Genomic DNA, 71247 nt, shown 5'->3' with positions numbered 1-71247 from the left:
CCTTCAAGGGTCTCTGCACGTCCCTGCTGGAACCTGCAGCAATTATCTGGAGCATTAAACAGTCTCACATCTTCCAAAAAATTCAAGCACCATTAACTTTAATGATTTGAATGAAGCTCTTCTAATTCTGTACAGTCCCACAGTGCTGTGGAGAAAAGGGCCATTAGTGAACGTCCTGTTTGTCATTATGATGGACGGTGCAGCTTAATTTAACCCCCAGCAGAATGGTGCTGATTCATGACAGAGGGATCAGGCAGCAGCAGTCGCCGAAGAGAATAGTGTTTTTCCAATGATGGATGAATGCGGCCAGCCACTGACTGGACCAGAAGCCGTGTATTAATGAGCTTCTAATGAAGTCATTAAGGGACCCGTATATCACTGCAAGGAGAGAGATGTAGTGTTGACAATTGACCTAGTGGGCGTGCCTTTGAATGACATTAAGAAATTCGAGAACTCAGTAGAGGCTTATACCAGCACAAGAGGATTCAACCTTTTATAGATGTGAAAGTGAAAGTTTCGGTGATACATAGCAAGCAATTCACAAATTTTGTGCACAGTGGGCAGCCATGAATGGCATCTGGGGAGCAGTGTGTGGGGAAGGTTCCTTGTTGTAGGGGATGGTTGATGGTTCACAACCTTTCAATTTTGAATCTGCTCTCTTAACCACATGGTCACCACTGTCTTGTGAGGCCATGGTGCTGCCCAGTCTGTTCCCTGAACAAAAGCCACATGAATCCTGTCTCTGTCATCTTGAATCTGTGCCATTTACATTTACATTTACATTTACGGCATTTATCAGACGCCCTTATCCAGAGCGACTTACAATCAGTAGTTACAGGGGACAGTCCCCCTGTAGCAATTTAGGGTTGTCTTGCTCAGGGACACAATGGTAGTAAGCGGGATTTGAACCCGGGTCTTCTGGTTCATAGGCGAGTGTGTTACCCACTAGGCTACTACCACCCCTACTACCGCCATCAGAAACAGAAAAACTCATTCAGTATTTTAATCATCAGCGGACTTCCTTGTGCCCCATAACGTTGCTGAGTCCAGCCCCAAATTATAACAGCACATCCACAGGTGTTTACATTAGGGTCTGTGCTTGAGAGCTGGATTCATGGACTCATCAGACATTCAATATATGGGCTTCCCACTCCCAGAACTTTCAAAGTTCTTGCTGCTTTTACTTTCAATGTTAGATATTAGACTATTAGTTTATCTCACAAACATATTTGTTATGATCACCTTTATGTGATCTATAATTGCAGTCAAGATCATTTCTCAGACCACATTTTTTCTGCTACGACGATGGTCCTCTGCTGTTCTTTAAGGTTTTAATAACCAAAATTGCATTAAATCTCTCTAGATATTCTACATGCATGATGCAGGCAAATACTTTTACAATGCAGTGACAGCTGCATTGTCTTCGGACAAGGTTGTTAAAGACATTATAAGGCATTCACTGCATCAGTTAAAATGAAGAATTAAGAAATGTGTATTGAAAAATACTATATACAGCAATATTTAAGCAATCAGTTAACTCCAAGTGAGTATACAGGGAGTATTTATAGAACTTTATACTGTAAGATTGGACATCACAGGAGCATGCTTTTGTTTTGTCTAGCGGCCGTCGCAGGACCATGCCTTTGTTTTGCATAGCGACCGTCTACAAGAAGATATGTGACATTCCTGTGTCAATTGTTGTGTGTGAAGATTCAACGCCTCTGTTTTACATGCCTTTTGTCTGACGGCAACGTGTGAAGTGTCAGCCGTCAGGACCGCCCACTCTCTTTGTCTTCCCCATATTGGAGGCACCGGGGGCATGACATCAGAAACAACAGGTTCTGATTTGTCTGACGGCAACGTGTGAAGTGTCAGCCGTCAGGACCGCCCACTCTCTTTGTCTTCCCCATATTGGAGGCACCGGGGGCATGACATCAGAAACAACAGGTTCTGATTTGTCAGTGACAACTTCCTGTAGGCCAGTGACAACTTCCTGTAGGCCAGGGGTATAAAGGTCTGCTCACATGTGGAAAAAGGACCTGAGCTTTCTTGCTCAGGGGTTTTCCATCAGAAGCCGTAAGGCTTCTGAGTCTTTTTCTCTTCTCCCATTTTTTCTCATGGCTTTTTCTCTCCCTCTCTCTCTCTCTCCCCCTTTACTCTTTCTTCTCATTTTTATTTTCTCTGTAACATTGGTACATTTTTACATTCAAAATTCACATGTAACTACAATAATTATTTACCATGTTAATAAATTAGAAACTGTTCATTTTAACCTCTATTGTGCCATGCCTCTTTCTGCCAGGTAACATCAAATTGGAGTGGTTGAATACAGTGCTTTGTGTGGAGGGAGAAAGAGTTTTTTTACACACTCTGCTCTCTCACCCCACCACACGGTCTTTTTTTACAAATGGTGACCCCGACGTGATACCTTTGCTCGGATGTGGATCTGTGACCGTAAGTCTTTTTTATCTGAATTTTACTGCATAGGGAGGTATAGAATCTCTGTGTTTTAATTTAAATAAAAAGGATCTACATATCCTTAAAAAGCCCGGGACCGTAGAAACCGAGGCATTTCTAAATCCAGATCCACTCCGTCAAGGTATAAAATGAACATAGACAACATTACTGTATCACTTACAATGTGGTATGTAGATATGGCTGGCACAATAGATGAACTCACAAACCAAACTGTAACCAGTAATAACCAAGATTTTTAGATTACCGGTATTACATTGAACATCATAAACCATGTCCCATGGTGAACAATTTGATAATAACTTATCAGGGAATGGAAATTGCACTGTTAAAATTCATTGTTTACATTTTAAATTCATGTTCAGTATGATCAACATGTTTAGGATCAGAATTTATATTTATGTGAAACTGTTTTTCTCTCTGAACACCTCAACAGTACAATAATCTCAAATAATAACTTTTAGTGATAAAGGTGTAATTCTCTAATCACATGGCAACAAGCGGGACTTTTTATTTGTATTTATTTTTCCAGCCACTGTTGTTGATTAGACTCGATTAAGTCGATGCAAATTCGCAGAGTTATGAATTCTATAATAAAAGTGGAAATTCTCTAAACACATGGCAACAAGCGGGACTTTTTATTTGTATTTATTTTCCGGCCACTGTTGTTGATTAGACTTGATAAGTCGATGCAAATTCGCAGAGTTATGAATTCCCTGACATCATTTTAAGCCTCCCACTATATTTACATGTTTCTGCATTACAGTATCTGATCATTGTTGTCATTTGTTTTTATGGTTTGGTTTTAATGTACAATGAACACTGTTTTACTTTACTTTACTTTATTTAGCAGACGCTTTTATCCAAAGCGACTTACAATAGGAAGACACCAGAAATTCTCGTTCGATTTCTCGTTTTTCTACTTGTACAATCTGTATACAAAACTACAACCTTTTCACTTCATCAGACTCCAGACAAAGAACCCAACCAAGTGTGAAAAGCCCTGGATCAAGTTGAATATTCTATGTATGCTGCTGTGTTTGATCTATGTCAAGAAGGCAGGTTTACCTGCAAGGGTGATCTCATACGCCTGAAGATCATAAAAAGACACAGAACCACAACTATCGGCTACATTTGAATTCCCGACTGACCAGGAAGGACGAACAAGCAGATACACAACCATGACCCAATTGTTATCCCCATGGACCCTGAATACTCAAGTGCCCCAGGGGATCAAGCGGCCGTCTGTAAGATTGGACATCACAGGAGCATGCTTTTGTTTTGCCTAGCGGCTGTCGCAGGACCATGCCTTTGTTTGGCATAGCGACCGTCTACAAGAAGATATTTGACATTCCTGTGTCAATTGTTGTGCGTGAAGATTCAACACCTCGGTTTTACATGCCTTTTGTCTGATGGCAACGTGTGAAGTGTCAGCCGTCAGGACCGCCCACTCTCTTTGTCTTCCCCAGATGGGAGGCACCGGGGGCGTGACATCAGAAACAACAGGCTCACATGAGGAAAAAGGACCTGAGCTTTCTTGCTTAGGGGTTTTTCCATCGGAAGCTGGAAGGCTTCTGAGTCTTTTTCTCTTCTCCCATTTTTTCTCATGGCTTTTTCTCTCCCTCTCCCTCTCTCTCTCCCCCTTTACTCTTTCTTCTCATTTTTATTTTCTCTGTAACATTGGTACATTTTTACATTCAATATTCACATGTAACTACAATAATTATTTACCATGTTAATAAATTAGAAACTGTTCATTTTTAACCTCTATTGTGCCATGCCTCTTTCTGCCAGGTAACATCAAATTGGAGTGGTTGAATACAGTGCTTTGTGTGGAGGGAGAAAGAGTTTTTCTACATTATGTTCTCTCACCCACACCACACAGTCTTTTTACAATACTACATAGTTTTATATAGTATATAGTTTGATATTTATTATTAAAGGCTAAATTAAATGAAAACTCTAAAATCCTCAAAAAAAATGATTTTACATTTTCTGATAAAGTGGTCCCTCTTTGTATCTCTGCATTAGATCTCACGTTTAAAATGTGTGAAGCATTTTCCTTTTTGTTGAAGAAATTTTTCTGAGCATCTGTAATATGTATGCACTAGCCATTGTCTTGTACTGATGTGTTTATGTGTGTGTTTTGGGGGGGTAATTTTCCTGAGATATTGTGTGTGTCTGTGTGTGTGTGTGTGTAATCATATTCAGACAATACTGGAATGTCAGGAACGCGACTCCCACTTCCCATGTTTTCATCTTGTCGCTTAGGTACCACTTCCTGTTTCAGGGTTCAAAAACTCCAGTCAGGGGTCTCACACATGCACTAAAATTAAGTGGCAGACACACACATTGTAGTGATTAACTGACTTATGATGAGTTATACGAGGGAATGGACATGACTCTGAGCATGACTTGTTCTTTTTCAGCAGAATTTCTTTTTTTCCCTGCATTGAATATTTCTAGCCATGGAACGAGTGAATGTCACAATGCCAGAAGCAAAAAAACAGAAATTTTCCCTTTTAATGAGCTCTGTGTTCTTGCTTGTGCTGCTCGAGGTAAACTTGGAGGTGTTTCGTTAAATAGAGCTTCTATCTGCTTGCGTAACGTGGTCTAGACTCCTTGCAGGTCTGTCGCTCATCACACTGTTCCCACTCATTTAAGATGCCCTGAGCTAACATCTGTATCTCCAGATAAAACCATGTTTTTGCTGAAAGAGTATCATAAGCACTTAGCCAGCTTGGGAGATGGCATATAGGACAGCCATGACTTCATGTCCAAGGGAAAAGTGTCAGACTACTGGAACAGACCCAGACAGGAAAAGTTGAAAAGGAGAGGAAGACAGAGGTGGAAGGACAGAGAATTCAGAAGTTGGAGTCAGACACATAAAAATCAGATTTGACATGAAAACAAAACAAAATGAAAGAACGAAGAAATGAAATGAGGTGGTTGACCGATAGAAACCCCATATCTAGATGTTTATTCTTACATTTCTATGACAACAAAAAGGCAGAACGGGAGAAGTTTCACAATTTGAGGTGTTTCAACATACAAACCAAAAACATGGATTTTAATTTTAGACTCTGCTGAAAGGGGACAAACTGAGTTCCTCTTTCCTTTCGCCTTGATCATCTGCTCTTGTCATGAAACAGGGATGGGAATTGCTTGATGTCTAGATGCAGAGTGAGGAGGATAGAGTTGGTGGAAGGTAGGAAGAGAGTGGCATCTGCAGTGAAAAAGTCTGACACTTTCCACTTCTCCAAATACCATGAGGAAACAGATGAATCAGTTCCTTCTTTCAATTCTGTAAGTTAAGCTTAGGATGAACATCTCCACCAGCTCAGTGTTACAAGCTTAATGAGAATCGTTCTAATGAGGGCATAACATGACAGTTCTGTTGAACAGGGTTGAGCAAACAAGATTTGAGGACTCTGGAGAAGAGATAAGATAAGATGAAGTGGAACAATGCACTATGATTCAATGCGAACAGTAGAAATGATCTTATCTGGGCCATTTCCATCCACTGGTCAGCATCTCACCCATAAAGACCTGTGACCTGGGGACTGGCACTTAAGGATGCAGTTAAAAGTAACCTTGGACAAATCCTGTGTGCATCTGACAACACATTTACATTACATTTACAGCATTTATCAGACGCCCTTATCCAGAGCGACTTACAATCAGTATTACAGGGACAGTCTCCCTGGAGCAATTTAGGGTTAAGTGTCTTGCTCAGGGACACAATGGTAGTAAGTGGGATTCGAACCCGGGTCTTCTGGTTCATAGGCGAGTGTGTTACCCACTAGGCTACTACCATTGTGTTAGAGAAAAACGTCCAGATCATTCAGGTGTGTTTCCAGTTTGGGTGTGGGAAGAATACCCAAGTTTTGGTTTGTTCCCGGCCTGAGATCCACAAAGCAGAAGAGACAGACAGATAATATTGACACAAAAAAGACAGAACAGAGAGTGAAGCAGCACACAAGAACATTTATGAAACAAAAGAACAAAAAATGCTGTTTGCATAAATCTCTCAAATAGGGATGAAAAATTAAATATTTTAAGTTTAGCTTCACTTCCATTGCAGTGTTCCAAAACCTCTCAATTTACCAATTTAATAATTCATAACCCTTTCATTTGAAACATCTTCTGCAGGAGTCGGCAACCCTTAACACTCAAAGATTCATTTGTACCTGGTTTTTCCCACATTAGTTGAAAATCATTAAGCAACTGTATTTTAAGTTTGAGAACATATTTACACCACATATTGGCCTGCATATTTACAAACCTGTTTGGAATACTTGTCTTTGACACCTCTAAAAGTGAAGTGATTGTCATTGTGAAACAAATGCACAAAAACAAAGTGTGTCCTCTGCTTTTAACCCATCCCCCTCGGTGAGTAGTGAACAGCCATGAAAGGCACCCAGGGAGCAGTGTGTGGCACCTTGGCAGTTCGGTATTCAAACCAGGAACCTTTTGATTACGAGTTCATTTCCTTACCCGCTAGGCCACCGCTGCCCCCCGTTTGAGTGTAGGAATGAAATAGCTGCATTCGGCTCCAGAGCCGCAGGTTACCCCAACCCCTGGTCTACATGAATGCTTTCCTAGTGCCTTGAGAGACTGTGGTACCATTTGAGCAGTGCTGGAGGATCAGAGAGATCGAGGTGCAGAGCAAGGATTCATGATGTTTATGTGTAAGAGGTTGAGTAGTGCTTAGAGGCAAACTAGCCAGAAGGATATGTGCTCAGCAAGATATTTAGTGCAGAGGTAGATACAGAGAGGACCAAGTACCGAGAACTGAGGGACACCAGTAGAGAGCTTGTGAGGAACAGATGTGGTCCCCATCCATGTCACCTGATGAAATTTATCTTTTATAAAGGAAACTATTCACTACCATGCCGAGCCAGTTTATTTCAGCAAGTATGTTAGGAATGTGTCTTGGCATAATGAGCATAATTCAAGCTAAAGACAGAGATCACACATGCAAAAAAAAAAAATGCAAAGGATGGTAGTAGCCTAGTGGGAAACACACTCGCCAATGAACCAGAAGACCCGGGTTCGAATCCCACTTACTACCATTGTGTCCCTGAGCAAGACACTTAACCCTAAGTTGCTCCAGGGAGACTGTCCCTGTAACTACTGATTGTAAGTCGCTCTGGATAAGGGCGTCTGATAAATGCTGTAAATGTAAATGTCTATGTTGTAGTCCAGTTGTCTCATGTGCTCCCCTTTTTTCTGAAACCCCCTTTTACCCTGGATGTTCCAAGTGAATTTTTATTCAATTTGCTTAAGTTCTGCCCTAGAATACATTGTTTGGTGTTCTTCTGTTTAATGTGATCCAAAAAATATATTTTTGTGGTGAAATAAAATACTTAGACCTTGTATATTCTGTCATTATGTGACATTGAAGAGCATCATAGAAAATGAAGGTTTCATACATTTATTTTCAGACACCTTTCATTGGAAAAGTGCTGACAATTATCATACGCATGCAGTTTCCTCTGGGAACCACACTTCCTGACTAGCATATCAATAGTTCACTGATTTAATTTTCTATTACCACACAGCAGCATGGTGGAGTCCTCAACCAGTTTTTACAACAAGCGAGAGGGAGAATGTTACTGGGTTAGGATGCATTTGCTGCATATTGGAGAGTGGCCTTTAAACTAGTCTACTTCTACCACACAAACATACACACACACAGACACACACATACAAACACACATACACACATCCTGGTACTAGACACACCTATTGTTACATTGTTAACCAGAGACAGACATGCCTACACACTGCTGTCACAGACATGCTGACACAGCAACAAACATACCAATGTTTATAACTTGTCCATACACACACAGACGGTGGCCGTGTGAACTGCTGACAGCTTTAAGAAAGCGACTCCTCGGTGTGGTGCTAAAGTCTGAGATGGCATCCGTGTTTAGATTTGACACCTGACTGAGAGTCTGGATGCTGATTGCGATTGAGGACCATCAACCTCAGATTAATTTTATTTCACCTGTGTGTGTTTTTGTGTGTATGTGTGGGGGCTGAGTAAAACATATATATATTGAGGGAGAGGGAGCGGGATAGAGACAGAGCGTGTGAGAGAAAGATATTTTGGCTACAGAAGTACAGAAAATATGGTTTAGGATTTGTTGCACTGATTTTCTTAAACATTTGAAATGCCCATGTTCCACACTTATGATACATGGTACTCACACAAATAGTGTGTGTGTGTGTGTGTGTGTGTGTGTGTGTGTGTGTGTGTGTGTGTGTGTGTGTGTGTGTGTGTGTGTGTGTGCAGGTGTTTGTCCAAGGTTGTTCTCACCTGACTGCAGGGTCGTTGGAAATTTGAACACATACCTTTCACTGGACTGCCATCCAGGTTTTTCATGCAGGAGCGGTTGAACTCTAGTTGAACTCCGCCCCTGAGCCAGCTGAATAGAGGTGTGAGGGAGTTCACTAAGAGTGCAACAAGGGTGGCCCAGAGGTTGCCTTTCTGTGTGTGTGTTTTAACTGTATACTGATGTCAACATCTGCCAAAACCCAAATGGTTAGCATTGAAATAGTAAAGGGTAACCTTTCTGAGATCAGAAAATAACTTTACATCTTAGGAGGGTGTGGATCAGAAATTTCATAGTGATACATGACCTGTTTAAGGTGCACTTGAAGTTCAGGGGTCACTTGTGCACCTTTTCCACTACATGTTACCAGCTGAACTAAAAAGGAGTTTCAAAAAATACATCATAGATACTTGGCTGGCGGTCTCAATTGCTATTATCTTTATGTTCATGCAAATAGCCAAAAATGTGCATGAATGTGTTAAACTTACAGCATAATGCCCTTATACTGTTCCATACCCTTTGGCAATTTGTTAAAACATGCACGTTTCATCAGCCATTGAGGCACAAGCACCCAGTATGACTATCAGTATGAATCCAAGTGAAAGTCATTGTGATATGTCCTCTAAATTTCTCCATCACCTTAGTGAACAGTAGGCAACCATGAAAGGTCCCCGGGGAGCAGTGTGTGGGGACAGTACCTTGCTCAAGGGGACCTCAGTGGAACCTTGGAATCTGAACCCGCAAAAACTCCTACACTAATAAAGCCAGCATGGTTTTAATGAATAAGCAAGTGTAGACCAAATTTATTTGAAGATTAACATTTGTTTGTTTGAAACAGAGAACTTAGTTCAGACATTTTACAGTTATACAATTAAAGTTTAAAAATTATAGATCATAAAGGGAGCTTTACTGTAGTGACCTGTGAATAAAGAAACATTTTATCAGAAAAAGAAACAGCAATCCGCATGCTCTCTCTCTCATTATGCTATACAGTCACTCACCATTCTTAAACAAAGATCTCAAATGACTGTAGATTAGCAGCTGAATGATCTTTTGGTTGTATTGCTGCCTTTCTTGTCCTCTCAGGTGGACTGTCAGAATTGATTTTAGAGTAACTTATTATAGTCTGTTGAGGAGACAGGACAGTCTAGACTGGTTAGAATACTGACTTTAGTAAATGTCTCTGCACTGCAATGAAAAATCTTGTACTTTCTAACCCAGTCTAACATGGCATAATAACATCACTCACAATAAACCTCTAAGGTGAGCTGGGTCAAGTCAAGTCAGATATGTGAGATATGACTAATACTACTCTTCAGGAAGACCACTGAACACTTGACAGTGATTCTGAACCTGGCAACTACATCAGATGTGGAAATGTGAGGCATCCTCCTCACTCCTCTAAAGCATGTGGGGAGGTAAACGAAGTGTCCAACTCTTACTAGGGTGTGAGGATGTTTTTCTTCTCTTCTCTCAGAGGACGAATTTACTCTTCAGGCCTTGGCGCCTGGACACCTGAAGAAATAATTCATTGAAAGACTTTCATTGCCTCACTGACTGTCCTTCACTTGTCTTGTTCCCTCCTACCCTTCCATCTCCTCTGTTTTTCCTCACATTTCTGTTAAAACTTCACCTCCTACACGTCTGTCCCCTCCTTCCACTGTTTCTTGCTTTCACCTTTTTTTTTTTTTTTTTTGACTTGGTCATCTGTTTTTGCACTTACAGGGCCTCTGTCCTCTGTGATGTCATGTCCGTTTCAGACCTGACTGTGTGCTACCATGGAAACAGCCCCTGACCACCGCACTACAGTATAGGGTCACAGTCACATTGGCAGAAAATAGAGGCAGAGATTAATGTTGCAATGTGATCCCTCGCTTACACACACACGTCTTGTCTTATTTTAACTCTGGCATTAAAAAAAAAAAGAGACAAAAGCACACCAGTTATATACTCCAGCCATTTATATTATATATTAAAATAACAGCAATTAGCAGTCATGAAATCAAATAATAATTCAAACAAAAATAAGATTTGAGCACAGCTGGGTCGAGCATCTGTCAATTTAAATAAGTTAAGAAATAACCAGCAAATAAAAACATTTATAACATTTACAGGAAGGATAGGGTACATTTTATACATGGATCCCAACATCATCTTCCACTTTATTGTCTAATCTGTTTCTGTGTCAGAGACAACACAGTGTGGCGATTTCAGTGTTCATCAGACTAACCATAGTTTCATGATGAATGACAATGATATCTGAATTTAAGGTAAGCCCAGACTGCAATGGAATCCAGAGTAAAGACCTCCAGTGTTTAACAATGTGTTGTGTTTTGCATGCTGAGGTGTGATGTGAGCTGTTCGGACAAAGTTCCAGTTCCTGTTCATCTTCCAGCTTTCACCATTACTTCCAGTTTGAGCTGTTCAAACCAGTGTATTCTAAAACATGTGGTCCAGCTCCAGTCTTGTGCAGCTGCTGGACATGTTGGCTGAGGGAGGATTTGCAGGAAGTTCCTTTTCAGGACCAGCAAAGAAGTTCACTCCACTGCATTGCCTCATGGGATATCATGCTTTTATAGGTTCATCTGAATAAATTAAAAAAAAAAAAAAAAAAAAAAAAAAGACAGTTCCAGGGTCAGGAGGCCTCTTCATTATTGTGCAAATTCCCTTATGACCAATATTCTTCATTCTGACGTTTCATCATCTAGGACACCACCCTGATGGGGAGATATAAGACAGGAAATAGATTTTGAATCTATGAACGCAGATTCAGAAGAGGCTTCATGGCCCTCTGTTCTCACGTTTGTGCATCTCTTACCTGATCATGGCTCTCATGGCCGCCTTGCTTATCCGCCGGCGATGCTTACGTCTTCTCCTCCAGGGAGATGGAGTGTGAAGGGCTGGGGGCAGAGCTGAACTGGAGATGGTGTCTGTCACTGAGGGATACAGATTGGCAAAGGAGGACATGTCAGATGGGGTTAAATGCATGGAATGGAATGTGCAGAGTTCTCAGCGTTGACGTATTTGGCGCTGCCAGGAAGAATCGCAGGAAGCAGCAATAATGACATTAACGGCTGTGCTCGGAATTCAGATAAAGAATGCAAGTCAGAGAGGCTGGAGTCAGTGGAAAATTTGCCGGAAAGGAATCACCCGACATACACCTGGTTACTTTAAATCACGACTGTCTGCTGAACAGATTTCCACCACGTGTAATCAATTTGCTAGAAGTTACATTTCTGACTGTAAAGTGGGAATTAAGTACCAATCATTTATCTGCTCAGCCTCTTCTTGCGGTTCACCTCCAAATGAACATCACATAAGTATATGATACAATCATGTGTGAAGTGACAAGGCGACATAAACAAGCCGTATGAGAATAATTTCTGTTTACCTGCTGATGGTGGACTCGGCTGAGCCTTGGATGGATGAGGTTGGTGGAGCTGAAGATATCTGTTCTCCTCCTCCATAGGTCCTTGCCACTGTTCAGTCTTCTCTTCCACTTTCTCCACACCTGTTGGACTGCTAAAGACTTTGGACCGACTGCTCCATTCTGATTGGCCATATTGTGAACTGCTCCCCTCAGATTGGATGTCCACATGACTGGCCATGTCTGACTGGCTCCAGTGGTAACTGGACACTGCTGGTTGGTTGTAGCCTGCTTGGTGGACGTTGCTGCCAGACGCCGTGGTTGGTCGGTGCAGGCCATACCCTTGGTGCTGTAGTTTTTGCTGTTTCCCATTGTCATCTCCACTGTTGTGTTGGAGCCAAGGCTCCCTCCCCTCCTCCTGGTGCATTCTGTTGCTCAGCGGCCGCCCGGTGGGTGCCGCATCCCAGACAGCTGCAGGTTGCATGAGTGTAAGTCCATGCCGGGGCTGTGTGTGGTAATCGCCATGAGTTAGGGTGTGTCTCGGCAGTGGACGATAGTCTGTGTTGGTGAACGTATGCCAGGGTTCTGCTGCCGTGCGAGAAAGGGTGTACTTTGACTGCCACGGCCTCTCTGGAGCCTCACTGTCCTCCAGTATGAGGCGCTGATTCTGCTTGAGCACGTCGTGTCGGTGCAGCTCCTCTTTAGACTGAAGGTGGGGTGAAGGGGCTTTGGGAAGCACCCGCTGTGGGGGAGATGGAGTCGACTGGGGCTTCCTGGGAGTACTGGAACGTGCAGCATGGGCAGACGCGATGGTCTGACAGCTGCACTTTACATGGTCCTCCACAGGCACAATTATCTTCTCGAAATGCGGCCGCATGTTGACGTAGGTGATCTTTGTCATCTGCAAAGAGAAATGAGGAAAAGCCAAAATTTTTAACCCTGAAAGAATTCAGAAGATCCCCTTAATTTTTACTCTCTACCTCAACATCATACTGTAAAGAGTATGCTGGATGCAGTTGCTAGTGAACATTTCTTCAAAACAGGAAAAAAAGGTGAGCTGGTCGCATTACACAAGGCAGGTCTGACATAAAATACATTTCTAAATTATGCTACAGTGAAGCACAGGACAAGAGAACTAAAGTCAAAATAAAGGATAAAGTGTTAACAACACAAGGGTGAAACCAACACGACAGAAGAACACAAGGACCAGTGCAGGTGGCAGTTTCTAGTGTCAGGACATGAGTATATTTCAAACCCTGCTTATGGTCACTCAGTCAATGTGAATGGAAATGAGTGTCATTCAAGCACCGGACCCATTTACAGCTTACAGTAATCATGCCTGCAAATGTCTGTACAGATACAATTAGGGAAATCATAGAGAGGCAGATAAAAATCAGTGCAAATGATGAGAGAGGTGTAGAATTGAATACATATTGTTTTTGCTTTTTATGGTTGGACATCTCACTAACAAGTAAAGAATTATTATGATAATAATATGGACATAATAATACTATAAATAATTATTGTATTAAATTGTTTTATACAAGTCACTTTTTTGAACAACCTCTAATATGGTATTTTGATGGTATTTATGTTTTGGTGTGTTATCGCCATACCTGCAGCTGCCGCATCTCCTTGACAACTGCCACGCACTGTGATGCTCGGCTGTTGCAGCAGCCTGAGCAGCGCTCTACCTCCACACAAGGTGGCCACAGGATAAAGTGGGCGTTGGTGCGGTCGTGCATGGACCGTGTCACCTCTAGCACCTCTGTCCGAACTTTACACACGGCCTGCTGTGCCGGCTCCGCAAGAGCGACTGAGAAAGAGGAAGCGGAGGTTGAAATAATATCACTGCAATGTTTATTAAATGTTAGACATATGAAGACACTGAAACAATGTTGCAGTTTCAATGTTTTTTTTTTAAAGGCTAAAGCACTCACTGGGGCTTCTGGGAAGTCGATGATGGTCTTTCCTGGAGTGAATCTTATCATCTGGCTCTTCCTCTGGTGAAAAAGAAAAAAAGAGTGAATCAGGTCTTCCTTAAGGGTCTCTGGCTGAGACATGAAGCCGGAGCTCTTTGTAATTTGGAGTCGGATTGTTCCAGGCAAACATTGTTTCAAAGCACAAAGGAAATTGTGTTATTGTAACAATCAGTGCTGCTCTTTTGCACAACAATGTGCCGAAACGGACACACAATTTGTGTCTGAGGATGGAAACGTATGTGGTTTTGGGGTTTAGAAAAGCTGTGTAGCCATTTTGTTTGATTTTTCCATAATTTACCATTTATAACCCATGACATAGATGCTTTTTCAGTACAGACACCATAGTTTTTGTGTGTGTATGTGTGTGTTGGTTTTGTATTTGTACTGTATGTATATTAAGGTCTCAAAGTGGAGCCAAACTATGTTAGGGTCAACAATGCAGAGATAAATATGGATTCATTCCCTATTGTTGTGTAGGAGAGGGGTGGGAAGCAACATGCACATAAACACACACGCACATGCGCAGACACACACACGCACACAGGATTCCGGTCGAGTAGAACAATGCCATGGCCTTGTGTGAGCTGGGTTCTTTGTAAACGCAGTGCAGGGCTGAGCTCAAGGCCATCCCTATTGTGCCCTGTTTTCTCCTGCTGCCTGTCTGTGTAAATAAGACCAAAAGCACCACCCACCATATGCTCCAAATTCCACTCCCTTCCTGACTAACTTCTCAGCACTGTTGAGGTTGGATGTTGGAGGTGACTGGGCTGATCCACATTGTGCACCATGTAGTAGAGGCATTTGTGTGTGTGTGTGTGTGTGTGTGTGTTTGGGGGGAAATTTAAGAGGGTAAGGACCCAATTTTCGTGACTGAGTGCATGGCAAGTGTTCATGATAGCATTTATAAATACTAGGTGTATTTCTTGGTGTATTGTTTCTTCTGACTTCCACAAGATTTAGTGGTGATTTAAAAGGGTACGACAGCTTTCACACTGTGGTTCCTCATTCTGTACCATTTAAACCCCCTCTGTGCCAGGGTGTAGCACAGAATCCATTTCCTCCCTTTTCTCCTTCATTTACCCTTTTTTTCTAAGCTCTTATTAACCCCTATACATAGGGTATGTCAGTGAACAACAGAAACGTGAACATAACCATTACTGACACCAACATGCAGACTATCAGTACTTTAATTCAAGCTTTCTGATGGTGAACTGGTGAATACGCCCCGTGCACTACCTCTTATATAGCCGTGATGCAATGGTGTTGACGCTGAAGTGTGTACTCTCTAGTGCACTGAGTTTTATGTTGGTGGAAAGGGCAGCACTGAGTGGCGATTTACAGAGAACAGAGGGACCTTTAAAAACAGCTCCAGTGTGTGTGTGTAAAGGGTGTGAAAGGCAATCTCAATATGCAGGAGGCTAGTGCAAAGCTGCTGGTGTGGTGTGTGTGTGTGTGAGAGTTGAAGAGGCTGATTGAATTTACCTACGGAATCAGTGCCCAGGAGCATCTGCAGATCTCCTATAGAGGAAACAGGGGCGTCTATCACCAGATCCAGCAGGGACGGAGGGAGTGGGTCACTCTGAAAGAAAAATATCACACACACAGATGGGTTAATGGTGAGGCAGCATATATTTGCATGGCACGTATGAAAAAAACCTAACATAATCATCTTGAAAGAGTATGAGCATCCTTAATGATACATAATACATTTTATTTACAACACCAGCACATATTTATTCAATGTTTCCATATCATTAACAAGGTGTTTGTGTATGTGTGTGTGTGTGTGTGTGTGTGTGTGTGTGTGTGTGTGTGCATGCGTGCGTGTGCCACATGAGAGGCAGATTCATCCTCTAATTCCTTTTCCACTTGGTAATAAATAATATAAACGCACACACAGACACATTAAGACTATTGGAGTGTTTGTGTCTGGTGCCGAGATCCTGCTGTCCTCTCCTCTCCGTTTACGCAGGACTTCCTGTTGACCTGCTTTTGAGCTCTTCATTGTTTTCATGCATCATACTGGACTGCCACTAACCCTACCTGTACAAAAGAAACTAATATCTTTAAAAATGGTCAGACTCTTCTTTCACCGATAAAATGTTGTAGTATTCCTGCTTTTCACCCTGAAGTCCGTGTTCTCAGTCTCCCAGAGCAGCTTCAGGAATATCGTAAAAGTGTTTTTGTGAGAGACACATTAGAGACACATTTTTCCTAATGTAGCCCAGTGGGATTATGGGTAGCTGGAGCTAGGGCAGAATACCAAACACTAACTGGAGAAGAAGGTGAGGGATAATGGCGTTTAATTATGGTTCTCCCTGTTTGATTGCTGACACACACACACAGACACACAGTGGCAAAAGACCAGAACTGTAGATCCAGACATAAAGAATCTGTGTGAATTGGCACAGGTACAAGCACGCGCACGCACGCACAAACACACACACACACCTACACCAGAACCCCAGGCAGAACACTGAAGATTAATGGACGATTAGATTAAATAAAAACTTTTTTTTTTTTTTAATTAACTTCTGTTGAAAGGTCAAGGGTCACAGTTCAAGGTGGTAGAGGGAGGATAGTTTTATTCATGTCTGTCAAATCATGCTCACACACGCACACACACACACTCATGTAAGACCCTTGGGGGCTATAAAGGTCATGGCTGAAGATGGGAGTAAAGCTGCTTTGGGTCCCCACATATCCACATCTCTTGAGCCGAAAGCGGATTATTTTCTTATTACGATTCAAATTTTTGTTGTTACATAAAAAGAGAGACGTGATGAATTTGGTCTGAAAATATGCAAACCAGGACAACCTCTCCATGTACAGTTTTCATGTACAGTTTTATGTATTAATAATGGCCATGGCAACAGCAATGCTGCTAATTCCGAAACCACCAACATGAATAAAGTGATCTGCTCAATGCTCTGGAATAAACTTGTTTTACACTGATACTACACAGTCCATTCTGGACCAGTCTTTCCATAATTTAACATTTTAGTGGTAAAACTAAACTCCCAAAGCGTTTACTTATATTGCTGGTGATAGCTAGGTTATGATAGCAGGGTCAGTGTTCGTCACTTTTGCAAAATTAATATACTAATAAAGTCATATTGATACTGCCAGTCTATCCATTGGCTCATAAATTCCTTTGCCGCCCTGAGATAGAACACTGACGCCCAAAATATTAGTGCGTGTCCATGGGTCTCATCTAACTGATGAGAATGGTGTAGCAGTTTTAATCTGGGAAAAATTAATTTCTGTTTGAATCCTGATACTAACCCGACTTGTACTTATTGGGTGTACTTCGGATCAGCATAGGCAGATGATCATGAAGGAATTGAAATGAATAATTCCTCGGCATCCCCACCTGACCCGCAGGTAAAAGGCAACGCCGGGCCGTGAGGTCAGCACGACTCACCTCAGAGCCGCTCAGGCGCACGCACACCGCGACCGTGGCGAGCAGCAGCGCGATCGAGCTCCTCTCGGCGACCATGCTCCTCCTCAGCACCGGACAGCGCGCGGGACATCCGCCGCGGCGCGGGACCTCGACGACACGCGCGGACGCGTCTGTCACCCAAAGGACGGGAACGCGCGAGCCATCCCGGTGAAGAACACGTCCGCTGGCGGCTATTTGAGGAACATCCTGGCGACAGGTGGAACAGTTCCACTTCTCCGCAAATTCAAACTACTTCTGCTTTCTCCGTAATATCCAGAATCGACCAGGCGGGGTGCCCGACGTCCCGGGTCCGAGTCCGCTGGAGGCTCCGCACAGGCTGCGTTAGAAGTTGGTGTCGGACCCCCCGCCCCTTTAATGCTGGCGCGCCATGGCCATATTAGGAACGGGGGGGGATCTTCTCTCAGCTGAAGCGTCTTAAAGGGCACGCGCAGAGTAGCGCCGCTGCGCGCACCTGGAGTGGGCGAATGACGTCACACAATCACATTACAGAATATTGATATTTGTCACATACACCTTCGTACATGGTACGACATAGAACAGGAAACTACAGAATCTTAATTATTATGCTACATAGTTGTATATACATTTTTTATTATAATGTATATAATACACAAAATTCTAAATGTAAACAGAGAATGCATGGTTTAGGTACAGATTATGCCATGAAGAAAGGAGGTAAAGATGTCTAATTTCCAGGAGTGAGTATAAAGTCAGTTGTATGTGAGTATTCACTGAGTTGGAATAGCTCAAAGTGAAAACAGTGTATCATGTAAGTGCAGTTATTCTTTAAATGCCTTACACTGGGAAAATTCTGCAGTAATAATTTGTGTCTGATACATGCACCCGGTAAAGTTAGTTCTGCAGCCCCCCTCCCCAGGTACCCCCTCATCCCCATCTGGAACATTTCCAAAGGCACAGCAGGAAATATCCAATCAGGAGCAGCAGCTGAAGAGGAAACCTGAAACCCACTTCTTTCACTTGAAGACTCTCATATGTTATTCACGCTGTAAATATGACTCTATCCTGCCCACTGACTCCTGTTTCCAAGAAGATGACATGGTCACACATGGAGGCATCCAGGGGTCCCCAGGACATGGTGGATCCCCTCCTGCACCTTCACAGGAAGTCACAGTTGGGGTTTAATGTCCCTTGGGGGCTATTTTTGGACCCGTTGACCTTTTATATCTGCATAGACAGAGTAATTGAGTGTTGTCATTGCCTGGGTGACATTAAAACTGAAGGATCACCTGGATGAGTTGAGCAGATGCAGCGCTGACCTGGGTTCCGGACATGAAAGTCCCTGTCATGATCTGTAATAACTGGTGTTTACCATTGTGTGTGTGTGTGTGTGTGTGTGTGTGAGAGAGAGAGAGAGAGAGAGAGAGAGCAAGAGTGAAAGACAGAGATGACAATACGATTGGTTCTTTTAGGAAATTATCTACTTCAGCAACTGAATGAATATAAAAGAAGGAGAGAGGTGATGGACCCTTAAGTGACATGTTTTACCTCATGTACAGAGTACAATATACAATAGCTACAGTAAAGCATGTGCAGCAGAAGTGAAATGATTTAACAGTAAGGTAAACAAGGAGGATAATAAATATGCTAATATAGTATTATTTCCTTATTGTTAAGTAAAGTGCCAGTTTTAGGTAAGCAAATTATTACATGAATCCTTCACCTCTCCCAGTCACCTTTGCACAGTTATTTTAAAGGCCACTTTACCCTACTTCTATATAAGATGTGGGGTGTGGTCATGTGGTCATGTGTGGGTGGGGTCATGTTCACTGATGTAACATTTAGCAGTTCAGAAGGCTTGAACTAAAGTGCTGATAATCTGCATGTTGGTGGTGGTAGTGCCGTCAAGTAATATAACCTGTGTACAAGTGGTATTAGGAGTGTAAAGAATGGAGGAAAAAGGTGAAGAAAAGGGTAGAGGTAGGCCTTAGAGAGTGCCAGGTCTGTCAATCGTGCCTACAGCAGACCACATGACCTTCTTCTGTCGAACCATTGTCCAATCTTTATGTCCCACGGCAAATGAAAGCCTTTTCATCCACGATCAGCCCCATTGATGAATGGTTTTCCTAGGGCAAAACAGGCAATTCCTCAAGTTCCATTTACATTGTGCATGTAGAAATGTTTGAACTGACAGTGCTGAGCGTATGCATGAGTTCAGCTGTTAATTTTTGAATTATTTGATTTCGCTAAAGCTTTCTGTGATCACCAATACCAATAATTCAAAATATTTTTTTGACCATACTTCTTCTTGGGTCCCTACTATCCTTCTAGTTTTTAATCATGTGTTGGTCAGTTCTTAACCCAATCTTAACCCAGTCTCCTTAGATGTTTTCTTTGACTGAAACAGTTTAACACATTTTCTACAATGACAGGATGTGTGTTCTGACATGGTTCTTTATGAAATGAGAAGCTACTCACTGCATCAGTGTTAAATAATTAGACATTTTTTATTTGTCCCCCCAAAAAGTGAAGTGATTGTCACTGCAGCACAGCACATGGTGCACACAGTGAAATCTGACCTCTGCATTTAACCCTTCACCCTGAGTGAGCAGTGGTTAGCCATAACAGGCGCCCGGGGAGCAGTGTGTGGTGCTCAGTGGCACCTCGGCGGATCAGGATTCGAACCCACTATTATGTTATATACAAGTAGTGTGTTTGCAACTTTGCTACAGTATTTGTTTGGTGAAGTGAAAGAATTGTGTGTCCATTCTTTCACGGATCCTGGCTGTGTGAAACCTGCATGGGGAGTCAAATCCAGCCGATGACAGCGAGCGAAAGACAAGTAAGGGGAGGGGCTGGTCTTGTTTTCCCCGAGTCAACAACAGAGGAAATGAACGCACCGGCTAAATATACAAACACCACAATGTGCCAGCCGCTGTGTAGTGGAAAAGTGATGCATTATGAATATAATAACAAATGAAGAAAGGCCGGATATCAGCTTCCGGTGGTTTACAGTGCATGGACGGATGGATGGATGGACGGACAGACAGATGGATATCTGGGTGCAGGATGAAGGGGATCAATGTACTGCTGCATCACTGATTGAAATTTTATTCATCATTTGTCAACGAATGCATAGCATTACCATTTTCAGAGAGCGTGCATGTACACCATGTACACAACAGGCTATTGTCGTTCAGGTCTGAGTGTGTCTGTGTTTACAGGACTGCTGCATTGCACATGTGTCTCTTAGCGCCTCACTGCAGAGCTAAACAAGAAGTAGCTGCACTGTTTTTTTCCTGCAGCAGATACTACGGCCCTGTTTTTATTCGGTCCTGCTGCAAGATCCCTCAAGGAATATGAGCTCCGTAGAGCTTCCTTGTGTTGATGAATTTGACACAATTCCTGCATTAGTCTGACTGTCGTAAGCACATAATTGGTAAGTGCCAGGTTTTCTTCCTCTTGCACACAGAACTCAAGCATGCTGATAAACCTAAAGAAGTCATTTGGGGGTGGGGGAGTATAGATGGAAAAACCCTTTATCTCAAAATAACACCAACACTGTCCACACAACATGGCCATGGATCTTAAAAAGAGGAAAATATATTTATGTTCATTTCAACAGCCCACAAGCAAACAAAATAAGCATGTCCTTTTCCATTCTACCACCTCTATAGTGCATCCCACTTCAGTGATCCTGGGGATCCTGAAACCAGGTCAAAGCCAAGGCTTGGTTTTCTCTGGCCTTTGAGGGGAGCTTCATTTCATTCTGAGATCAGATTTCAAACATATTTTCAATTATTTGGTCCTTAAGCTGTAGTTTCTGGCCCTGTGAAGTGAAACAGAGCTCTAACATCAAGGTTTCCCCCTCCAGCTCCTAGATGCAGCCATGTGTTTCTTAACATCCGGAGAAACCTTCACTCGATACCAGATGCTTTTGCCACTCATGGGTCTCAGGTTCTTCTCACTCATAAACATGCTACAGGTTTAGAGCACAAACCAGTCATTCTGTTACAGACATGCCTTAACTCCACCACCATGGAACCACTAGGAGAATCCGCAGTTAAGTGCTACATTCTATGCAACATAACATGGCTCATGGCCATCTGTCAGTCAGCAGCTGATGGATGTGGTACCAGCTGGATCCATAAGGGAACCATAAATACAGGTTGACCTTCCTGAACTCCCCATTGTCCATTAAGAGACAATATATGTCTTCTTTATTTTCCAATTGTAACCCTGTACCCCTTATTCACGTCCTTTGTGTTATTTCAAACTACATTCCATTCTCAAGTATTTAGTCAATCTTTTAATAAACATTTTAGCTAAATGTACTTATCATACAACCCAATTATGAGTGTGAATATTGTGAGTTCATGTGCTCATTGCAACCATTTGCACCAGACCATGGTTCATTATGATCTTGGTGAAGATATCTTGGTGTCTCATATGTAAAGCCACTGTTCTGCTCAATTCAGCATTCAACATCTGAAAGAAAAATGTGAAAATCATTGACATTGTAAATGATGTTCACTTCCTCAATGGTTTGCAGGTGTCACGGTTTTTCTTGGGCCTGTAAGATCTATCTTTGATTTGATTGTAGGGGGGAGCAGGTGCTGAGGTTCAGATGGAATTTCCCTCTGGCTTGTTACATCTCAAACATAATCATATTGCATGAAAAGGGCTATATGCAGAATATCTTTTGTCTTTTCCTTGTCCAAGTTCCTTCAAAGGAAGTCTAGCCTCAGGTGTGGGGGGGTAGGTGGAAGCTCCTTAATTTCAGAGGCTCTTATGCATCTCCATCGCTCTGGTCTTTGCCTGAAAACTGGCCAGGAGATAAAAAGGTTCTGAGTAAGTTGTACACTGACAGTCCAAATTCAAATTACAATTTTATTTGGCACATACATAGTCATACACGGTATGATATGCAGTGAAATGCTTTTTGTGACTGCTACAGACCACAGTATTGCAAATGTTGCAAGTATACAATGAAGACCAATATGCAAATATTGCACTTTTACATCTTTAACATAAAATATGTGTAACAGGTAGGGAGAAGGTGTGCAAATGAGTGAAAGACAATGTGTGTGTGTGTGTGTGTGTGTGTGTGTGTGTGTGTGTGTGTGTGTGTGTGTGTGTGTGTGTGTGTGTGTGTGTGTATATATATATATATATATATATTATGGCAAGCCAAACAGGAAATAAATAATATATATATTGACAGGGGACTTTCATTCCATATATTCAGGTTTCATTCCATATATTCGGACTTTCATTCCATATATTCAGTTCCCTGTCAATATATATATTATTTATTTCCTGTTTGGCGCAAAGATTTTGTGCAAAGGGATTTTGTGCAAAGAGTCCAGAGTGAATGAAAGTGAAAGTGCTGGAGTGTATTAGAGTTCTGTCCTATGTAGTGTTGATGTTGAGAGCTCAGATAGCCTGCGGGAAGAAGCTCCTCCTCATTCTCTCTGTGTTGGACTTCAGGGAGCAAAAGCGCTTCCCTGATCGCAGCAGAGAGAAGAGTCCATTGTTGGGGTGGCTGAGGTCCTTCACTATCTTCCTGGCCCTGGTACAGCACCGTTTGCTGTAGATAGATTGAAGGTCAGGGAGCTTGGTACGGATGATTCGTTTGGCTGATCGAACCACCCTCTGTAGGGCTTGCTTGTCCTGCATGGTGCTGTTCCCGAACCAGGTTGGGATATTTCCCGTCAGGATGCTCTCGATGGTGCAGGAGTAGAAGTTCCTGAGCCCCTTGGAGGGCAGTCTGAAGTCTCTCAGGCGTCTGAGGTGGTAGAAACGCTGCCGGGCCTTTTTCACCACGGTGTTGATGTAACAGGACCATGACAGGTACTGCGTGATGTTAACACCGAGGTAACAGAAGCTGTCCACTGGGCTCCTGCTGATGACAGTGGTCTGGTAGGTCCTCTCCTGCTTTGTACTGAAATCCACTATTAACTCCTTTGTCTTGCTGACGTTCAGGTGGAGATTGGAAGTCTTTGCTATGTCTATCATCAGACGTATCCAGTGAGCCCAACTGGGTCACTGTGCTGCTGTGTGCCATGTGCATTTGTATTTTTAGAAGTGCTCTACTGTCCTAGGAATGTGTGTGTGTGTGTGTGTGTGTGTGTGTGTGTGTGTGTGTGTATGTGTGTGTGTTTGCATGTGTAGAATTGTTTGAATATTTTGTGTATAGTACATGCTACATAGTATTATTTTATTGATATTAGTGTAACTGAAATGTGCAAGACATTGTGTGATAATAAAGGAAAGTTATTTCAATTGTGTTTTTGTATTTACAGCATTTACTAGACGCCCTTGTCCAGAGCGACTTACAATCAGTAGTTACAGGGACAGTCCCCCTGGAGCAACTTAGGGTTAAGTGTCTTGCTCAGGGACACAATGGTAGTGAGTGGGATTTGAACCTGGATCTTTGGGTTCACAGGCTACCGACTCGGCTTTTAATTGCCATAAATGTAAATTATGTAAATTTGTTTAATTTATTGTGTTTACTTATTTTCTTCGTTTTATAAACATTATTTCCTTTATGGGTAGGAACCATGTTACATTCAGTGTTGCACACAGTCACCTTTAAGTGACGCAAAAAATGGTTAAGAAGCTAGGAGAAGCCATAAATTAAAGAAGGCATAAATAAGCTGTTTCAAAGTTATAGTAAGCTGTAAAGAAGAGAAAGAAGAAGTTGGAAGTGTTTGCGTATTTGCGAATTTTGTTGCCTGTGTATATATATATAATGTCTAAATAATTAGAATGTCACATACAAGTAAAGAAGCACAGGGTGCAGAAGCTGCCCTGGAAGAAGAATTATGCAAGGAATAACACAGCCTAAAGAGCCTCGTAGAAGTGAAAGAGCCCGGATATTAACAGGAAAAGGAAAGGAGTTTCAGAAAGAGCAAATTAAGGGGCTATTGCTTCGCTTTGACAGCAAATACAAACGATGGAAAGCTCTGATTTAGGTAGCTAAAAGATCTGTGTTAAAACAGGATCCTAGTAACATCCTACAAGAACACAGTATCAGTATTCAAAGGGAATTATCTGAGTTGAATATTGCTTATAATGATTACCGAAGAATTGATCATCCAGACCATGACATGCGTCGCATGTCGATAACTAAGACTGTAGTACAAAATGCTCAATCTGAAATGCAGGGAACAGCGGAGGAGTTGACTTGGCCAGATCATAATTCTGCATTCTCATCCTCTACTGCCTCTACTGGTTCTAAAGCGTTTTCCATTCGCTCTAATGTATCCTCAGTTAAAAGACAAGAAGTAGCTGCTGAGTATGCAGCTACACAAGCTGTATTGCAGATTATAACTGAACAAGAGGACCACCAAGAGAAACTGCAAAAACTTGAAGCTGAAGAGAGGTTGATTGTTGCAGACTAAGAAGCAGCTGCATTAGCTCGTCATTAGCTGCTTTGTGTGTGTGTCATTGTATGAAAAAGTGCTATGAAAATAACAATTTCTTATTTATTAGGTGTTTTCAACCACTGCTGCCACACTGACGGCGTATTCGGCCAAACGGAAGAAGACCGTCTATGATCTTAGCAGCATGCACAGCGTGGTTCAGACTGATAATACCACCAAAAGGAAGCCACACACTGTCACCCTTTACAACACCACAAAGTACACTGTCTGCAGAGGAACACGGTGCTGGCCAGTTGCCGTGTTCTATAATATGATTGACATGGCAGCAGTGAATGCACATGTGATATATCAAGCATGCACCAGGAAGCAAGAAAGACGGGTGGACTTCCTGGTGGAGCTTGCACGAGAGTTGGCTAGCTCTCATATAGCTGCGAAGGCAAGAAATGAACAATTGCTTTGGACACTACCCTCCACACCTAGCCCTGGAAAAAGAGTGTTCACTGCTCCAGATGTGGTAAATGCAGACGGGAGATGCCATGGCAGTGCCAAGATTGTGAGTGATGGCTGAAATGTACTCACTCACTTTTTATTATTATTTGTAAATATTTGTACAAATGATTGGTTTGTTGTTTATTTTATTTTGTACTGTTTTTATCAATAAATCTCTTCAACAAAGGAAAAAAATCTGTGTGTTAATTTCTCCCTAAGATATCAAAGTGAAACACAAGTGTCCTTGAAGTGGCTCAGCATGGCCCCACCTTGTTTACGTAACAAAAGCATCTGTTCACAGGTGATTAAGGTTATTACTTAAAAGTCTTCCAGCCCATCGGCTGTCCTGTGGGTTTTATAGGTAGAAATGTCAAATGACAACTCTCTGGGACTTCTAGTGTTAAAGAAACAGCAAGAAGAGAATGCTGCAAGAAGAAGGACTGTAGAAAACCTAAAAAGAGAACTTGAGCGTTTGGAGGAACTGAAAAGGCTGAATGCAGCCAAAGCAAGGCTTCAAGCGTATGGTGAAAATGAGCTCAATCCAGCCCAAGAGATTGCTCCACAGAGCTTTGTGCTACATAAAGTTAGACAGTCAATCAGGTGAATCCTGAGGACCAGCAAAGGATGCAGCACCAAAACGCATGCTTCAAGATGACACAGGAGAGCTTGTGAAAGTCTTAGCTGAGACTATATCAGCAAATAGGCTACCCATTCCAGAGCCCACAGTTTTTAGTGGTGATCCACTCAAGTTTAATCATTGGAAGTCATCCTTTCAAACACTAATTGAAATGAAAAACATTCCAAGTTCAGAGAAGATATTCTTCCTTCAGAAATATGTTGGAGGAGCAGCTAGAGAGGCCTTGGAAGGTTCTTTTCTGATCGGTTCAGATACTGCATATGCTGCTGCATGGAAACTGCTCAATGAACGATATGGCCATGTCACGACTACGGACTTACGGGGGAAGGAAGCGCAGAGGTCTGACATGCTGGGAAGGGGGTTTTATTATAACAAACAATAAACACAAGGAAAGAATGATAAAAAAATAGCGTCAAGAGAGAGTTCTGACTTAAGGAAATTTGTGGACTTTTTACACAGTTGCGAATGTGCCATGGCTCACAATGAGAGTTTGCCTGTTCTTGATGATAGCGTTGAAAATCAAAAACTGACAGCCAAGTTGCCTGACTGGTTAAGCAACAGATGGAACCGGAAAGCCACACAGTACCTGCTGGAGCGTGGAAGGTTCCCAGATTTCAAGTATTTTGTAACATTCCTGACAATGGAGGCTCGTATTGCTTGTAACCCTGTTACTATGCTTTGCGGCAAGGGGAGCCGGAAAATACAAGGTCTAAACCTCAGAATGTAGTGACCTCTAAGAACCAAGCAGCAAGTACAAAAATCTTTACAACTACTTTACTTTACAACACTACTGAGAAGAACATAAGCACATGTGTGTTTTGTAAGAAAACAGCACGTCTTACACATGTGTCACAGACTAACCACAACGCCAGTTGCTGATCGAATCAAGTTCATTCAGAGTGAGAAACTGTGCTTCGGCTGTTTGAGTCCTGGCCATCAATCCAAGAATTGCAGCAACCGGATGGTCTGTGACACCTGCTCAAAACACCACCCCACATGCCTACATGAGGATCGCTCAAAACAACAAGAATATAATGAGGCAAGTTACAATAAGGAAAGAAAGCCACAATTGCCACAACCACAAGACACCACTCAAGAAACCACATCCGATAGGGTTGTGCATGATAGTAATATGCTCAGACTTCAGCGATAGTTCCAGTTTATGTGTCCATGCCAAGTGATTCAAACAAAGAAGTACTCGTCTATGCTCTGTTAGATTCACAAAGTGACTCTTCATTCATTCTTGAGGAAGTAGCAGATGTTCTAGATGTTGGCGCAGAAGAAGTTATTTTGAAACTGTTGTCCAAGGGGACAATTGTACCACGTAAGAGGGCTATTTTCTCCTCATACCTGCAAATCGTATACACATTCCGACTCCAAAGACTGCAAGGGCATGGCCTCATTTGGAGCATCTTGCAGATCACATTGCCCCACAGAAGGAATGTGAAATCGGTCTTCTGATCGGGTAACTGCCCACAAGCACTAATGCCTAGAGACATTGTATGTGGTAAGGACAACCAACCCTTTGCACAGAAAACTGACTTAGGTTGGAGCATTGTGAGCTAAAGTAATCCAGGCAAACACTACAGTAATGCAATTGGAGTAAGTCACCGCATCATTGTAAAGCAAGTGACCAAAGTAACGGCTAAGCTGAAGAGTGAAGTTCATTATGTTTGCAAAACAAGAATCAAAGAAATGATTGCTCCAGAAGATGTACTTAAGGTGCTGGAATCTGACTTTAGTGAAAGACTTGGAGAAGAGGCAAATCTCTCTCAAGAAGATCTCTGGTTTTTGACTGAGATGAAAGATGAAATTAAACACAAAGAAGATGGTCATTATGAAATGCCTCTGCCTTTTAAACAAGACAGACCAGATCTACCAAATAACAAGGCATGTGCTGTTCAACGCATCATGTGCTTGGAAAGGAAGCTCAAGAGAGACCAGAAATATCGGTCAGACTACATGAAATTCATGAAAGACATTATTTGTCGTGGTGAAGCAGAAAGGGTCCCAGAAGAAGAGCTCGATAAACAACCAGCCTGGTATATCCCCCACCAGAGAAAATACGAGTGGTCTTTGATTGCTCTGCAAGATTTCAAGACATGACCACCTTCTTACAGGGCCAGAGCTCACAAACACTTTGGTGGGAGTTCTTTGTAGATTTCGAAAGGGTTCAGTCGCTATTATGTGTGATGTGGAACGAATGTTTCATCAATTCCATGTAAAGCCTGAAGACCAAGACTACTTGAGGTTCTTATGGTGGGAGAATGGTGATCTGGAGTCTCCGCCATCAATTTTTCGGATGAAAGTCCATTTATTTGGAGCAGCTTCCTCACCAGGCTGTGCCAATTTTGGACTTAAACATCTAGCCACAGAAGGTCAGGATCAATTTAACCAAAGCACTGTTAAATTCATCAAAAGAAATGTTTATGTTGACGATGGACTGGTGAGTGTAAGGTCTGATGCTGAGGCAATCAAGCTGATCAAGGAAGCGAGAGAGCTCTGCAGTGCAGGCAAGCTTAGACTACATAAGTTCATTTCCAACAGCAAGAAGATATTGTATTCAATACCACAGGAAGAGTGTGCTGACAGTGTGAAAGAACTGGACATAGATTTAAGGGAGTCACTCTTGGAAAGAGCACTTGGGGTGCCATGGTGTGTATCCTCTGATGACTTTCAGTTCAGAGTTACTGTCAAGAAACACCCAATGACGAGAAGAGGAGTGCTATCCACAGTAGCTTCCATCTACGATCCTTTGGGTTTCGTAGCACGATCCTTGGGTTTCGTGGGATGAACCGCTTTCAGAAGAGCTCAGATCACAGTGGCAATCATGGCTACAAGATCTCCAAAACTTGTCTCAAGTAAAGATTAAGAGGCGCTACATACCAGCAAACTTCACAGATGTCAAGCAGTATGAGTTGCATCATTTCTCAGATGCTAGCATTACAGGTTATGGGGAGTGTACTTATCTTAGAACAGTCAACACCAAAGGCAATGTTCATTGCTCACTTGTCATGGGGAAAGCGTGTGTTGACCCCACTAAGGTTACAACAGTTCCGCGGCTTGAGCTATCCGCAGCAGTGGTCGCTGCTAGGATAGGTGCTGTGTTAAAATGTGAGCTTGAAATAGACAAGAATATTATTGGGCTGATTCGAAAGTTGTTCTTGGATATATTAATAATGATGCCAGACGTTTTCATGTTTTCGTGACAAATAGAATCCAAAAGATCAAGTCCACCACAGATGCCAAGCAATGGCATCATGTGCAGTCCAAAGACAATTCAGCTGATCATGCTTCGAGAGGTCTATCAGTAGATCAGCTCGTTGCTTCAAATTGGTTTACTGGACCAGATTTTCTATGGGAAAAGGAGCTACCCACAAGTGATGCTAAGGTGGAAGAGGTTAGTGATAATGATCCAGAGCTTCGAAAGGCTCAGGTGCTCAACACCAGCACAAATGTATATAGAACATTGTTGGACCGCCTGACTAAGTTTTCTGACTGGAGAAGAGCTGTTAAAGCTTTTGCTTGTCTTAAATGTCATGCTAAGCAAGTCAAATGTCTTAATCCTAAACTAAATAGAAGTACAAGTGTTGAAGAAAGACGAGAAGCAGAACTTTTCATAATCAGATTGTTCCAAAGAGAAGCATTCAGCAGTGAAATCAAAGATTTACAACAATGCAAGGACATGAAATCTAAAGACAAAGCAAACAAGCTACACAAATTAAGTCCATTTGAGGATGAGCAGGGTGTGCTGAGAGTAGGTGGACGCTTGACAAGATCTGGTCTTCATCCATCCTGCCATTCTGCCAAAAACAAGTCACTTGTCTTCTTTACTGATCAAGCATCATCATGAGAAAGTACAGCATCAAGGAAGAGGTATGACTGTAAATGAATTGCGATTCAATGGGATATGGGTCACTGGATGCAGCAGTGCAGTTGCCTCTCACATCTATAAGTGCATCACATGCAGGAAGTATAGAAGGAACACACAAGATCCAAAGATGGCAGATTTGTCAAAGGACAGAATGGAAATGACCCCTCCATTCACATATTGTGGCATAGGTTGCTTTGGACCATTCTATGTGAAGGATGCAAGAAATGAACTGAAGAAATATAGTCTTCTTTTCACTTGTATGTGTTGCAGAGCCATACATATCGAAATGCTTGATGACCTTAGTTCAGATGCTTTCATCAATGCATTGCGTGCATTCATTGCAATATGTGGGAATGTAAGACAATTGAGATGTGATCAAGGTACCAACTTTGTGGGTGCAAAAGGAGAGTTCATGGACGTAATGAAGAACTTGGATCATAAACAGTTGAAGGAATATGGCTGCGAGTTTGTAATGAATCCCCCATCATCAAGCCATATGGGAGGAATATTGGAGAGACAAATAAGGACAATCAGAAGTGTTCTAACAGCAATCCTTGATCAGTCTGCTAGAAGACTTGACAGTGCTTCACTTAGAATCTTTCTGTATGAAGTGATGGCTATTGTAAATAGCAGACCTCTAACAACAGAGCACTTAAATGATCCAACAAGACTTGAACCACTCACACCAAATCACATTCTCCTGATGAAGTCTAACATAATATTGCCACCCACTGTTCAGTTTGTGAGTCAAGATCTATACCTGCGTAAGAGATTGCGTCAGGTGCAGTTCTTAGCAAATGAGTTTTGGACAAGGTGGAAAAGGGAGTATCTTCTTAATCTTCACCAAAGACAGATATGGCAAATGGATAACAGAAATACCAAGGTTAATGACATTGTAATACTTCAAGAGGACAGTGCTCCATGAAATCACTGGAGACTAGCAAGAGGGAAAGCTGTTGATTAGCGACTCAACCTTAGACAAACATGGAAAACGCACATCTAAGCTAGTTTATCTTGATAGGCCAGTGCAAAAAATAGTTCTACTGGTTGAAGCAGAATAAGCATGTGTTGAACCGTAGTAAATGTTCATAACTTCAGGGTTCAAATGAGCAGGGAAATCTCAAATTAAGATTTGGTGGGAGTTTAACTGCCATAAATGTACATTTTGTCAATTTGTTTAATTTATTGTGTTTACTTATTTTCTTCGTTTTATAAACATTGTTTCCTTTATGGGTAGGAACCATGTTACAGTCCGTGTTGCAAACAGTGGCGCAAAAAAGGGTTAAGACGCTAGGAGAAGCCGTAAATTAAAGAAGGCATAAATAAGCTGTTTCAAAGTGAAAGAAAGCTGTAAAGAACAGAAAGAAGAAGTTGGAAGTGTTTCTTGATAAGTTTTTCTTGTTGTTTTTAAAGCGAACTTATTCCCTCATGGTTACGTGTAGCCAGCGAGGTATGTTTAACTGTGTTTCTGTTTTTTTGTGCATTTGTCAATTTTAGTTTAAATGTTTATTTGTTATATTTACGTTGATCATTCTGTACATTTATGTAATGACAGTTTGACGGTGGATTTTATGGTGGATTGGCGGATTAGTGTAACAAAGGAATAAATCCATCAGCCAGACTTTCAGTCTCTAATTCCAGATTTAGTTCCCTTGGAGCCGCTCAAGTTTAAGGCTGTAGTTCAAGGTCATAATGTTAGAAAGTTTGGATTGAAATTGGCAGTTTATCTGCAAGTTTGTTCTTTCACAATCAGCCTTGCTCTGAGTCGCTAGTGATCCAGATGTTCTTCTGAGAGATGCTTCTGTTGCTTTGTTATCTGCTATTCATGGAGCATGTTTAAAAACTCCAGAGTGCTTCTCTTTATGTAACAATTGTCTCTGACGTCCAGCATCAGCTGGGCGCAATTGCCGGGTTGGTAGGCTGGCGGCGTCACCCAGCAGGCCCAGTGTGATCCTCGGCAGGCTTCACAGGCTTCCCTGTGAGTTCCTGCCATGTGGTGTGAGTTAGCCCCATGTGAGTGAGCCTTTCCTTTCCCTGTTTCCACTTCCTCTTTCCCAGGTAGATTCCTATATGTTTGTTGGTGTCATATTACAATAAAACTGTTTTGTTCAAGCACCTACGCCTGGGTCCTCCACTTGTGCTCAACAGCTGTTTATTTAAATATGTGCATTGAACCAAATGAACTCAAATGAACTGAGAACACAACAGCTATGAAGACAGATATGTTCTGTTGTCAGATAATCTTCTTTGACATTATATGTGGACCTGTGATCATTTTTGAGAAATTTTATGGTACACAGGAAGCTCCTAATTCAGACATGTGGTGTGGTCACTAAGCTGGTTATTCATTCAAACACAAAAATAAAATCTCAACTGAAGTTGTTGCTGTTTTCTCTGTGTTTCTTTCGAAAGGTGACATGTGATGGCCCTCTTACTTCCCCAAACATGAAGCATATCCAGGAAATCTCTTCTTCATCCTGTCAAATTGCTGATGTGCTGTTATTCTGTCACAAAACATCCAATGCAGCAGAAAAAAGTCAGTCAACAATGGACTGCTCCAGTGGTGCATGTGTGTGTGCATGCAAATTTTGAAGTATTTATCATGCGTGATGTATATATTATATGAAACACAATGGCTGCACTTTGGAGAAGCTCTTCACACATTGGTGCTCAGACAGACCTGCAGTGTGCAAGGCAGGCAGGATTAGAACAAAATGTGAGTGTGTGCTGGTAACATACAGTATAGTGTGTGCTCCTGCTGCTGCTGATGCTGTGCTTGACCCAGATCTGCTGTGGACATGAGGGAGGTTCCTCTGGCTCTGGATGTCCTCAGATCACTTGCTCAGTGACCTGTGGTGGTCCCAAGACTAATGGTAACTAGCAGCAAAGTGGGTAAAGCTACCCATCTGTGAACTGCAGAACTACATGATGATCAGCTCCGATGGTCACGGGAGACTGGCTTGAAAGTTAATTGCCGGTTTGGAAGGACAACGTGAAGACACAATGTTAACCATTGACAGCAGGATAAGAAAAGCGAAAATTTCCTCTTATAAGCATTCCATTTTCTTATCGCTGTTGTCCATCCCCCAGGTTCAATGATGATAACGTAAGGAAGTTACAAATAAAGGGGTGCCATTCTGAAAGTGATGTGATTGTCATTGTGAAACACTGCAGCACAGCACACAGTGCACACAACGAAATTGGCGATTGACCACTCTTGAATCTGTTGAAATGGCTATTTAAATTAACAGTAATTACTTTATGAGCTATGGTCACTAGACCTGGACACAATAAGGGATTTACATAATTTACATTTTCTCCCTCAACTTAAACTCCATAAACCAGAATCCTATTTGTCCTTGGTGACCTTAGTGTTACCAGCAAATGTTGGAAGTTTACTGTTTATGGTATTGTTAATATAATTTAAGATCAGAAAAAAAGGCATTCTTAAAGTTGAGTCCTGAGGTGCTACTTTATAAATATTGACCTTCTTCGGCATTGTACCTGATAAAACATCATTGTCAAGAAATTGACAATGATAGGCTTTTTTTACTCTTTTTTCATTTAATCTAACTTCGCTTCATTCACGTTAGCCGTCTCTAAGAAGTAGCCAGTAATTTGTCTTTGGGTTATTGTCTCCATTTTTTTCACCCAGTAGGTGCGAAATATTAGCATACTTCTAGTCACAGCAAGTAGGTATAGATTTTTGAAACAGTCAAGTTGATAGCCTGTACATGAAACGCCTCGGGGCTTGTGGTTTATTAATATGGACTTTGTATTACATCAGCTTCTATTATTCTGGTCAAAGGTGGAGCCTTATTTAAAAAATTAGTTGTGATGATATCTCTTGGATGATTTAGCATCCCACATCTCTCCTTATATTTATACACATACAAACAAGTTCTGTGTTTTGATGGGACAGTGTTGCAGGCATTCCCTTTCCCTCCCTCTCAACATGGAAATGATCTGATTGCGGGGACTTCCATCTAACATCATACATGCTGCTGCATGTGGAGCCGATGATGTATTACCCTGGCTTCTAGACCAAGATAAAAGAAAGCGACTGGAGAGTGAAAAGATGGCGAGATAATCAGCAGTGAAATGGAGGACAAACCAGGTTCATGTGGAGATATAAACAAGGGGGGTGGGGGATATCACCATATCTGCAATATGTACCCTTTTTAACATAGTGTCCTGTTTGAACATGCCAAGAACCCATAGACTTTTATGTCTGTATCTGGGGAGACAGGTGTATTAGAAGAAATGTGAGGAGAGTCAGGAAGACAGATGAAACTCTTGAATTGACCGAAATAGGCCCAGTCTGGGTCACAGCTGTGGGACCACATCCAGTCACTTTTGCACTTCCTATTTACACAAGCAACTTCCTCTGCGTTGTGGGCGCTTCCCTGCCAGGTCACCTCAAAGCTCCTCATAGATGTAGCTCCTCATAGACATGTATTTAAAAGTGGAAGCTTCCATGTAGATGGGGTTCTCAATGCATAGGATTACAGAGTTAAACTTGGCTTTTGCAAGACAGACTTAGAAGCTTGTTACACGTCCGCCCGTATGGTGGTCCATGTTTCTGCTTCAGAACAGAGTGGTGACACTTACTGAAGACAGCTATCCTTTTTTATAGAGTCACCCAAAAGATGATCTTGATTACAAACTGAAAAGTGACTGCCACTGCTGCTTGGTTTTCCAATCATTGAGACTGGACTGATGAACAATTGGTGACTTGGTCCACAAATGTTGCAACAAACAAGAATTAAAGGGTACATGGATTGGGGGTGGGTTAGGAGAGGTGGTGCTTGTATCCTGTCTGGGGAAACTTGATGAAAGCACTATCAGACAGTCACTGAGGTCGTGAGCTAAGTGAGTCACTATGAGACAATTTGGTGACATCACATGGAAGCCCTGGACGAGAAATGGTGTGTTGATCTCTATAAACACACACACACACACACACTCGAACACACACACACTCTAACAACATAAAAAGACACCCAGGTATAAATCTAAAATGGTAAGCCACGGCGGGCAGAGGCCTTATGTGGGGAGTAGAAATGGCTAAGGGGCTTCTGTGGTTTAAAATAAAGACGAAACATTAGTCAAAGTCAAACATTATTTGAACAGTCCAAAGGGGAATGTAAACAGAGCTGTATTGTGTGACTGCTTTAACCTGATGATCTGTGATGTTAAACGTTCAGATGGTGTCATTTTTAACAAGGCTGAACCTGTGTCAGCACTTTCCAGCCTCACGGTTTATTCACCTGTACCATATCCATGTCCCTGCTCAGTTTGCGTGTCACTCAGTTTTATGACATCAGTCTGTGTGTCTTGTGCAATCCTGTCTTTCTTATGCACGCACACGCTTGCATGTATACTCCCTGCCTGTGGGAATGACTAATTGGCTTGTCTAGCTGATTTAGTACCTGCACGCACACACCACCATGCTGAAAGTCTCAGGCAGTGGCACATTTGACTGGATAAATATTAACATGTCTGTCCTTGGGTCATAATCCCACCCTGACCTCGACACGTTCTAATCCGCCACATCTTGGAAATGCACTCAGCTAACTTCCCTCTGCTTGCTCAGAATTGTAATCTAACAGACAGAAACAGCTTGCAGAATCTCATTATGTTTGGGAACTGGATTGTTGTATAGCACAGTATGATAGAATTGTGATAGAGTACTGTATAGTGTGCTGTTGTACACAAGCATACTGTACACTATATTGTTCTTTACTAAATTCTACTTGACTGTACCATACTTTAAAATACTCTGCTCCACACTCCAGAATTCAGTAGCTCATGGTACAGAGCAGCTCAGTTCTGTAGAGTAAGGTACAGTATAGCACAGTAATGTTGAGCATGTCAGCACCTCTTCTCCCTGTCTCACCACTGATGGTACAGAGCGGATCCTCACAGCACAACAAACTCTCTGTTCCTCAGCACACACACACAGAAGCACACATATCTCACAGTGCAATGTTCCTCACAAGTCATTCAAACCAGACACAATGACTGCTATGCACCAGTCCCAATCCCGGACGTTATCAGCAGCAGCTGCTTTCACTCTAGCACCACAGCGAGAATCAGTTCTGAAAGGAAGTGATTAGGCAGAGGCAGTTGGGTGTTCACATGATGACAGCCAGGAAAAGCTGTAAAAATGGAGGGGGACAGATGCTGATGCTCATCAATGGTGATTTCAATTAGTTTTGTTTACTTAATAAAAGTTATTTGAATCTTTAAGTAAGTGATTTGTTCAGCAGTAATAATATTTTCTAGATAGTACTGTATGTTACCAGATCAGAACATTTAGCAGACTTCAGCAGAAGAAACTTTGAGAAAAACATTCTCCCAGCCATATTCTTCTTTAAAACCGAGTGACTGGTTTGATTTTATTGCTGCTACCAGTCACTGTTTATGCACCATAATAATATTCATAACTTATGTAATGTTTTTTTATTTAGAATTTTGATTCACATAAATATTCAGACAAGCAAGGTTTTGCAGCAACAAACCTTGATGGTTTCCTACTTGGCACTGATTTCTGCACCACCTGATACATCATGACCAGGCATGGCTGGAAATTGAAGGAATGATTATGATGATAAGCCCTTTATTGCTCTTGCAATGTCACTAGTCACAAGTACCAGCGAAAAGCAGGCCGTCAACCTTACTTATCCACAAATATCATATAGGGGTTTAGACAGGTCAGGAAGATAGGGGATATGGAATCACATGGGGAGAGAGGAGCATAAAAAATATGCTGCTGTGGTTGGTCAGACTCAACAAGCTAATGTGTCATATCAGTTTATCTCATATTACAGCAAAGTGGTCCCTGGTGGATAATTAGAAATCCACTAAGTCCAGGAAATCTGCTTCTTATGAACTGTTTGGAATTATCTAACCGTGGATGTTTACAGATTTACTTTAATGTGTGGAAGGGGTACACACACACACAATCACATTGCAGACAGGAAGACATGACATTTGCTCAGTTTTCCCCTCCTACAGACGTGAGCTCAGTGAGCGGGTCTTGGCCTTCACTTCTCCTCCATTCTGTTCCTGAAAAAGCTAATTAGCAGTGTCTGCTAGTCCCACCACGTCTGCTGCGGGCTTGGCCTCAGACAGTGCTAATTAAGGAGCAAAGCTTCCCTCCCACCACACACTGTGTAGGCGCTTCCACCTGAATAAACCTGTTCATGGTTTGAGGAGCTTTTGGGTCCAGCAGTGTTACCACAAATAGGCACACACACAAATTAACCCACACATACAATAGTCATTTGGAAATAATAGATGTGTTTGAAGTCTCCCCTCTGTGTCCAGCGTTCCGGTTCCACCTGCCACAGAACACTATCACAGCCCAGGATTTCCCTGTGGGGAAAGTGAGTGTGTGAGCCCTCATGAGTCACACCTGGATTATGTCACGCAGACGGCTGAGTGAGGTCAGGGGTTGCTGCCCCCCCTGCTGAGTCACTACTGCTGGTCTCAGGTCAGCGTCTGCAGGGTGACTCAGCGAGTGTCTGGCCTGGTGTCTCTGTGTAACACAGGGTTTGTGTTGTGTGCGCAGTTGATGGCGTGAACTCGTTTTAAACACACACTGCCCGGTTTCACACTCCCCACCTCATGTTCACCCGCTCTCTATTTCTGTCCGCATTCCTTCACTGTGACCTCAGGGTGTGTGTGTGTGTTTGCTGTCTGTTTGTCTGGACTCTGTTCAGCAGACCAGTTTTAACAGGCTGCAGAGCAGGGAGCATAACCTCCCACACTGTACATGGTCATTATCTTCATTATCCTTGGCTGAGGAGGATTTTTCTTTAATTTATAAAAATTATTGATAATATCTTCTAATCTACAGCATTTATTCCCACTCCCTCCCTGGTGGGTCAGAAGGAAACTGCAGAATAATGATAACAGCCTCTGAGACAATGGCCCCACACACACACATACACACACACACACACACACACACACACACACAGAGGCCAGCTCAGCGTGCCTGGCTGAGGTCACCGGGGCACCACAGACAAACACAGTCTTCTGATAATCTCCATTTTTTTATTTCCCAGGCTGGAAAACCAGGCTGCTGATGTCAGGTTCCTACAGCCAATGCTATTTATGTGCTCTCAGTCTTCCCCTGCTAACAAGTATAAAAACATTTGTCAGATATTCATTTTTAGACATTTGAATTGTTTTCCTGTCAGGCAAAAACGCCCAGGTCCAAGTCTGACTGGGACTGACTATTTTTAAAGACATTTTACCGTCATAAAGCCAAACTTTCTGCTCTATATTTAGATTTTCTTATCGCCAGACCAGCAGACCATCTAGGAACTGGTCAAACGGACAGGTCACCACCGCTGAAGAATCTTCACGTTGGTCAATGACCTTTTAGTGACCTTTTTGTGATAAAGTGTGGTATCATCAGAACACACACTCACGTATAAAGAAAAGAGAGAGCACTGCTGACTTCAGAGAGTGTTTGGGGAGATTTGCAGCTACAGTCTACAGCTGTGCTGAGTGTAAGATGTGAAGAAGAAACGAGGGGGTTTGGCTAAATGAATGAACAGGAAATGCAGCTCCGGGTGTTTGTAGATGTTCGGACGTAATTGGTGTTTATATGAGAGGCAGGTTCACACAGGTTGGGATTATAAGGGGGAATGATGGATTTTGATGGGTATGACATGAAGTCCATACAACACAGAGTTTACTTAAGAAATATAAGCTCAAGGAAGCCCTTAGATGCAATTACAAGATGTTGATTCCTTGTTTGAACCTGCAGCAAGCAGGCTATTGTGCCGGAGTTAAATGGTTACACTAGATTTATAAGTATATTTCTATTTTCTTATTTTCAAAAGACTTTTATTTTGTTTTTGGACACATGGCGTGAGTTGTGAGAGGTGCGTGGGGTTTGTGTGCAAAAAGTTATTTCTTTCATTTTAATTCATATACATATTAGGAATATTTTGCATGTGTGTTATTTTGTGAATATTTTTTTTAATGTTCTTTTAATACTGTATATTGTAGAGAGAGGTGGAGAAAGACACGATGTGTGACGCGATGTTCTGATGCGACCTTGTTTTTTGTACAGAATACACTTTGCACAGAAAATCTCTTGGGTGTCAGCTCATCATTTGCGGTTCAAGAAACGAAATCAAAAAGTTACACAATGCAGAAGAAGAACCGCTACACTATGATGACTTTCACCTTATATTATTATATTTTAGGGCGGATGTATACCTAGCCGAATTGCACTGTAGGGGGCGAGAACGAGTCTTCGAACTGTGAAATTACCACATCAAACGTGACGTGGTAACATGGATGCAGCTATTTAACTGAATAAACAGTTGGTAAACGCAAGTACATCTTATTGAACATAATTTATTTTCATCACCAATTATCATAGTAGAACAGCTTTCTCAAGCAGTTTGTGATGCATTTTGGAAACAGGAGATGAGCCCCTGGTCTAATGCGCCACCTGGCTTGAGAAACCCGTTCTCAAAGACTTCCTTTTACTCATTATTTGGGTAGCACACATATTCTGAATGCCTTTGGCAGAATTCAAATGAGCCAAAAATAGATTAATCTAGATTTATTTAGATTACTCTAGATTAATCTAGATTAATTCAAAGACTACATTGAGATTAATCTAAATTAAGAAAATTAATCTATGCCCACCTCTAATTAAAATGCAACAAAAGAAAATACAAACACACAAATAGTGCAAACAGAATGTATATTTATAATAGGCAATAATACTATGAACATCTGCATACAAATAGGTGGACTGCTGAATATCCCTAGTCCAATACACTGTCAGACAGTCTTGTTAAACAAAAATAAATAAATAATACTTTCATCACACATAGATATGTTTCTAGAAGCTGCAGGCAGACAATTATTTTACTGTTTTAAAAATGCTGGAATGTGTGTGACTTCCCATTTTGCATTAAAAATAAGTTTCCCCACCGCTATATTAAACTTAGCATGTGGGGAGTGTTAATGATGTCACAGAATTAATGTGTAACCCACTCAAAGTAGCCAAGACAAATTGTGTACTGCAAGTGTGTCTGCTAGCAAGTGTGAAGTTGAGCTTTACTTTCATTTCAGCTACATACATGTTAGACAGTACATAGTGAAACCAGGTGTTACATGAATATTTATACAATTAAACAAAGTTACATATTGACATAAAGCACACGTGTGCGACACTGACAAACTGGGCTTCAATTTGCTACAAGTGCAAACAGGGGACACAGGCAGTTCAAGGGTAACGTTAAAGTATTTAAATGTATTTAAATGAATATTAAATGTGTAAAGTAAAATAGTGCAAAGATTGCTGTGCAAAAAGAAATGGTGCATTTAAAGATAATATTTCAGATAGATAATATTACTCAGTTTAACAGAGGTAGTGTGTGTGTTTAGTTGTGTATAGCTGTCTGATCGATACCTTTTTCCAGATGGTAGAAGGATGAAGAGTGCATGTGAGGGGTGTGTGGAGTCCTTGACAATGCTGGTGGCTTTTTGGATGCAGTGTGTTTAGTAAATGTCCGTTATGGAGGGAAGAGAGACTTCGATGATGTTTTCAGCTGTCCTCACAATCCGCTGTAGGGTCTTGCAGTCCAATACGGTGCAGTTCCCAAACCAGACAGTAATGCAGCTGATCAGAATGCTCTCAATAGTACGATACAAGTGCCTGTCATCAGAAGGTTGACCACTAAGGGGCCACTGAGCAAGGACCCGTCCCCACACATTGTACCCTGGGTGCCTTTCATGGCTGCCCACTGGAAGACACATTTTGTTGTGTCCATCACAATGACAATCACTTTATTTTGATATCCCATTAAGGAAGATTACTCATTTTAACGTACTGGAGAAAAGGGCCCCAAATTCTCCAAATTGTATTGAAGGAGCCGTTCAATGACAGCCTGTTTTGTTTCTTTCTTTTCTTTATTCGTGGATTTTAAACTGAGTTTAAAAAGGGATGTGCCTGTAAGCTTGACTGACATTCTCACACTCCCTATTTCCTCATTCTGGACCATTTAAATCCCTTCCTGTCAATATGTCACAGGAGTAGCGCAGCGTCATCTCCTCTTTTTCTCCTCTGTTTCCATCTGTTCTGTTCTCTACACTCCTAATACCACAAAGAGAACCATGCCAACTAGCATAGGTGCAGATTACCCCACATTACTTCTTATAGTGTTGGGAGTCTCACATCATTGTGATGATGAGTGTCTCATCAAGCAGATGATGATTGTGTGTGTGCACATGGGGACCTGGATTGGAAAAAACAGTGGAATTCTGGAAAATGTGTCACATTAGTAACACTGAAGAGACAGAGGTGAGAAGTCACAAAAATCTGACTCACAGCAGCAGACCTTTGATGGAGAAGGTCAGCTGGAAACCAGAAGACAGGTTTATTCCTGCAGGCAACTGCTGATTCTCCATCTGTACACCTTTCAACACTGGGAGTGTTTGTGAGAAAGTGTCTTTCTGTTTGTGTGTGTGTGTGTGTGTGTGTGTGTGTGTGTACGTGAGAGTGAGTGAGAGAGTGAGAGTGAGAGAGAGAGAGAGAGAGAGAGAGAGAGAGAGAGAGAGAGAGAGAGAGAGAGCATGCTATGAAGTGTCTCTGTATTCTGAGGTGAACAATGGCCTAGTCTGTGTTGTCCAGGACGGGAGCCACTGACACACCCACACAGGGAGTTCTGGGCTAAGGCCAACGGTGCGTCCACGGTGATCAGTGATCCTCAGTTACTGATCAAAAAAAGTTCCCTTTAGAATTATTAAGTCTATCTATCTAGCTACATTTTTCTCCATGTCACAGCCTGTTCCTTTTGTAAATCATGATGCTAAAATATTTTAGACCAACCCTGCATTGACATTTATTGTACACTCATTGTACCCTCTCTGAAATACTCCTGAGGTTTCAAGGGTCTGCTTTGAGTCTTTTGTTAAAGGCATACTGTTTGTGATTTTGGACTATACAACAAGTGTTGTGTTTTTGTTGTTGGGTAATATGAAACAAGGCCCAAGAGGGTTTTAAGAGTGGAATTCTTATATAGTAAATATTAATTTACTATAATCAGTCTTGCTATAGGGGTGTACCTCTACATTATAGGTACTACAGGACACTACAGTACACATTAGTGAATTTAACATTGATTTGTGTGCATTTGTGGTGTTGTTAATATGAAATTTATAATCTTTATCTGGCAACGCTAATTAAATAAGGAGCCGTGATTGTCTGGCTCTATAGCGCCATCTGGCGTATTCTATAAAGCCGCATATGACGCATTACTGACCCTAACCCTCACAGTGTACCCGCTTTCCCCTTTGCGACTTTCTGCTCAAAAATTGCAGTTGCAATGTTTGTTTTTAATTATACCGCGAGTGGGCGGGGTGCCAATGACATGAAGAATGTTTAAGCAGCTCCATAAGCCAGGACACTGTACAATCCCAGCTGATGCTTCAGGCTACTGTTGTTTCTCTGTGTAATATAGGACAATACATCTTCATCTTCCTAAAATAGTGGCAAAAATATTGGCTATGTTTTTACATGATGCTGTGCGCCTGAGGTAAAATTGTCTGCACCCTCAGTTGATCAAATCAGTTGATAAATAAAATCACATGACTTTGTGGACATTGTTCTGTGAAATTCTGTGATATTCCGACCACTTTCAGCTTCCACTGTTGAATTTCTGCAGAGCTTGTCAGTGTTTCTTTTAATTCATCAACCAGGCGAGATGTAGCATTTTGTAATAAAAAATAAAACGTACAAAAATGTAACTGGACCAAGCAATGATCTGATTTAATTTAAGGAGGAATTGTTTAATTGCTGCTATTTTTAGAGTCACGTTACGTTTATGACATTTTGAAGACTCCTTTATCCAGAGCGACTTACAGTTACATGGACTGTAGAGTTAAGGCTCAATGTTAAGTTTCTTTCTCGGAAACACAATGTGGGGGGTTTGTGGAGGTGGGGTAAGGTGACTTTCTGATCTTTTCTTTCATAGGTGAGTGTCCACATGGCTACTACCTCCTATTTGTGCTTAATGAGATCATGTGTTTTTTTATTATTATCAATTTTCAAAACAGTGAGGACTGTTCCTGCCGGCCACCACAGGGGGCGCTGTTGTCAAAACCGCGCTTCCGCTCCAGACTCCGCCCCTCCCCCTGCGTATGCGGAGCTGTCGGCTGTGCTGCTGGAGCTTCTGGTGGTGGAGGAGCAGGGTCTAGAGCTGTCAGCGCCTCGCTTCTTTGTCGTGTTTCTTCCACACTCCCCCTGCTGCTGGAGCTGCTGCTTGTGGAATGTCGAACGGAGAGACGGACGGAGGTAGGAGGCAGCTTGGTTCTGCGCTGAAGCAGCATCTGAGGGACGTTGGTCGGAGGTGTTGATGTGAAACCCACACGCCGCTGTCAACAGAAAGACAGGACGCTGCCTGTCACTTGACATAATGTATTCTGCATCTACCATATATACCATATACTCCTACTGTACACTTGCTGTCAGGGTTAAGATGCATTCTAACATTGAATATTGGTATCGACATTTGACTATGACTGTTGCTGTGGTTCTGCACTACACGTGATTTCGATCAGTTTAGGCCACCCCTTTGAGTATTAATGAGTAATGTTAGCAGTGGATCCGGGTGTGGATAAAGAGCCGATTACGTATGAGATTCAAGTTCAGAGGGCACGAGGGGTGATTGTCATTGTGAAACACAGCACACTCTGTATTTAACCCTGCATCACCCTTAGTGAGCAGTGGGCAGCCATGAAAGGCACCCAGGGAGCAGTGTGTACCCTTCTCAGTGAATTCCGAACCGCTAACTTTCTGATTATGGGGCCCACTAGGCTATCACTGCCCCACTGCTAACTGTAGATGTTAGATGATCATGGCTTTAAATTAATCAAATTCACTTCAGAAACAGGAAGTAAGATGATGCCTGAATCTGCATTTGGGTTGATTTTCTTAAAAAAAAATTGCAGCAGCATGGTTATCTGGCTTGTTATCTAGAGACTGTCCTTCCCTGATGGTGCTCATTATGGTGTTTATTAAATTGGCTTCTTCATTTGAGTGAATTCTCTGTAGTTTCATCATAATTATGACTAACTGACTAGGAAGTATGATAGCCATTTTGATCCAGGTTGTGTGATCTTGTGTGTGTTTCTAATCCTTCTCTGGGGGAAGATACTGTGTGCTTGCTGATCTGCTATTTGCACTGGAACCCTCCAGATTAGCCTGGGATTACAGATTATGTGTTAACTCCAAGCATCTGCTAAATCACGTTGTGGCGCCAACCGTGGTTGTTTTGGTGGGACAGTTCACAGGAATTCGTTCATGCTAATGAAGGAGATTGTGTCGGTTTTCCTGTTCTGAAATCCCCATCACCCAGGCCTGACCTCCAGGGGTGGCCCCTGTGAGATCCTCACTATCTGAGGCGTCAGGACACTGGCAGTGACCTCTGTGTTTTACAGATATGCTGAGGAGGAGCGGGAGGAGGGCGCATATGAAGGATGATGACGATGCGACAAGCACCAGCTCCACCGGTTCTAACACCCCCGTCACCTACAAGGAGACTACTGTCAGGTATCCCGACATTTCACACATAAATGAACCTCCATTTTCTGAAGAAATCCTACTGCACGTTTCAAACTCTGTGGAACTTGTCATTGACCAATCAGAAACTGTTGGTTTTTTTTTACTGTTTAGGAAGTGGTTATGGTTTTTATTGTTATTTTAAAATTATTCTTTATTATGTTAAAAAAGTGGGTGTGTTTTTTTTTTTTTTTTTTTGGTCTCAGAATTTAATCTGTAGTTTAATCACTATGCAAGATCTCACTAATGATTTTTGTTAGATTTCTCTTGCACTGTAGCCCCACTTGTATAAACCAAATGTTACATAAAATGACATTTAGCTGATGTTGTATATCCCTATCAGGATCTTCAAACGCAAGACCACCGGGCGAAAGCCACATGGCTCTTCTCGGGCATCCAGCCGGGCAAGCAGTGTGTGTGATGAGCCAGTGAGCCTTCACAAGACCGTCCAAACACAGAAATATGATGGTTAGGGGGTGAAGTCATGTCTGCTGCATTATTGAACGCTCCATGTTTACATGACCGTATTGTAGCATAGCAGCTGTTGCTTGGTTGTACCGAGTTTAATACTGAGGTGATTGTATTGTAACAAGATGCCTTGTTCATAATTTTTTGCTCATGTTCTCAACATATACAGGCCGACAATCCCCCCTGAGGTCAGGAACATCAGATTTGATGTCCAGCTCTAGAGCCAAGCTGCTTCATCAGGACCCTCCAGGCTTGTCCTCTGGCTACTCCTCATCAGAAGATGTGTACTACCAACCCAGTGTCAGCTCCAAAATTAGTGTGTTTGCGTTTGCAGGTTGGTACAATGTGTGAGGTGGGGCGTATCAACTGTATGTTCTGTTAAAGGCCATTGAGACATACTGTATGTGATTATGGGCTTTATAAGAAATAAATGTTGTTGTTGTTGTATTTCCTGTTGTGCAGCACTGGAAATTAACTCACAACTCTATGAGTTCCGTATCTGAAGTTAACTCTCTTCTTTGTATTGATGGTTGTGTCATTGATGATACTATAATGCCCATCCTCCACCATAGTGCAAGAGCAGCACCTTCCTGTTTTAAAGATCTCATACCAACAGTTTCTCTGTGGGGCCAACCACACTGACTGACTTCCTGTTTCCTGCATGCTAGGCTCCTCACAGCCTGCTGCTGAGGCAGAGTTTGACTTGAGAGATGCTCTAGTCTCTCCAGGTAAGCCAATTGCTCGTGGCCCAATGGATAATTAGTTAAAATAAACTTTTATTTGAAAGACTGGCTTATCTAACCTCTGTGTCATTTAGTAGAACCACAGATAAATGTTGTCCTGCCCTTAATCCACAAAAATGTTCCATGTAGTCTGAATAATAGAAACACAGTTCTCGTCCTTACTGTTCAGTTTTTGATTTGACAGTTACAGTGTGTGTGTGTGTGTGTGTGTGTGTGTGTGTGTGTGTTCATGTTCCATCCTAGTCCGGTCGATGCAGACGCTGTACTGGTGGTTGGGCTCAGCCTGGTACAGCCTGACATCAGGAATCTCATTACTGGATGTGTTTCTGCTCAGCAGGTGACCGAATTCATTTCTTTTCTGTGTGTGTGTAAGGAATTATTCTATTATCATTACTATATGAAATTAAACATTTTGATGTATGCATATTGCATTGCATGTAGTAATAAAATAAACACTGGTGGAGTATAATGTGCCAGTGTGTGCCCTTCTCAATTGTCTTCCCTAAGGTGGACTGCATCAGTGAGGAAGACTGCACTGCTCCTCATCCTTCTGCTTGTGTTGGGTGGGTTCAGCACATCTCTTTCAGTGATCTGAGTTCTGATTACATTGCGATACATTTGTTTATGTAAAGAGTCTGATGATCTTGGTTCTTGGAAGATGGTGGTTAGAAACTCATGCCACCATCTTGGAACCACAAATAAGGGTGCTGAGCTAAAAGTTACTCAGCAGGTTAGCATAGTAACTTGAATTTGATTCAGGCTGCTGGAGGTCTGTGAACAGACGTGACATTTTTGGTTCATTCAAAACCAGACGTATAATCACATTCTGGAGTGATTCTTCACCCGGTGTTTTTTTGGGATAATTCTCCCTCTGGATATTTATGTTTTAACACTAAGCTGATTGATCATTTTCTCAGGTCTTTGGCTGTGGTTCATCACTGCATCTTCCCACAAGGCATCTCCTACTGCAGCATGGGAGAGGCAGGGTGAGCAGCCATCAGTTGATGTAAGTCAGTGTTGTTAATTTTCTTAGTATTAGTGTTTACACACTTAGTATTAGGTTTTTACAATGATTTTCAAAATTATTCTTGGAAAATAAATCTTTAAATAGAGTGGGTTTACTTGCCAAAATATGGCAGCCCGTCTCATTTTCAATCAGCCAAAATACACCCATGTTACACCTCTTCTTACCTCCCTCCACTGGCTCCCGGTAGCTGCTCGCATTGAGTTCAAATCCTTGATGCTTGCCTACAGGGCTGTAAATGGAACTGCGCCCTCCTACATCAACACACTACTACCTAGATACACTCCTACACGCTCTCTCAGATCGGCAAACGAAAGGAGACTAAAAATTCCTTCTTCACGGGGTCTCCGATTCCAATCATGTCTGTTCTCCGTTGTTGTCCCTGGCTGGTGGAACAACCTGCCCTCCTCCACACGACTAGCCGAGACTATCACCACTTTTAAGAAGAAGGTGAAAACCCTCTTATTCCAAAAATATTACAGACAAATTTAACACATACACATGCATACACATTGAACAAACAAATACAAAATGTATAAATACATTATAATTTTTCTTAGTCTAGCACCCAACAATCTCCGAGCATGCTCTTCAATGACAAGTCTAAGCCTTATCAGGGCTCTTAGTTTGTATACTTGATATTCTATAGAAATCGAACGAGAATTGCTGGTGTCTTCCCATTGTAAGTCGCTTTGGATAAAAGCGTCTGCCAAATAAAGTAAAGTAAATTTATTTGAACCTAAACAATGTCAGAGGGACATTTGTATTTATTATTTTTTTCATGTTTTGTATTTTATTTGAGTAAATAAAAATAAGTTTATGAAATATAGTCAACATGATTATTATGTAACATCTCTTGGTACAAAAGTCTGTTCTGTATTAAATAGAAGGTTTTTCATGTTCCCAGACGGCCATCATTCATGCTGGCAGTTTAGATGCCCTTAGGGATGAGATATTAACTGGGCTGAATCTGCACAAGGCTAAGTGGAATGGAGGTGCTGCGCGGGAGCTAGGCAACCTCAGGGTGAGAGTTTTATGCCAAAATGGAATGACGAGACGCAGTCTATCTTACCATTGTCATCTGACACCGAAGATAGGAGCTGATCTGTCACATTTGGTTGTTCTCTAGAGGGAGATCTATCTTCTGAAACAGGATGAACTGAAGCAGAAGCACATGACTGAAGTGAGAAACCGGCAAACACATTTCCATAAACTTGCATAACCATGCACATGCAAATTTAGCACAACGTTTTATACAGCTGTCTCTGCTGTAATCTGGTGAATTAGACACCCAAGCTCTCCTGCTTCCTCCATAGATGCTGCACACTGACCTAAAGGATCTTCATTTGAAAATGAAAATGTAAGACTGCACATCATACTCTCTCTCACACAGACACACACTCACACTCATACACATACACACACTAATTTCTATAACCTGAACCAGTTCATCTCTGTAGTACTCGCATCACTTCCTTGGACCAGTTCTACTAGTTCTATCTCTGGAGAACCTACTTCACTTTTATAACCTGGACCAGTTTTATCCCTGTAGTAACCACATCACTTCACTTGACCTGTCCAGCCAGTTCTATCGCTGTAGTGCTCACAACACTACATGAACCTAGATCATGAACCAGTTCTACCATTTTTCATGATAGAAATTTGATGGGTGGTTTGCTACATCATGATGCATCATGTGTTTGTTATTTGGTTTACAAGCGGTCCACTTCCGTATGCTGAACTGTTTAATTACTCCAAAGAGTCATGTGAACAAGCAAATAAAAAATTGGATCTGAGCAGAAATTTGGAATTGAAAATTAAGGCCTGCAGTCTGAATGTGGTCCGGGACCCTGGGGCCCACTGGGGGACATCAGTGTTGGAGTTCTAGCTCATTCTCATTGCCACCTGCCTCCTTCTAGTGTTCAATCTGAGCATCAGAGCCTGTTGGACAAAAACGTGGCAGGTATCAAGCAGCAGGTCATGGAGATGAGCACTGATCTGTCTGACCTTCGCAAGACCACGGAATTGCTTCAGACAAGAATCGAGTCCCAAGAGTTTAATGACGCCAAGGTAATGTGATTATTTCTGTGGTGCTGTGTAAGAACAAAGCACCTGTGGTGTGTCATGTTCACTAGTTCACAAGAGGATGAACCACAAAAAGTCACAGGATCAAACCCTACTTTCCCTGTACAGTTGAGACCAAAATTATTAGCCCCGCCTTATGAAATTAGACACTCTTAGACACTCTTGATTTCTCCATGAAAATGAGTATAAAAAACTGTCCATTAATGTTTTTAGAATATTTTATTGATAAACCCAGTTGAATTAAGAAAGAGCAAAAATGAGACCCTAAAGATTTAAAATGATTAGCCCCCTGGCCTTTAATAGTCAATAGTTTATCCTTTCTGAGCCAATCTCTTAGAGTAGTTTTTTACTAGGTTGGCACAGGTCTCATAACGGATTGTTCTGGCTGATAGAAATAGCATGGTTTCTGAGCATTGTCATATACTTTGAGCAACCGTCTCAGATTCTCAGTAGCACTGAGGTCTGGGCTCTGTGCAGGACACTCCAGGATCTTGGTATCCTTGAGGAACTGTTGGACTAATTTCAATGTATGCTTTGGGTCATTGTCTTGTTGGAAGACCCAGCAATGAACTAAGTGAGTAACTTTAGTTCCTTTCATGTGTTCATTCTGATTGAGAAGCCAATTGACTGCACAGATGTGGTTTCAAAGCTGATTGGTTAATTAAGTTTCATCAATGCTCCAGACATTGGGAAGAAGTTTAGAAAAACATTCCATAATAATTTAATAATTTTGACCGCAACTGTAACTATTGATTGTAAGTCTGATAAATGCCTTAAATGTTAATGTAATGCAGTTAAGCCATCAGAATGCTTAATAGTGAACTTATCTAATCTCTTTCCTCAGTTGGTTCTATCAAATTTTATTTAGCTGACAGGTTGTCAGAGAGCTTCTAATCAGACTTAATAATAGACCTTTTCTTCCCCTTCAGAATGTGATTGCACTGAAGACAGAGTTGTCCAGCTGGCTGCTGGAGAAGCTTTCCTCCAACCACTTAGCGCCATCGCTGGAGGAGGCAGTGCTGCGGCCAGAGCTGCAGGAGGCACTGGAGGCCCTGGAGAAGCGGCTGCTGCAGCAGCTGGGGCAGGATGCATGGAAGAGCGTGGGGGAGACCCTGCAGAGGGAGGGGGCGGGGTCTATAACAATCAAGGTGAGATGAGCTCCTGTCATCTTGTATTCTGGTAGCTTTTGATTCATGATCTCCGTTCATTATGGGATGTGTTTGATAGACATAATTGAGCAGACATAGACCTGTTAGCATTGTCTTCGTGACCAATAAGACTGCTAGACACCCTGGCTTATGCATGACTGAACTCTTTCTTCTGGTGGTGGGCTTTGAGTGGTGATGTTGGGTGGAAGTGTTTGGTTCCCTTCCACATGAAGGCCCCCGGCCTACTACACTGTCCCTTTAAAAATACCCCACAATCATAGCCTAATTAAGTGAGCTCAAGATGGCAGGGGGGAAAACCAGGTGGTCATATTCAGGTCAACTCTAGATCTCTATATACCAACATAGCCTTGTACATATTCACAATTAACCATTTCATACGATGAAGGACATGACTCAAATCATACAAAGAACACTTATACGGTAACAAAATAAACACAGCAAACAAACACTTCCCCCTGACATCAAACACCCTTTTCCCCTGTCCCACACTGGCCTATAAAGGCACTGTTCTCCCAGCGTCCGCGTTTACATGGGGAACATTTATGCTGCTGGACCAGGAGAACCACGGTAAAAACATGAACAGGGTTTATGCATAATTGTGTGGAACTATGGATGGATATTGAAGCTGAAGCAGTGGGTACCTCACTGTTTGCAACTATGGTTAACAATAAGTAAATAAATAAATGAAACTGGTAACCTACGGTGTGTTGTGTTTATTTGAAAAAGCTAAGCTAATGACGGCCAGTCAGTATAAGTCAGTATAAGTGACGTGTCATCGGCACCCGTGAAGAAAAGAGACATAACCTAACATAAGCCATTAATACATTGACGACATGCCCCATACAGTTAAAAAGTGCCCCCACTTTTTACAGGTGACAATTATATTGTAAATGTTGAAGAACAATTTATACAATAATATTCAGTAGCCTAGACATTCTGTGGTCAGAAATGTATTCATTTTCATGTTATGTGTTTATGACTTTATCATGTGTGTGTGTGACAGGACATGGAACAGATTGTACACAGAGCTCTGAGTTTATACCGAGCGGATGGAACCGGTATGGCAGACTTCGCCTTGGAGTCTTCAGGTAGGAGGCACAATCACATTACACAGCATTACAAGAAAATTAGCAGCAGTATTTTCCCATGTGCTTTTCTGTCCACAGGTGCCAGTGTGATAAACACCCGGTGCTCGGAGACGTACCGGACCAGGTCAGCATGCATCAGCTTGTTTGGGTTTCCTCTCTGGTATCATTCGGAGAGTCCACGGACTGTTATTCAGGTATGACCATAGTCAAACTGAATTTAATTAAAGTCAAACGTCATTCCTGATCACATAGAAGTGAGGCTTCCTATTACATTAGATAAAAGCAGAAATATTAATGTTCTATATAAACAATGTGTTTGTATATAGTATTAAAGGTAGTTCACTATGTAACAGTTTATTAGAAAATATTAACATCTGTTAAATACCTTTGTAACAAACTACAAGAATTTCGAAAAAATGAAGAATGGCTGAAGAGCTTTTGTCACCTTGTTGGCAGATTGTAATTTTGTGTGAAAAAATTATATATAAAAATATTTGTGTCTGTATGAACTACCACTAGGTGGTTCTAGAGCTACTTATTGAATTGACACTGCATTAAATATAATCTGCACTACAGTTCACTCTGTAAAGCAGCACAGTGTAGATTTGTATTGTTTATTTGTCCAACTGCAGTTTTTCCCCACTTGTGGGACTAATAAAGGATCATCTTATTTTTAATGTTAAGACTGGGAGACGCAGTTAAGGAGTTGACCTCAGTTGAGATAAGGGTTGTTGAAATGCTTTTTGGCTTAATTTCTCTCACTTACATCTGGTGACCTCTTGTATTCTGTAGCCGGAGTTGTATCCAGGGAAGTGCTGGGCGTTCCAGGGTGCTGAGGGCTTCCTGGTAATTGCCCTGTCTTACCCAGTGCACATTACCCATGTCACCTTGGAGCATTTGCCCCGGGTCCTATCTCCTACAGGCCGCATTGACAGCGCCCCTCGTGACTTTTCTGTCTATGTGAGTTTGAGAAAAAGTTTAAAAGGGATTGCAGTGATTAAAAGCTGCACTGTAACCCAATTTCCTGCATATTCCCTCTTTAAATCCAGGGTTTAAACAGTGAGACGGAGGAAGGAAGTCATGTTGGGACGTTCATCTACGACCAGAATGGAGAACCCATTCAGACATTCAGACTTCCAGTGAGATGACCTAACAGGCCAATGCCTGTAACAATGATTATAATACTGATTATTGGTTCAAATTAAATAATGCTCTCTCTCTCACACCCAAAGTACTGTCCTCGTTGTGTGTGCGTGTGTGTGTGTGTGTGTGTGTGTGTGTGTGTGTGTTTTTGCCACTTATTTCCTCTTTTACACACATTCTGAACATCCTTCCTGTATTCAGTATCTGCCGCTCTCACACCTCACCAGGTTTCTTTCTTCTTTTTCTCTCTGTCAGGTGCCTATGGAGAACTTTTACCAGATGGTCGAGTTACGCATCCTCAGCAACTGGGGTCACCCAGAGTACACGTGTGTGTATCGGTTCCGGGTTCATGGTGAAGCCATGGTGACTGCCTGAAGCACAGATGCACAGAGACAGAAAGAGAGAGAACAAGATCATTTACATAATAATGACATTTACCAATTATTATATATTTTCTTATGAAGTTCATTTATATAAATGTGTCATCTTATGCAGCTGGTGTCTGCAAGTGTAATCAGCTGATTGGTAATATTATTTTTAAAAGCATATTGCTTCTAAGTTTAAGTTATAGCCCTTTAAGGTTCATTAACGTGTTTAACATTTTGGTACAAGAATGCATTTGTCCATTTGCAGGCAGTAAACAAAAGAAGCAGAAACAGTGACAGCATGTCATACAGCTGTAGGTTTATGGCCATATATAGGTTTACTAGGGCTGTCAGTTGATTAAAAAGAATGATCAAATGAATCATACATTTTGAAATTAGTTAGTCTTGATTTAATATCACAATATCAGTATTTTACCGGCCTTAGTTTTAATATAGTTGAACCAGTTGTACTTTTCCTGCTACCACTTCTGCTCTGCACTGAATAGTAACCACAGACATATAAATCATTAACACCAGATTGCAAATTTTTTCTATTACCTTAGTCGAGACATGATATATTTGCACTATTTCATATTTGCCATTGAAAGAAAAAAATGCACAATCCATAGGCTTTTACTCAATATTTATTTGAATTATGGTACATTTTGCCTGTATTGTACAATTGTGGGGAAATTATATTTTATTAATTTTATTAAATAAATTTTGGTTCCTTGTCAGATTTAGAATATTTTTTCGTTTATTTGTTAAATGTTCATTATCTGTTGTATGGTGTCATCTGTACAAGATGGTATCTGCGCTTATGTTTAACTTGTATTATGGATAACGCAAGTCTGGCATCATTTTGTAGGCAACAGGTAAAAATCTGGGAAATGAAATCTAAATGCAGTTTCATTCTATTCATTATTTCGATTAATAACACTGACACTGTTTTTTTAATCATCATAACCATTTAGAAACACACAATAAAAGAAACTGGAAAATGCCAGCAAACTGCCTACAAAATTATGTCATAACTCACGCTCCATGTAAAGGCTACTGCTTGGCCCGGCAGCTAATCAACTGATTGTTCATCTAGTTCGTTCCATCAAATCTTTGTTTTAGAGAATTCTGATAGATGAATCCCGAGCTGGTTTACCTTGGGCAGGACTAAATACTCAGTCTGTTCCAATACTTGAAACCTCTTGATTATTTAGTCTTGATTATTTATGCTTTTGGATAGATTTTTTTTTAAGATTATAATTAACAGACTGAATACATTTATTGCTAAAATTGTGCAAAGGAATGGATTTTTGTAAGTAAGAATTGTGGAAATGTGTTTTATCTAATTGTTCAACATATTGTGTGTTCAACTGTCTGTAAAGCAGTGACAAGTTCCAGACATTTACTAAAGAAATATATTTTAATAATTTAAATTGAATTTGTATATTCTGTTTATGTTTTTTTTATACAGGCGAACCATTAAACAAACCCCTCATAATCATCTGTCTTCTTAATCCCTCAATACATCCCTTTATTGTTGGAATACAATTCCCAAGAAATGTTTGTCCTGAGGCAAATCACACAACAGACTGTACTGTATATGTTAATGTGCTGTATATGTTAATCATCATAACCATAATCCAGACCATATTGACTGCAGAAATCACATAGCACACTTTCATAGAACCCAATCAGCAGCAGTTTAACTGGCCTCGTAATCATACTGGCCACCAAAATACACTTGCTTTTCATTTTCCACCCTACTTCACTGGGCAATTCACCTTTCTTTTGCATCTTTACACCTTTCTTTTCACAAATGGTCCTCTTAATTTTATTCCATTTGCATCTCTAATTTGCTGTTTATTACAGAAAATAACACTTCACATCCATTTCAAACAGCATTTGGCTTGATTAGACTGAAAGACGAGCACAATATTATGGACCTGTTTCTCCTACTCATCTGTGAAAGCTTCCCATGGCCTTTGGAGGCAAATGGGAATTTGGGCATTAGCATAGTTGGATACAGATGCAGGATAGAGTTAGTTCATAACAAATTACACAGGTGATTAACAAGCTTTATTGATCTTACTTGCCAGGTACAGGAACAAAAAAGTTCACAACAACCTGCACATGAAGGGGGTCATTCAGAAACCTGGACAAACATCACAACCTGTTTCTCCTCGCCAAATTAAATATGGTTCCTTGCATTTAGACAGGAAGCTTCTGTTAACACCTGCATTGGTTACATGCAATCTTAAAGAAACATTTATGTGAATTTGAAGAAATATTAATAATCTGTAGGAAGAGTGGTGTCTAATATACATTTACACAGGTCAGGGGCAGTGGTGGCCTAGCGGTTAAGGAAGCAGCCCCGTAATCAACAGGTTGCCAGTTCAAATCCCGATCCGCTGAGGTGCCACTCAGCAAAATCACCGTCCCCACACACTACTCCCCAGCGATCTGTCATTGCTGCCCACTGCTCACCAGGGGTGATGGGTTAAAAGCAGAGGACACATTTCGTTGTGTGCACCGTGAGCTGTGCTGTGTATGACAATCACTTCCCTTTCACATTTATGGGATTTACCAGATGCCCAGATTGACTTACAATTAGTAGTTATCCCACCACCCGTCCTCACCATCTTCTATAGAGGGACTATTGATAGTATTTTGACTAGCTGCACCACTGTCTGGTTTGGGAACTGCACCATATCGAACCACAAAACCCTAGAGCAGATAGTGAGGACAGCTGAGAAGATCGTCAGAGTCTCTCTCCCATCCATAACAAACATTTACCAAACACACTGCATCCAGAAAGCCACCAGAATTGCAGGACTCTACACACCCCTTACATGCACTCTTCACCCTCCTACCATCTGAAAGAAGGTACCAAAGCATTCAGGCCCTCACTGCCAGACTATGCAAAAGCTTCTTCCCACAGGCCATCAGACAACTCAGGAACTTTCCTCTTTGGACTGATACACACACACATACACACACTACATTTTTATGTTTAGAACATATTATCTATTACAGCAGTGTTTGCACAATTACAGCAGTATTTTACTTGGTTCCATCACGGCAGGTGCCCTTATTTTATGTAATAAGAAAGTTTCCCAGCATTTGAGAAAATAATAGTAATAAATACACTTGCCTTCATTACACGATATGTGCCTTTAAAAAACGTTGTTATATAAAAATAAAATATACATTTTAAAATTACGAAACATTAGCACCACCCATCATTTGCTGCGCATGCGTGTTGCGCAGCAAAGCGCACGTGATTGCGCGGTGCTTTGTGGGTAGGCCCAGTCACTCTCCCCGCGGCGGCGCCATTTTCGGTAGTTGTGCTCAGCGTTGAGGGAGTTTCGGCCGCACTTCTCGTTGTTCCTGCGAACCCAGAGGACGTGAGGAAGATGGGACGGAAGAAAAAGAAGCAGCTGAAGCCGTGGTGCTGGTATCCTAATCCCGCTGTGCGAGTCCATTTTAGGGTGAAACCAGGGTACCGGAAGCGACTAGTGTTTCTTTATGGTGTTTATGTCTCCCTTATTAAAGAGGGTTAGTTAAAATATAGCGTTCCTTGTCTGTCTATTGTTCACATGTTTGTTTCACTATCCGCTCGGTTGTTCTTTAACGCACGCGTTTTAGGTACTGCAACAGAGACTTCGACGACGAGAAGATCCTCATCCAGCACCAGAAAGCGAAGCACTTCAAGTGCCACATCTGCCACAAGAAGCTCTATACCGGACCTGGCTTGGCCATCCATTGCATGCAGGTGACGATTGGTTGCTTGGTCTGTTTATTTGTTGTTACGTTGTCTAATGTCATCGGATTCGTGATCAGCAGCGCGTTTTGTCATCCAGGTGCACAAAGAGACCATAGACGCTGTCCCCAACGCAATACCCGGCAGAACCGACATTGAACTGGAGATCTACGGTATGGAGGGCATTCCAGAAAAGGACATGCAGGATCGACGGCGTGTACTGGAGCAGAAGACGCAAGGTGAAACTCCTTCCTCTGTAACGTCCCAAATCCATATGCATAGCCCAGAATTCTCACCGCTCCAGTCCTGTATCTCCCGAGCAGATGGCCAGAAGAAGAAACAGAACCAGGACGACTCGGATGAGGAGGATGACGACGAAGCAGGGACATCATACCAGCAGCCCGCTGCGCAACAGGCTGCCTATGTTCCCCCGATGACCCAGCCTGGCATGCCGCAGGGCATGGCACATGCCAGCTACTCTGGTCTGTAGAGGTCAGCTGGGTGCCAAAACGAACCAAGCAGACTTGGGAGTAACATTTTTGTCTCTTCAGGTATTCCTCACATGATGCCAGGTGTCCCGCCTATGATGCCAGGTGTCCCGCCTATGATGCCAGGGATGCCCCCGGGGTGAGTTTACAAAAATGTCCCTTTTCCAGAACAGACCTCGATACTCTTGCTAAAGCTGAGTAAAATGTGACACTTTTTTGTCTTCTCAGTATGATGCCAATGGGTGGTATGATCCCTGGTCCTGGAATGCCACCAGTGATGCCAGGTCTCCCCTCTGGTGAGTTTCAGGAGACTTTCTTCCATGCAACTCCAGTTACAGAATGAAGTTGATCTTAATGCTGATCAACGTCTCCTAGGAATGCCTCCTCACGTCATCCGGCCAGGAATACCTCACATGGCCACCGCAGTCCCTGGTGCACCCCCTGGCATGCCCGCCAGGCCAGTCATTCCCCCAGCCACCACCCAGTCCAGCGTCAGCAAACCACTGTTCCCGAGCGCTGTGCAGGTAATAACTCGGCGTCCTGGCGACCAGTCATGACCGGATTTGGCACTGCAAGACCCTGCATAAACATTAGTCACTGAACATTCTAGAATGCTGAAACAAGGGGGCAGATCTGGCTGAGTTTTGAATTTGAACCCAGTCATGCACTGACACCAGTCCCCTGACTGTAGTTTGAGAAAATCAGAAACTAATGTGAAAATAGTTTTTAGTGAAATCAGACGCTGTTTTCCATTCACCAAAAGTGTAAAAAAAAAAAAATATCCTAGTGGGTAACACACTCGCCTATGAACCAGAAGACCCAAGTATGAACCCCACTTCATTGTGTCCCTGAGCAAGATACTTAACCCTAAGTTGCTCCAGGCTGACAGTCCCAGTAAATGATTGTAAGTCGCTCTGCATAAGGGTGTCTGATAAATTCTGGGCCATATTTCGCCTGCTGTACTGTCTGAAAAATGTGAATTAGGGCTGGTAGTAGCTCAGTGGGTAAGTCACTCCAGATGACCCCAAAGTCACAGACTCTACTTACTACCATTTTGTTTCTGTGTGTCTCCAGGGGGTTAACCTTTATTGAGTATTCATTATACATGACAAGCTTTTATTGTTTTCTCCGTAGTCTCAGCAGACAGCGTCGGGCCAGTCGCCCTCGGCCTCCACCACAGAGGCTACTAAATCCACTTTCCCTGCCTACACCCAGGCTTCTGCTACTTCTACCAACCCCTCTAGTAGCACCGTGGCCAAGCCCCCTGCCACGGTCACAAGTAAGCCTGCCAACCTTGCCACCACGAGTGCAACCAGTAAGTTGATGCATCCAGATGAGGATATCTCATTGGTAAGTTGTTGCGTTTTGTGGTTCTGTCCTTTATTGACAGTAAGTAACGGGTGGGGGGTGCTCTGTAATGTGTAAGATCAGCAGCGGGTGAAAGATCGAGTCTTGTGATGTCATGTTGTTCTCTCGCTGCTTGTGCCTGATGGTCATGTGGGAGCCTTCTGCCGGCTGAACACGGATTTTGAATTTTACAGGAAGAGCGCCGTGCGCAGCTGCCTAGATACCAGCGTCTCATTCCCCGTCTGGGGCAGGCCACTATGGCTGCTGCACCCGCCGGGGCTGTGGGTGGCATAATGCCCCCTCAGCAGCCAGGCATGAGGCACCCAATTCATGGTAAGGGCCTCACTCTGCTAGAACCTGCTTGGTTCATGTTGACATTTGCTGTTGCTAATGTTTTTTTTTTTTTTTTTTTTTGGGCTTCGACCAGCAGGACAGTATGGTGCACCACCTCAGGTTATGCCTGGTTTTATGCCAGGCGGCATGCCCCCGTATGGACAGAGTGCCCCCATGGTGCCTCCCTTCCAGGGAGGTCCACCAATGGGCATGAGGCCACCAGTCATGTCCCCTGGGGGGCGCTACTGAAGTGACATACAGGCACTGGATTTGAAGGTTAACACCTTTTCTTGTCTAGTGCTTTTGTTTTAAGTTAACAAGGGGTAATTTAAATGAGGAAGAGCAACAAATGGGACTTTCACATACATCACAGCCCCCTGAAGAGAAGGCGAAGGGGCAGTGTTCTCAAACGTTCCACTTTCATCAAGGCAAGTTGTGAGGGAGGTTTTAGTAGAGTGAAGCCTTCACAGCACTGCTCCAGTGCTGTTGGACATCATGTCCCCAACATGGTGCTTGGTGAGGGCTTCAGCACAAGCAGAACAGTGTATCTCTGTACAATTTTTTTTTTTTCTTTTCAGTACTGGACCCTAATAAAATTGTGATGTACTTTTCATCATTGTCTCTTGGTTTTTATTTCCAATTTGTATAATGGCCTCTCAATCCGACTGGTTCACCTTGAAACAAGTAATTAAAGTAATTGAATAAAATGTGGTAGAAAATTGAGAAGTAATGTATTGCATTTTACAATAAAAACAAGTCACTGTTGAGACAACTAAAGTCATGGGTTTAGGGCGGTTTTGCTGTTCTCTAGGTCATCCATTTCCTGTTGGTTTCAAGGGAAGCCATGTCTTCCGCAGGTTGGTGATGGTGACTTTTTTTTTTTTTTTTCTTTTCTTTTTGTGAGGTTTTCCTGCTGAGAATCGCAGCAAAGCAACGCAAGCAGAGCTGAAATTACAGAAGCTCAGTCAAAAAACGTTGGTCAAATGAAAAATATGCGTTTGTCCTCTAAAATGAGATCTTTCTGCTTAGGAGTACTAATTGGGCAATTAACCACTACATTTAACCACTGCTCCTCCTGCTGATCTAAACACTGATCTGGCTGGTTTGTCCAAAAAAAACTGCACCATTTCTTGCCCTCCACTGAGTAGACGTTTCTCCTTCAGTTCCATATTAAGTTATTGCTTCTGGTGGTCAGATCATTTGGTCAGTATTTTGGGCTGTTTCTTTTTAACACGACAATATTTAATTTTTTTTAAGATGATCCGATAAACAGCAGTTTCATATAATTTAATGACTGAAATGATGCTTAGAATCCTGCAATTGGATTAATTAATTTGAGTTAAATTGTTTCTGCGTGTGTGCATAATTCAGGCCACTCCCTCTGGGCTGTGGCTACTACAGGAATAGAAATAAACTGTCAAACATCTGAAGTTCACACCACAAGAAAAGTGTAATGTACAGCAGTTGCAATGTGAAAGGAGCATGTGAGTTTTTACTCAATGTGGAAGTGAGAGGGCTACAGTTGGGTGTGCGTGTATTTAGGGAGGTTCAGCTCCACTTATCCACAACATCCGAGGGGACATACTCCATCAGACCATGACAATCAAGCTCTTTCTTTTTTGTTTCATGATCTTATCTCCAGATGGTACGTAGCCCTGCTCAGATTTGTGCATTTACACCATATTTACACACTGTTAATTTAATCCTTGTACCTCACTGTTAAAAGTGAAGACCAATTGCTTAAAAATAACATACAATAACACTAATTTAAATAGTGTAAGCAACTTCAGTCCTGACTTCTCTAATATTCAGCAATTTAACCGATTAAATACCTTTTTGTTGTCTTTACCCTGCCATTTTATAATTTCATAAAATCTTCCAGCAAAATAAATTTTTTCATAAAACTGGAAAGTAGCAGTGGAAATGTTAAACAATGTAATATGCCTTTTGGGAACAGTATTTCAGTTCACATTGTGTATAATAAGTTGTGAAAATTATGTTTCTAAAGTGGGGAAGTTTGGTGAAGTTTGCTCTAAAGGGAAGTTTGGGTATATTTCAGTGCTGGGGGATGTGGTGTACTTCAGCAGGCAGCGAGATGACTCCATCTACCTTCCCTGTGTGCCAGAAGAGCACCATGCCCTCGGGTTCTACCTGAAATACGAGTGGATGACTTCAAAGAAGGACCTACTTTTCCTTCTCTATGGGCAAAGACCTCACATTTTTGACCCCATCTACAAGAACCGCATTATTGTCCCTGAAGACCCAAAGAGCCAGCACAACGTAACAGTGACCATCTCCCATCTGGATGGTTCTGACACCGGCATGTATCTCTGTGTGTTCGTATATGAGGGTGTCCCTTCAGACCGCCAAGTCCTCAGCAGAACCAAGTTCCTCCTCTATGTGGAAGATGAACGTAAGTGGCAGGTCATCTGCAGCAATATTTCTCATGACAGTGCTTATGGATGTTTGAAACCTGGGGAGCCACTAGAAATGTTGGTGCCATTAAAGAACCCTTGGTAATGGTGATCACATGCAAACAGACCAAATATTGTACAATGTTGGAAATGTTACTGTTGCAGCTAAACGATACTAACTGTTATCATCACCAGGCCACTAAATCTAATGGGCAACTCTGTAAGAACACATTCTTTTCCTTCTGGTCATAATATTGCAACGTTTCACAGTTTGCAATACGATGTTTCACACTTTGGTTGTGAGCTGCTGATAAAAATCCACTTGTCACACAATGAAAACTAAATATTCCATGCAGATGTGTTGCAAATTAATTCTTGCGAGAACATTTTTTTCTTATATAGCCCATAATCACATGCAGTTTGTCTCAATGGGCTTTGACAGGCCCTACAGTTGATACCCCCCACACTTGACCCAGTTAAACTCCACTAAAAAAACTGTAGGAGAGTGAAAAAACGAAAGGAAGAAACCTTGGGAATGAGTGAAACAGAGAGGGATTGAGAGTGAGCCTGCAATTGGTGATTTGTCTAAGAAAAACAAAATGCTCCAACAGTTGTAGTGTAGAAAAAGTCCAAAGTGCTGTATTGAGCATCTGTTCATGTTTAGAGGTTCTGGACAGTGCAGAGTCATGAAGTGTTTCAGTTGTAGAGTGAACAAACTCTACCACACATTTTTTCTCCCATTTACCATAAAAAGAGAAACTTTTTGGGCGGCCCATTTTGAATTGGTAGTTTCTTAGCCACTGATACATCTCAGCTTAATTTAAGTTTAACCAAAACCTGGGTTCAGGTAATAATACAATTATTTTCCATTATGCAATGGTTGTTCCAACCACCTGGGAAAAGATAATCGCACTCACCATTCCAGTTTCAGTCTTCACAAGCACTGCTGAATACCAGTTAGCGCAAACATAAAATTTTTGCAGAAAACTTGTCTTCTTTACGCAGTTCATCTGAACAAAAGAGCAAAAAACTATGTTTTGAAAAATTATTAAAGCAACATGTTCTAATGTTTGTAAAAAATATAAAACATTATGGTGTGAGAAACGCAACTGAGAAGATCCAATCAGAACGTGAAGTCAGACATCTGTCCATGATAAAACACAATAATAATAATTAAAAAAATTATAATAAGACCTAAAGTCCCTGTTTTAGGGTCTGGAAAATACCGGATTAGTAGATGCCAGTTTTGGATGTTCCACTGAAGTTTAGAAATTATTTTTGTAAAATACTTTTTTAACCTTTAAAGGAACAGATGTCTGCATGGATGTCTGAGCGACACCTCCAACTGAACCTATCCAAAACTGAGATTCTGATCTATCCGGGCAACAACTCCCCTCAGCAAAAAACAGTAGTGGCTCACTACTGTTAACACCCACAGCGTCTGCAAAAAGCCTTGGAGTTTAGATTGACGACAAACTGAATCTGAACCATCACGTTGCTGCATTCTCCAGAGCCTGCAGGTTCACTCTCTACAACATTCGCAAGATTAGGCCTTTTCTTTCACAACAGGCTACGTAGCTCCTTGTCCAGGCAATGGTCATCTCGAAAGTCGACTATTGTAACTCTCTCCTGGCTGGAGCCTCTGCAGTCACCATAAACCACTCCAGATGGTCCAAAATGTGGCAGCCTGCCTGATCTTCAATCAGCCATGTCACGCCTCTTCTCACCTCTCTCCACTGTCTCCCGGTAGCTGCTCACAAATTTTGTTCAAATCCTTGATGCTTGCCTACAGGGCTGTAAATGGAAGTGCACCCTCTTATATCAATACACTACTAGCTAGTTACACTCCTGCATGCCCTCTCAGATCTGCAAATGAAATGAGACTGAAAATTCCCTCTTCACGGGGTCTCCGATCCCAATCAACTGCATTCTCCTTTGTTGTCCCTGGCTGGTGGAACAACTTGCCCTGCTCAATTTGACTAGCTGAGACTACTACCACCTTTAAGAAGCAGTTGAAAACCCACTTGTTCAAATCTACAAATCTAACACTTACACACGCACATACAAGTTAGGCCTTATCAAGGCTCTTAGTTTTGTAAACTCAAAATCTATAAAAATCAAACGAGAATTGCTGTCTTCCTCTTGTAAGTCACTTTGGATAAAAGTGTCTGCTAAGTAAAGTAAAGTAAAGTAAAGTAAAGATACCAGAAAATGAAAGTAATTTTAACATACATAGTTATTGTGCTTAATGTCCTAATCATCCTAATGGCCTCTGCTTTTTATATGAAATGTTGCACACTGTTTCATATCTTCTCTGCACTTATATAAATGGCTGGGCTGATAATAAATATCTTCAACCTTGAATTAGAAAAAACAGGTGGAAGTGATTCTTAAGAGTTGAGTAATTTCTGGTTAATGAAGTTGCAGTGAAAAAGAGCTCACCTTGAATAACATCCTAACTCCTGGTTTAGGGTATAGCTAGACAAATTTATTCATAAGGATTTGATTAATACATTTTGGGAATGTTTGTGTAATGACAAATAACCATTACTCTGACACATTTGTTTAAATAACTTACATCAACTGACCAGTAACTGCTGCATGATGTTACTTAGGAACAATTTTAGTGTGTATCAAATAGATGGTCAAATGAGTAGAGTGAAGTTAGACTTGTGACAGGAACCTTAATGAAGCAATATTGATTATCATACCCAACTGCTGTTTCGTCAGCTGACGGTGAGTTCCCAGAGCAGAGTACAGAAGCCACTTCTGTTTTTTTTTTGTATAGTTTTTTTTCCTGTCTGCTTGGCAGTCAGTGGTTTTGTGGTTCTATCCGGTTTTTACTGCCCATTCCACTCAAGCAGCTGTCATCTAGCTTTATCGCCCACCCACCCATTTCTTGTGTTACTGTTCAATTAACCTCCTGCTTATATTCAACAAATGTACAACATAGTGGTACTTACAGTCTTCTTTCAACATCCTACTTAAACATTCATTAAACATTCATTACACAATTATTAGTTGAGTCAGGTCAAATTATTTATGAAGCTTTTTAAAACATTGAAGCCCAATGTGCTGATCCTCCAGTAAGATAGTTTTACATACAAGTAAAGTATATAGCACAATAAAAGATCTTTTTAAAATTCGTTGGAGTTTTGGGACAAGGGGTGAAGTAACTAAATTTAAGTGAAAGTGCTCTCAGACAGGATTTAAGGAGAACCTATCATTCGAGTGTGTACTTTTGATGTTCTTTTTATGCCTGAGGTTAGGTTCAGGTGTAGAGTTAGGTTTCCGAAGTGTGTGCACAACTGTATATGCATCTTTTTCTTCCTGGGGTTCGAATCCTCATATTTTAGTATTAGATTAGGTTTAGTATATTTTATTAGAGATAGTTTATGAAGGATTACAAAAGTCTTGTTACATACTTTTTTGTTTTTTACACTAGGTCCTTGCTACATAATAGAAGCCTACGTGTGTGTGTGTGTGTGTGTGTGTGTATGTGTGTGTGCTCAGAGCATACAGATTGTTTGCTGTCAGTCATGCTTTGAATTTGAATGCACAGAGCAAGGTGCAGTTGAGTGGGTGGTGGCGCTCAGTTTGTTCCTGTTGTAGGAACACACCCAGTGCATAACAGTCTCTGTTTTCAGTTGCAGGATGCAGCTGTTCCAGTTACCCCCCTCTGCTGCTGGGTGCATTCGGGGTAATTGGCCTCCTGCTCCTCATCATGGTTTGCATGACTGTGGTTTACTGTGTAAGCAAAGGCCTCAGAATCTCTTCACCTGGGAAGATGACGTACATGACTTTACACAGAAATCCATAAATCATATAGGAATCACAGCTGTTTATACCTTCTTAATGTAATGTAATGAAAAAACCTATGTCAACAAATATCAATTAACTTAAGCATTTATTGCAGAATTTCCTTATTTTCATTGAACAATGACATGATGTGTATAGATAATGAGACTCCTATTGTTCTCTGACCAGCAATACAATATTGTTCACCTTCTAAAGACTTTTGCTTATAGGAGATCATTCATTAGTTTATAGGGTTTGAAGATATCTCTATATATCAGCAGTTTTTCTCAAATCCAATGAAATTAATAGCTCTTTACCATTTTGATAATTATTATTTGTGTGTTTAGCCATTTAAATAGTTGCTTAGATAGTCAGAATTACTGTTACGAAGATAAAAAATGTTTCAGGGAAATTTCACTACTGCTTAAAACTTTTTACAGTACAGTACATGTATGTGTTTATACATTAATTTCCTTTCACATTCTCAGGGGAAAACACGCTCAGAAAGAAGAGCACAGCCACCAATTCCAATCTATGAGGAGATGTCTGGATTGAGGACGGAATCTAAAAAAGTCATGGAGACAAATCAGTACTCCCCTGCCCATATGGAGAACCACTATTCAAACCAATGGTGTTCCACATGTCCAGCCCCATGAGTTCACTCTGTTTTAATCTTCAGATTTCTGTTAAAACTGTACAGTCGTGTCCAAAAGTTTCAGAAACCATAAATACTGGTTTTCACAAGTTTCCTGCTTCTATTTTATTACGGCAATTTGCAAATACTCCAGAATATTATGAAGAGTGATTAGTGGAATTGCAAAGTCCCTCTTTGCCATGAAAATACACTTAATCCCCCCAAAAAACATCTCCACTACATTTCAGACCTGCCACAAAAGGACGTGCTGAGATCAGACTGGATGCTTCAAAAGGAAGGTGATGCTTGAAATCATTGTTCTTCATCTGTTAACCATGGTTACATGCAAGGAAACATGTTCAATCATCATTGTATTGCATAAAATGTGCTTCACAGGCAAGAATATACCATTAATCAGATCATCAAAAAGCAGACGGTGCTCAGGAATGGCAGGCATGTAGAAGTGCATCTGCACGAACAGTGAGGTGAAGACTTTTAGAGGATGACCAGGAGTCAAGAAGGGCAGCAAAGAAGCCAATTTTCTCCAAAAAAAAACATCAAGGCCAGACTGATATTCTATAAAAAAGTACAGAGATTGGTACAGTTTGGTGAAGAACAATGTATTTTCCAGGATGATGAAGCACTATGCCATAATTCTGCCAAACTCCAAGCACTGATTGTGAAGGAATGGGTTGCCACTCTGCCAGGGCAAATTGCAAGTGACTTAAAAAAAGGGCCAACACTGCAATATGCAAATATGAGTCTTTGCATAAACTTGATGTAATTGTCAATTAAAGCCTTTGAAACATATAAAATGCTTGTAATTATACTTCAATACACCACAGAAACAACTGATAAACATTTAAAAACACTGAAGAGGCAAACCTGACACTATTTGTGTCATTCTGAAAACCTTTGGCCACGACTGTATAATTAAAATCAAACCACCATCCCAAACATTGGCTGTATCACTGAAGATTAATTTCAGATCCTAGTTTTCTGATTCTGAGTTAATCATCAGCATTAGATTTTTCTTTTTCCTTTTGAATTGCATTTCACAATAGGCATCTTTCTTAAGATTACAATTATAGTTTGCTTTATATATGATGCACATGCTTGTACTGTTAGCATTTCTTTTACATACATCAGAATTGCAGTAATTGGCCAAGTATGTGAGTGAACACATACAAGGAATTTGATTCCGGTCAAAGGCATCTTTTAAGCATAACAGTATAAACAAACAACAATAAATAATTTTGTCTAAATCTTATTTACAGTAAATACAAAGATTACACTCATGAAGTGCAGTTGCAATGTTGTAGATGTTTAACAGTGTGACAGTTCAGCTGTGATGCCGTGTTATGTCATATTTATGCATTTAGACATTAAGTGCTGAATTAAAGTTAAATGACACATGTAAATATTTATTTATTTTCAGATGGTTAATTACTGTTTGTATTTGTCAAGTACACAGGAAGTCCTGTAGCATAGTCAGGTCCAGATACTTTCTAAGGCTCCAAAAGTGCGGCTGCTCAGCTGTTCCATGGCCAGGTGTGTGTTATTGCCTCATTATTCCATTTACAAGAAGCAGATAAAAGGTCTGGAGTTTATTTCAAGGTATTTGCATTTGGAATCTGTTGCTGTCAACTCAATAGATCCAAAGAGCTGTCACTATTAGTAAAGTAAGCCATCATTAGGCTGAAAAATAAGACTGATATCAGACTGTTAGCAAAAACATTAGGTGTGTCCAGGTGTGGCTCACCAGTGATTTTTTAAGACTATTCCAAACAGCTGAGTTTAGAACATTCTTTAAAAAAAGAATACACCAGTGAGCTCAGCAACAGACCCAGAAGACCACGAGAAACAACTTTTGTGAATGACTAAAGGATTCTTTCCCTGTTGTACAAAAACCCTTTCTCAATAGCTGACTAGATTAGGAACACTTTCCAGGAGGTAGGTGTACTGTCTGTCAAAGTCAACAATCATCAAGTTGGTTGCCAGTTTAAACCCTGATCCGCAAAGATGCCACTGAGGTGCCAATGAGCAAATCACCATCCCCACACACTGCTCCCCAGGCGCCTGTCATGGCTGCCCACTGCTCACTGAGGGTGATGCGTTAAAAGCAGAGGACACAATTCGTTGTGTCACCTTGTCCTGTGCTGCAGTGTTTCACAATGACAATCACTTTCACTTTCAAAGTTCACCACAAGATGTAAACCATTGTTGAGCCTTGAAGACGGAAAGGCTAGATTAGTCCAGATATTTTTTTTTATGAAATAAGACCTTTACAGTTCTGGAATAACATCCTATGGACAGATGAAACTAAAATGTAAACTAAATGAAAGTGAAGTGATTGTGAAGCAGACTAAGAGAAGGAAAAGAAGAGTATGGAGAATGAAAAGGAACCATACCACCTCATCAGCATGGTGTGGGCGTGAATAAGATAAGATGATCCTTTATTAGTCACACAAGTGGCAAATTTAGCATGCATTTCACCTGCTGAAGACAAAATTGAAGGCAAAATACCCCAAGAACAAGCAGGAACAGAAGACAGTTGCAGCAGAGACCTGGTAGAGCATCACCAGAGATGTAATCCAGCAGCTGGTGATGTCTATGCATTCTAGTTGTCAGGCTGTAATTGACCACAAAGGATTTGGAACTAAGTACTAAAAAGAGAAAGTTTGATTTATGATTGTTAATTTGTCAGTTTTTTGTTACTTTTAGTCCCTTAAAAAGTGGAAGGCACATATGCAATCTGTTGTAATTCCTACACCATTCAATTTCGATGTAAATACCCTCAAAACCCTGCAATTCAAGCATATCTTTTTCACAGGGGGTGGCAGTGGCACAGTGGAAGCCTAGCGGGAAAGAAAGTGGACTCATAATCACATGGTTGCAGTTTCAAAATTTATTTTTTGCCCCATGTCAGTTGGTGAATGTATAATGAATTATTTGGTATGTTAAAACAGTGTTCAGGCATATGCTGGACAGTTATTATAGATGTTCCCCAGTCAAACATGTAACAAGTGAATTGTTTAAAAGTATATGTATTTTGTTGCTAAATTACTTTTTTCACAGCCCTGGTTCTCACTGTCTCTTGTGAGACCTGATTACATTGATAATGTGAAATCTAATGTGTTTTCTGCTAATCGCATCTCTGAAGGACCCTCTCTGTGATGTTGTGGTCTATTGTCTATGATGCTAGTGGCTTGACACTAGAGGGCAGGATCTGCCTATCTTCTGCCACACTAGAACCTTTTACACCTTCTGCTCCTTAACAAATGAAAAAAAATGACGAGCCAAGGATGCACTAGAGTAAGACATCAGAGATTGGACAATTGTTTATTGTGAAGTGAGGCAATTCTCTGACTCATACGATGAGTACAGGAAGAGTAGAGAGTTCTGTGAAATTCCTGCATTAAACGCAGGTGGGCCTTCGCATCAAAGCTGTGTTTTACATGATTAATATTTATGAATATACAACATCAATCATTCCATAAATAATCCGGGGTTGAAGTCAAACTGTTTATGTATATTTCACACAGCATGGGGATAAGCGCTTTGTTTTTCTTTCCGCCCCCTCCCTGCAATGGCAATAATGAGGACAACGCACTCATACAGCATTAGTGTCCTTCGCTGTTGTCCAATTATCCTCTCAGTAAAACCAGGGGAGGTGGTGACCCTCTGAGTGAACTCTTCACATTCTGGCTCCTCAATGTGGCATGCTGAGAAAATTCCAGCAAGTTAAAAAAATACATTAATGGGTCTGCTCTCAGGTGTCTGAAGAACAGGGAAAGAGAAGGATTTATTCACACACTCTCGCACACACACACTTAACCTAGGCCAGGTCCTTTTTTTGTGTAAATAACAAACCCATTATCCCAGTTCCCATTCCAACAGATGACCTTTCGCCTCATCAAGGGCTGAGAGGATCGTATTTATTGTTGTGCCATTACGTGCTTCTGTAGACTTTATGCATACAGGTGCCTATTTGTGTCAACAATTGTGTATTTAAACTAATAGTTTCTAGAGGATCATGCAAATATTCCAAAAGATAGCGTCAGTATTATTCAGCCCTCCATCTTTATCTTGCACATTTAAAAAGGGTGTAAGATGGGACATTCTGCAGGACCACGATACTTCTGCACCTTTTGTCTTCTGTCTTTGTTCTCCATGTCTTTGTCAAACGGCATTCCGGCATTTGGCGGCCTTCAAAGGTATGAGATCCCCGCTCTCTTTCTCTTCCCCAGACAGGAGGCATCGGGGGCATGACAAGACAGAAACAACAAATTCTGATTGGTCTGTAGCAACTTCCTGGGTGTCAAATGTATGAAAAGAATTTCTCTTGTGGCCTGTGGACTTCCATCTTCTTTTCCATCGGGAACTGGGCCTTCCAGCTCCTGAGCCTTTTTCTTCTCTCTCTGTTTCTCCTAGCTTTTTCTCTTTCTTTCTGTATCCCTTTCTCCTTTCTCTTATTTTTGGTTCTGTTTGCACACACACAGTATGCATTAATTGACTTCTTTCACAAACTGTAACTAAAAAATACTGTATTAAACCTATATTTATTGAATTGATGACAGGTAAACCTTATTTTTTTCTCTCTGAATGATTTGAATTATTTACGGTTCAGTTTACACAAAAATATTTAATTCCACAAATTACTAAATTTTTTATTTTAAATGATTTTCAGTAATTTCACCTAAAGGATGTCTGCCTTTTTCTTTTCAGCATCAGTGGGAAAAAGGCAATTAAAAGTTTGGCAGTGGCATGATGAATCTGAACAAACATCTGCTAACATGTCGTTCAGAAATACTATTGTACACTGGACTGGAGACTGGAGTGAATATATTCTTTCATTTTGATCTAAACGCTCAGCAGGTGAAAGTTACGTGATGAACTTGAATGCAACAAGAGCTGTCTGAACTGAAGCAGGCCGTGCGTGTGTGTCTCGCAGGATGAGACTAGAGAAGAGAGAGGCTTGTGTAGCTGTTTGCTAGTAAAGCAACGACAATTAGCGAGTAGAACGAACGGTGAAAACATCAATTAAGCAACGTCAGTGTCAGTAGTACTGGACTAACTTAGCCTGAGCTAAATACACAAGACATGGGGATGAGGAATTTTAGTGATTCAAGAAGATGGGAAAACTAATCCGAATAGGCATTTTTTAATAAACCGTGGTTAAACTATCTCACTGAAAAAGCCTGGGTGTTAAAATACCCACATGTCCCAGTCCCACAGACCCATGCCTGCCTTGTCTACACATACCGGCGGTTTTACTGTGCTGCGCATTGCGTACTATTTGCTAGCTCATTTCCGGAAACTCGTGCCCACTCGGCCAACAATAAGCATTCATTGGTTATTGGTCATCACGTGACTGAAGGCATCCTGATGATTTTATTGAACTAGAATAATTTTTAATAGTTAAATGTTATTGTTGAGGGCCTACACATACACTGTAAATAATAAATTTATTAAAAAAATCATTTTAAAAAAGCAGATAAAAAGGGCACTTGGGGCATCAAAGACAAAAGGGGTAGATGCTCAAGCACTCCCCTCCCCCACTGCACGTGCCTGCCTCCCACCTCTATGTGGCATTCTCTCAACTCTAAAAAAAAATGTGTCATCAATAACAACTGATTTGAAACCAATAGACTACTTTCACAGGCTTGTAAAACTTTTTGTGACCAAGAAAGCAATAGAGTACATTACATGTTGTGTTGTCTGAATGCCCTGATAATGGTGGCCATGGTGAACCTACTCAGGTTTGGACAGACTCTTAATCCATGGACAATGACATGGTCAATGAATG

General features: G+C 41.5%; 4 protein-coding genes across 10 annotated transcripts; 3 read left to right on the top strand and 1 right to left on the bottom strand.

Annotated features, from left to right (window-relative positions):
- Window positions 1–9592: 9592 nt before the first annotated feature.
- On the bottom strand, window positions 9593–17973 carry pdgfba (platelet-derived growth factor beta polypeptide a). Its single transcript, XM_028973601.1, has 7 exons — window positions 17593–17973; window positions 15651–15747; window positions 14127–14189; window positions 13803–14002; window positions 12211–13087; window positions 11638–11755; window positions 9593–11536 (listed from the first exon to the last, which is right to left on the bottom strand). Exons 1-7 carry the CDS (start codon window positions 17665–17667, stop codon window positions 11524–11526), a joined length of 1443 nt encoding a protein of 480 aa, XP_028829434.1. The 5' UTR covers window positions 17668–17973; the 3' UTR covers window positions 9593–11523.
- A 25179-nt stretch (window positions 17974–43152) lies between these two features.
- On the top strand, window positions 43153–54165 carry LOC114786021 (SUN domain-containing protein 2-like). Of its 2 annotated transcripts, XM_028972748.1 has the most exons (18): window positions 43153–43313; window positions 44459–44570; window positions 44923–45047; window positions 45217–45381; window positions 45716–45775; window positions 46034–46127; window positions 46298–46353; window positions 46708–46796; window positions 47722–47838; window positions 47944–47997; window positions 48131–48174; window positions 48734–48884; window positions 49829–50047; window positions 51072–51156; window positions 51235–51350; window positions 51949–52116; window positions 52206–52295; window positions 52555–54165. In XM_028972748.1, the coding sequence occupies exons 1-18, from the start codon at window positions 43289–43291 to the stop codon at window positions 52672–52674; spliced, it is 1890 nt and encodes a 629-aa protein (XP_028828581.1). In that variant the 5' UTR covers window positions 43153–43288; the 3' UTR covers window positions 52675–54165. The 2 variants fall into 2 exon arrangements, with proteins under 2 accessions (XP_028828581.1, XP_028828580.1); XM_028972747.1 differs by having other exon boundaries at window positions 51072–51350.
- A 1789-nt stretch (window positions 54166–55954) lies between these two features.
- znf207b (zinc finger protein 207, b) lies at window positions 55955–59203 on the top strand. 4 transcript variants are annotated; one of them, XM_028972749.1, is made up of 10 exons: window positions 55955–56118; window positions 56310–56436; window positions 56525–56663; window positions 56748–56906; window positions 56976–57051; window positions 57141–57208; window positions 57288–57436; window positions 58047–58262; window positions 58454–58592; window positions 58687–59203. In XM_028972749.1, the coding sequence occupies exons 1-10, from the start codon at window positions 56078–56080 to the stop codon at window positions 58839–58841; spliced, it is 1269 nt and encodes a 422-aa protein (XP_028828582.1). In that variant the 5' UTR covers window positions 55955–56077; the 3' UTR covers window positions 58842–59203. The 4 variants fall into 4 exon arrangements, 2 of the variants coding, with proteins under 2 accessions (XP_028828582.1, XP_028828583.1); XM_028972750.1 differs by having other exon boundaries at window positions 58690–58841; XR_003749152.1 differs by having other exon boundaries at window positions 55957–56118; window positions 58047–58227; window positions 58690–58831.
- Window positions 59204–60015: 812 nt separating this feature from the next.
- Window positions 60016–66034, top strand: cd7al (cd7 antigen-like). 3 transcript variants are annotated; one of them, XR_003749194.1, is made up of 5 exons: window positions 60017–60237; window positions 60652–61005; window positions 64654–64757; window positions 65293–65737; window positions 65835–66034. XR_003749194.1 is itself a non-coding variant. In XM_028973392.1 (4 exons), exons 1-4 carry the CDS (start codon window positions 60189–60191, stop codon window positions 65458–65460), a joined length of 624 nt encoding a protein of 207 aa, XP_028829225.1. In that variant the 5' UTR covers window positions 60016–60188; the 3' UTR covers window positions 65461–66034. The 3 variants fall into 3 exon arrangements, 2 of the variants coding, with proteins under 2 accessions (XP_028829225.1, XP_028829224.1); XM_028973392.1 differs by having other exon boundaries at window positions 60016–60237; window positions 64654–64706; window positions 65293–66034; XM_028973391.1 differs by having other exon boundaries at window positions 65293–66034.
- The last annotated feature ends 5213 nt before the right edge of the window (window positions 66035–71247 follow it).

This window comes from Denticeps clupeoides, chromosome 3 (assembly GCF_900700375.1).
Source record: "Denticeps clupeoides chromosome 3, fDenClu1.1, whole genome shotgun sequence".
In the NCBI taxonomy this organism is placed as follows: Eukaryota; Metazoa; Chordata; class Actinopteri; order Clupeiformes; family Denticipitidae; genus Denticeps; species Denticeps clupeoides.
This window is presented reverse-complemented; position numbering and strand designations above follow the sequence as displayed.

Excerpts from the sequence above, each read along its gene's own strand:
- LOC114786021 (XM_028972747.1), top strand. The coding sequence starts at position 43,289 with ATGTCGAACGGAGAGACGGACGGAG. Across the intron at positions 44,571-44,922 it reads TACAAGGAGACTACTGTCAG|GATCTTCAAACGCAAGACCA; the intron begins GTATCCCGACAT and ends TATCCCTATCAG. Across the intron at positions 52,296-52,554 it reads TTCAGACATTCAGACTTCCA|GTGCCTATGGAGAACTTTTA; the intron begins GTGAGATGACCT and ends TCTCTCTGTCAG.
- znf207b (XM_028972749.1), top strand. The coding sequence starts at position 56,078 with ATGGGACGGAAGAAAAAGAAGCAGCTGAAGCCGTGGTGCTG. Across the intron at positions 57,052-57,140 it reads ATGCCAGGGATGCCCCCGGG|TATGATGCCAATGGGTGGTA; the intron begins GTGAGTTTACAA and ends TTGTCTTCTCAG. Across the intron at positions 58,593-58,686 it reads CATGAGGCACCCAATTCATG|CAGGACAGTATGGTGCACCA; the intron begins GTAAGGGCCTCA and ends GGCTTCGACCAG.
- pdgfba (XM_028973601.1), bottom strand. The coding sequence starts at position 17,667 with ATGGTCGCCGAGAGGAGCTCGATCGCGCTGCTGCTCGCCACGGTCGCG. Across the intron at positions 13,088-13,802 it reads AGGAGATGCGGCAGCTGCAG|ATGACAAAGATCACCTACGT; the intron begins GTATGGCGATAA and ends TTCTCTTTGCAG. Across the intron at positions 11,756-12,210 it reads GCCGAGTCCACCATCAGCAG|TGACAGACACCATCTCCAGT; the intron begins GTAAACAGAAAT and ends TGTATCCCTCAG.
- cd7al (XM_028973391.1), top strand. The coding sequence starts at position 60,189 with ATGACAATCAAGCTCTTTCTTTTTTGTTTCATGATCTTATCTCCAGAT. Across the intron at positions 60,238-60,651 it reads CATGATCTTATCTCCAGATG|TGCTGGGGGATGTGGTGTAC; the intron begins GTACGTAGCCCT and ends GGTATATTTCAG. Across the intron at positions 64,758-65,292 it reads GCATGACTGTGGTTTACTGT|GGGAAAACACGCTCAGAAAG; the intron begins GTAAGCAAAGGC and ends TCACATTCTCAG.